Source organism: Telopea speciosissima, chromosome 7 (assembly GCF_018873765.1).
Source record: "Telopea speciosissima isolate NSW1024214 ecotype Mountain lineage chromosome 7, Tspe_v1, whole genome shotgun sequence".
In the NCBI taxonomy this organism is placed as follows: Eukaryota; Viridiplantae; Streptophyta; class Magnoliopsida; order Proteales; family Proteaceae; genus Telopea; species Telopea speciosissima.
The window spans coordinates 46,429,623-46,501,711 of NC_057922.1; the positions used below are offsets into that span (position 1 = coordinate 46,429,623).

The 72,089-nt window shown below is 42.4% G+C and overlaps 2 protein-coding genes across 2 annotated transcripts; both read right to left on the bottom strand.

The window, feature by feature from the left end:
* Positions 1-20,155: 20,155 nt before the first annotated feature.
* Positions 20,156-21,416, bottom strand: LOC122668629 (probable methyltransferase At1g29790). Its single transcript, XM_043865167.1, has one exon. It carries the CDS (start codon positions 21,414-21,416, stop codon positions 20,199-20,201), a length of 1,218 nt encoding a protein of 405 aa, XP_043721102.1. The 3' UTR covers positions 20,156-20,198.
* A 1,979-nt stretch (positions 21,417-23,395) lies between these two features.
* Positions 23,396-46,986, bottom strand: LOC122669550 (protein POLLEN DEFECTIVE IN GUIDANCE 1-like). Its single transcript, XM_043866334.1, has 11 exons — positions 46,265-46,986; positions 45,197-45,348; positions 44,721-44,824; positions 30,215-30,303; positions 29,971-30,044; positions 29,731-29,881; positions 29,067-29,234; positions 25,899-25,996; positions 25,648-25,770; positions 23,937-24,005; positions 23,396-23,845 (listed from the first exon to the last, which is right to left on the bottom strand). The coding sequence occupies exons 1-11, from the start codon at positions 46,914-46,916 to the stop codon at positions 23,645-23,647; spliced, it is 1,881 nt and encodes a 626-aa protein (XP_043722269.1). The 5' UTR covers positions 46,917-46,986; the 3' UTR covers positions 23,396-23,644.
* Positions 46,987-72,089: the final 25,103 nt, after the last annotated feature.

Sequence of the window (72,089 nt, forward strand, 5' to 3'; positions counted from 1 at the left end):
ATCCCATCACGCCACGTCAGGCTAGATTAGTGCGCTGATTTAGGGCCGTTAGGGCCATTCTGTGCTATTTTTGGGGCATGATTCCATCGCCTTATCCCGATTTGGCGTCAGGGCAAGGTCGACCCCTCTCAGGATCGGATCGCTATCTACTCCAGGTTGATTCTTTCTCGCCTCGTCCTCAGTGGTCGGCCCCCTCTTAGGATCGGGTCGATATCTACTCCAGGTCTGTTCTACCTTGCCTCATCCTCGGTGGGATGACCTAGTCATGGGTATGCACCGTCCTCGCCCACATGGGGTTACACGTGTCCAAACCCTATTGGGTGCCGATTTTATGATGTATCACGAGCCCTCGAGCGTTTGAAGGAAGTTGAATCACCCCCGTATGGGCTACCCCTCTGTTAGTTCCCTTGCTTTGAGGCTGTCATTAAAACGTGACGGTTAAGGGTTACATGATGGTTCATATCTCAAGCGACGCGTGGCTTTGAGTCATCATGACACCTCGGGCAGGGCTATCGATGCTCGCCCACCGTCGTTGATGCCTTTCGTGCTTGACTGTTGGATCCTGACGATCCTCCTTCTCCTAGCTCCTATAAATTTGCAATCTCTTCTTCCCATTTCTTCTCCTATTTCTCCAATTTTCCTACTGCTTCCTGCTTCTTTGCCTTCTCATTCTCGGCTCGTTCCTTCACTCATTCTGCTCATTCTCTGCGCGCCTGGTTATTTTCTTTTTACAAGTCTCCAGTCTCCCTCTTGAGCCAGTAAGTTTTTTTTCTTACCCTCTCTGATGTCTTCTAGTTCTTCTTCCCAGAAGCCCATCCCCTACTCTCCTGATGTTGCTGGGATGCGTGGGGACTCTGACCCTGAAGTGATTTTCGAGAGGACTCACGATGACCAGCCTGTGTTGTTAGGTCTAAGAAGTTTTCGGCCGGTACAGCCATCTAGCCAGTTCCTCTTGCAATCTGCTAAGGAGAAGTGACCGTAGACCTACCCAGGCCCTTGAAGAGCGGACTGCTGAGGGCGACCTTGCTCATGATGAGGAGGAGGGTGAGGCCCAAAGGATAGATGAGGCTGGCGTTTGGGAGGATGACGCCGATGAGTCTGATTCTGACGTCGGTGATGATGGTGGGCCTGTCAAGGGGGTGAACTTTTACAAGAGCGTCCTAAATGATAAGGCTTTGACAACCCTGCGGAGTTGGTATCACATCCCCAAGGATATCTGGATGAGCGCCCTGACCTCGGATGAAAAGGCATGCTACTTCCGTGAGGGAGAAGTGTGCCTATATACGGTCGCATTCACTAGTGGCCTTCACCTCCAGGCTCAGAACTTCATGGTAGACCTCCTCAACCATTTCACGCTCTCTCCGGGATAGTTGGTCACGAACTCATGAAGGTAGATCTTCGGGTTCTTCCTGTATTTTGCCCAGCTCGACCGAGAGGCGACTACTGCACTCTTCGCTCACTTTTTCATGCTGAAGACGACGGCTGAGGGGGCTGGTACTATCTTTCTCTTCTCCCCCTGAAGGGATCGCGAAGTCGGTCCAGCTGATCAGACACATACCGTAGTCGGCCAAAAAGTAGAAGGATCACTTTCTTTTCGCTAGGATCCCCGGGGATCCCTTACAGATGGAGTAGAGGGTGATTCACCTTAGGGCCGTTAATCACTTGCCCGAGCTTAGCCCTTATGACCAGGCGTCCCTCAGCATGTGCCTGGGTGATGAACCTTTTAACGTTCGTCAGTTGAAAAGGGAAGACTGCTGGCCCGATATGGTTTGATTTTGGCTGAGGGTGAGTGTTCTCGGCCTGGGTAGACGCCCCTTTCTTGTTACGTTTTGTTTAGTTTCTGACCTGTGTTTATTTGATTTTCAGTGGACGTTCAGCTAGACTGGAAGGCGTTCAGATCTAATGCTGCCGCTTGGAAGAAGAAGCTAGCAGAGGAACAGGCCAACTGCGAAAGGGAGGCCGCGAGCTTGAGCATCCGAGATGGGCCTTCGAAGGCCTCATCCAAAGGCATGGAGCGTGTCGATCCACGTGCTCTTCCTCAGGTGTCTCCGGTGGAGGACAATTGTAAGAGGAAAGGGAGGGAAAAGCCCCATGAGAAGGCCGACCCCATGAAGGGCGTTCTTGCCGCGAGCACAAGTGCGGGGGTGATCCCCCTGGGCGATGAGGCCGGGGAGCAAAGAAAGGGTCCCCCTAGAAGAGGCTTCACCTAGTTCCCCAGTGGGAGATCTTTGAGGATGACAACACCTTTGAAGCTCCGGCCATTGCGTGGGAATGGCTCGAGCAAGGTTGCCTTCCTGAAGACCGGGCTGCCATGTAGACCCTGACTGATGAGGAGCTCGTCACTTCTCTATGCTCGGACATGACCTTGGTAGGTTTCTCAAACCTGCCCTCCTTCTTCATCCTTTTCTTTTTCTTACCTCTTGTGCTTGGCTACTCAGGCTGTTTCTAAGGTTGTCGAGACCGTCCATTGGCTGGAGAAGTATTTCAAGCTTCACTCCGATGAGAAGAAGGTTCGTAAGGAGGCTGAGGCTCAGCTGCTGGATCAGTCCAAGGACTATTCAGCGCTGGAGATCAAGGTCTAGGACTATGAGGGGACGCTTGTCGTTCTGACCGAGAGGAAGGATACGTTGGAGTAGGAGGTTGTTACTACGGCCAGAAAAATCCAAGCTATGGAGAAGGAGTTGGAGGAGCTTCACGCGAGTCATGGCGCGATCCAGGCCTAGGATGTGAAGGAATTCAAAAAATCTGCCAAGCTCATGGAGTACGTCAAGGGAAAGTCACAAGAGGCATACGACTATGGCGTTAGCAACACCATTGAGTTCGTCCTTGGTGAGGACCCTAAGTTTAAGTTCGACAAATTTGACGTGTACGTCCCTCTTCTGGTAAAGTCTCCTGGCGAGGCTCTGACTAGCGTGGTCATGCCTCGTCCACCCTAGTCTCCTCCCCTGACTCTTCCAAGCGAGGGTGTCCCCACCGCCAAAGACGCCCCAACCCGTGATCCTTTTGTTCCTTTTTTTGGTAATGACGAATCGGCCTTCGGGCCATGTAAAATTTTTTCTTTTTAGCTAATAAAATCTTTTATTTGCCTCGTTCTTGCGTATCACATTGTGTAGAAATTTTTATGCCGACCTGTGGGTCTATTTTTAGTGCCTTGTATGGACTTCAGTGCTAACTTTTGAGGCCAGACTTTCGTGTCCCTTAGGGACTTTTACGTCGACTAACAAGGTCGGTCTTTCATGCCTCTTGGGGACTTTTGTGCCAACTTACGAGGTCGGTCTTTGGTGCCCCTTAGGGACTTTCGTGCCAACTCATGAGGTCAGTCTTTTAAACAGTAGGGAGATTTGAGAAATGGGATTTTTCAGAGCATTCCAAACAATTGCACATTGGTTTAAAATAACAAATGCGAACTTCCTTAGTAAAGTTTCTCTATAAGCACAATCTTGACTAAAAGGAATGATTTGGCGAAAAGGGGCGAACACGAACTAAAATTTCTTTATGAGCACGAACTGGGCGAAAAGGGGCGAACATGAACTTTTATTGGTAAAATATCTTCAAATTTTCCGAGTTCCATGGTCGGCATTTTCATGCCCCTGGGGTCTTGAAGTGGTACATGCCCGATCGTATTTGCTTGGAGACCATATACGGACCTTCCCAGTTGGCTAATAGCTTACCTTCTTTTTGTGGCTACGAAGCTCGTGCTTTTCTTAGAACCAAGTCTCCAGCTCTGGACACTCGTTCCTTCACCTTTGAGTTGAAGTAGCAAGCCATTCTCTATTGATAGGCAACATTCCTCATAAGGGCGCTCTCCCTGACTTCGTCCAGAAATCCAGGTTCGCAAGTAGCCCATCTTGGTACGTTCTCTCATTGAAGTTTAGTACTCTGTGTGACCCAGCCAATACTTCTACTGGTGCCAAGGCTTTTGTTCCGTACATCAATCGAAACGGGCTCTCCCCCGTTGGTGTATGAACTGTGGTTCGGTACGACGATAGCACACTGAGTAACTTGTCCACCCACTTTCCTTTGGCCTCGATCAGTCTCCGCTTTATTCCTGCCAGAAGTGTGTGGTTTTTGACTTTGACTTGTCCATTTGACTGTGGGTAGACTACTGCAACAAGTATGAAATCTATATGATAGTGTGCGCAAAATTGCCTAAACTCAGGGTTATTGAATTGCGTCCCATTGTCAGTGATGAGCACCTGTGGTAACCCGAAACTATAGATAATTTTGTCCCTGAAAAACTTCTCCATCTACCTTTCTGTGATTTTTGCCACGGACTCAACTTCTACCCACTATGTGAAGTAATCTATCGTGACTACTGGGTATTTCTGCCCCCGGTGGCAGGGGTGAAGTCACCAAGTATGTCCATTCCCCACATAGCGAATGGTATGGGGCTGAGGACAGAGGTTAATTGTGTCGCGGGTTGGCGAGGGATGGGCGCAAACTTCTGACACTGCTCGCAGTTCTTAATGTATTGGATCGCGTCCTATTACATCTTTTGTCAATAGAAGCCTACCTGGAGTATCTTATATGCTAGGGCATGTCCTCCCATAGGACTTCCACATATTCCTTCGTGCACCTCAGCCAGCGTGTATTGTGCTCAACTCGGTGCTAGGCATTTTAGTAAGGGCCCAGTAACCGACATTTTGTATGGCTGTCCCTTAACCATCGTGTACCTAACTGCTCTCCCCATGATTTTTTGAGCTTCATCGCGATCATCAGGAAGTACATCGTCTCGGAGGTAGCTCACTATTGGGTCCATCCAACTCGGCTCAGCATCTTAGGCGACCTCATTCTCTTTCTCTTCGTACGTTGGCCTGTTCAAGCTTTCCATGTAGACTGCTCCGCTCATCTGGGACAAGTCGTCATTAGACAATCTTGATAACGCGTCGGCTGCTGCATTTTCTAGCCGGGGTACTCTCTGTATGGTAAATGTTCCAAATGTCACGATCAGCTCTCGGGCTTTTCCTAAGTAGGAGGTCATCCGTTGGTCCTTGGCCTCATATTCCCCGGTCACCTGGTTGACTACCAATTGGGAGTCGCTATTCACGTTCAGCCATTCGATCTGGATGGCTCAGGCTACCTTTAAATCGCTAACAGGGCCTCATACTCGGCCTCGCTATTTGATGCTGGGAAGTTGAAGCGTAGCGTGTACTTTATTTTGAAACCTTTTGGGCTGGTTAGTATGAAACCAACTCCACTCCACCTAGAATTACTTGAGCCATCCACGAACATCATCCAAGGCACCTTCGGTTTGTTTTTTTCTTCAACTTCTTCTTCTTGCTCACGCTCGTCCTCTGCTAGCATGCATTTGACCACAAAATCTGCGAGGGCCTGACCCTTTATAGCCGTCCTAGGTCTGAACTCGATCTGATACTCGCTCAGCTCTACAGCCCATGCGATCAGGCGGCCTGACACATCTAGCTTGTGAATTACCTTCTTCAAGGCCTGATTAGTCATCACAATTATGGGGTAGGCCTAGAAGTAGGGTCTGAGCTTTCTTGCCGTCATTTCCAACGTGAACGCGAGCTTCTCGATCTTAGGGTACCCGCTCTCTGCATCTAGGAGGACATAGCTCACGTAATAGACTAGCTTTTATTGCCCAGTCTCTTCCTTTATGAGTACAACGCTTACTGCCACAGGTGAAGTTTCCAGATAGACTAATAGCTCCCCTTTTAGCTCGGGTCTCGCCAGTACGGGTGGTCTCATCAGATACTCCTTTAGGTCTTCGAATGCTTTCTGGTAGGTAACGATCTAGGTGAAATCCTTTGCTTCTCTAAGGTTTTTTAGAGTCTTGAAGAATGGTAAGCATTTGTCTCTAGATCGGGACATGAATTTGGCCAGGGATGCCACCCTTCCATTCAATCTTTGAACTTCTCGGCCATCCTTGGCGGAGTCATTTCTTGTATTTCTTTTATTTTGCTCGGATTGGCCTCGATGCCTTTCTAGGATACCATGTACCCAACGAATTTTCCTGAGCTGACCCCAAAGGTGCATTTTACCTGGTTCAACTTCATTTGATTTTCTCTAAGTAGTTGGAACACTTCTCTCAGGTCGGCTATATGGTCTTGGGCTCGAACATTCTTCACGAGCATATCATCCACTTATACTTCCATGTTACGCCCGATCTATTTTTTGAACATCGTGTTCACCATCCTTTAGTATGTGGCCCCTGCATTCTTCAGGCCTAATGGCATGACATGGTAGCAGAAGTTCTCTCGATCTGTTCTGAATGTTGTATATTTCTCATCCTCTTCTTTCATCAGAATTTGGTTGTAACCCGAGTATGCATCCATGAAGCTCAACCTCTCGTATTCGGCAGTATCGTCAATTAGTAGATCTATCCAGGAGAGCGGGTACTCGTCCTTTGGACATGCCTTATTCAGGTTGGTGTAGTCCACACACATTCTCCACTTCCCATTGGCCTTTGGCACCATGACTACGTTAGCTAGCCAAGTTGGGAATTGTTCTTCTCGGATAAAGCCTGATGCTTTCAACTTCTCTACCTCCTCCTTCATTGCTATTTACTTGTCTGAGGTGAAGCTTCTCCTCTTCTACTGGATCGGCTTTCTTGTGGGGTCCAAGTGCAGGGCGTGCTCGATGATATGCCGCGGGATGCCTTACATATCAGCGGTCGACTAAGCAAACACGTTGGCGTGACCTTTAAGGAAGACCCCTAGTTCCTTCGCCTCCTCTTCTTTTAGCAACGCCCCGATCTTAACTTTCCCTGGTTGGGTCATTATCATTGATTGAGACCTCTATCAGCTCTTCCACTAGTTCTCTCCATGGGTGCTTTTGTTCATCCTGGTCGTTGCTGACTTCAACTGCATAGGCCATCCCTCTACAATTGCCTTTGGTCTGCTTTAGGAATGTGGCATGGCATTCTCTGCTTTTCTTTGCTCGGTCTGACATTCTCCCACACCATTCTCTATGATGAACTTCATCTTGAGGTATTTAGTGGAGACTATTGCCCCTATCTCATTCAGACTGGGCCTCCCCAAGATGACGTTGTAAGCCATCGCGACCCAGACCACAATAAAATTGACTTTCACGGTTTTTTGGTATGGTGTCATGCCTACTGTCATCAACAATTCTACTGGCCCCTCAATTGGGACAGGGGATACAGAGAAGCCATCCAATGGCGAGCTTTCTGGTTTTAGGGTTCTCAGTTCAAACCCAAACTACAAGTACGTGTCGTAGGATAGTAGGTCTACTGAGGCCCCGATATCTATGAGGATACGGTGCACGGGCCTGTTTACTATAACTGTCTGAACCATGACTGCATCATCGTGTAGCCAGCTTAGCCCTTCTAGATAGTCGTCCAAAAAAGAGATGGTTGAAGTAATTTTTTCTTTTTTCTCTATTTTCTCTGTCAGTCCTACAAACCATGCCTTGGCCTTCCTGGCGGATTCTTGCCCAGGCCCCCCGATGATTGTGAGAATGGCCGGTGCCATTGACGTGTTGGCTTCGGCCCTTGGCCTGCGATCATCTGGTCGTTCTCCTCACCGATATCACGTCGATCTCATTCATTTCTTTCCCTAGCTCGATCATCTCTCCTTGCCTCCGTGTTCGTGCCTCTTCGACCACACTAGTCGTCCCTTCGCTCTTCTTCCTTTACGTAACGTCAGAGTGGCCTCTCTGGATTACATCTTCTATCTCTTTTTTCAATTGTCTACAATCCTCAGTATCGTGCCCAACATCTTTGTGGAACTTGCAGTACTTTTATTGGTTCCGGTCCTCTGGCTTCAAGAACATTGGCCTCGGCCATTGCAAGAGACCCCAGTCATGGACTTCCATAAGTATGTTCGTCCTAGAGGTACTCAGCGGGGTGTAATCTGGCTTCGGTCTTGGTCCTGGTACCAAACCGACCACTGCCTCTTATCATCCTTTTCTCTTCTTTCTCGTTCGTCTTTCTCTTCTCTGGCCCCTTAGTGTCAGCCGTCTTTCGGGCCTTCATGATGTCAAACATATTGGCGTACTGATAGTACCGGTCGAGTAGCTCAGTCATGTTTGAGTTAAAATAAAATCGCAAGCGTACTGGTCAATCGTAGCTACGGGTTGAACACGAGGAGATATACGCCACTCTATTTAACTAACTTAAAAGTAATGCAAAGTGAACCAAATTAAAGTGTTAAATTAAACTAATTAAACTAACGAAAATCAATGCATCCTAACTCATAAGCATCTAACAAAATTAAGGGATTAAATTGGCGTCCTAACACATGAGCATCTAACCTATCAAACTAAATCGAATTGAAAGAAATAAAAATGCAGCCACACATACTAACCACATAAAAAGAAATAAGGGAATAAAAATGCATCCACAAACCACAACCATATAAAATTAAAATAAAAGAAATAGAGGGAGAAGAAGAAGAAGATAGAGAGAGATAGAGGAGATGGAGAATGAGATTGAGAGTTTAGATAGTAAAAACTTGCATGAATGTAATTGAAAAGCTTGAATACTTGCATAAACTTACCATGGCCTCCTCTTCTAAATCTTCAAGTCTTGTCATCAACTTAAGAACTTAGACTAGAAGGCTTAAAACCTAAACTAGAATTAAAAAATTACAACCCAATTGAAGACTTAAATTGAAATTAAAGCATAAACTAAACCTATTATAACCATTAAATGAAAATCAAAAAAGCAAACTATAACTTAGAAAAGCCAAAAATCACAAATTAGAAGGAGAAGAAGAGAAGAAATTTCACTAAGTGAATGAGCAAACTTTACAAGAGAGGTAGGGGGTATTTATAGGGGAAAGGGGAGAAGACAGAAGAGGGAAGTGTAGGAGAAATATTCCTTAAGAAAAGAGATTATTCTCTTCTCCTTCCTCCTTTACATTGCCTTGGCTCCTAAGAAAAAGAAAAAAAATAGAAAAAAGAAAAGAAGAGAATATTGTTTACATAAACCTTCTATTTCTAGAAAAGTAAATTTCTAATTCTAACTTGTGCTTCCTTTTCTTTGCAGATATCTTCTCCAAGCAATAAAATCAAAGCATCTTTGATTTTTCAACCTTCCATAGATGAGAAAATCTCTTTCAAAATAAATCTATCCCAAGTGAAATTCCAGGAATGCCCTTGAAAATTTGGAGGAAAGAGAGAGAGCGATGACTAGGATAGTGATGACTAGGATTCCACTCAACCAAATAACAAAATCCCCAATGTGTCCTCTAAAAATCGTGGGGCATTAAATGCAGCCCATAAAAATTGTGGACACCTTGTGGGCCTTCAAAATTAATGGAATCTAATGGCAATGTGGGTCCCTCCATGTGGGTAGCAGTCCTTCTCTCTCTTCAAGAATGCAAAATTATCAAAATGACCCTGTACTTGCAGTAGATCTCCACCATTGCTTAGAAATGTCTTCTATAATGTCAAAAATGTCCTTGGGTAGTGGTAAACTGACTATGGGCTTGCACTACAGCTCCTTTCTGACTCATTCTCCTTTCTTGGGTTGAAAAGAATAATCAACTGTACGGTGGGCTAGACGAATGCGTACTTGCATTCCGTCACGTCCAACTTGCTCCAAATTTAGTCCTCTTTACAGCCATGGAAGGAAAAATGGCAACTTTACGTGCAACTTGGGACATGCAGCTCCTGATAGTTCAAAATAGCCCAAAACCTAAAAAATGTACACAAGAAAGCACCAAAGTAACTCTGTCCAATGTGGTAAAATGTATGCTTTATGCCCTAAGATTTCACACATAAATGTGCTCATCAAGTCATATTGCAGACCGGCTCTAGGGCTAGGGATCAAACCAGGTCGTGGTTTGTGACCCTATTGTGCAGGGCGTTGAAAGCCATGCCATCATCTAGATCTTTTATCTCCAGGGACTCTCCATTGAAGCGAGTGATGTAATCCCGTATGGATTCATCGAGTCGCTGTTTCACTACTAACAGATTCGCCGCCATCTTTTTTTACTTCACACTACTTTGAAAATGGCTCACCAACGCCTGGGCTAGCTTTGTGAAGTTTTTTTATAGAGTTCGGCTTCAACTTGGAGAACCACAAGGCTGCTGGTCCCTTGAGGGATGTCGGGAATGGCTGGCACGACACGACGTCGGTCCCCCCATAGACTGTCATCATCGCATTGAAGTAGCTTATGTGGTCATTGGGGTCAGTCTTCCCATCGTAGGCCTTGAAGCTGGGCGGCTTGAACCCCCGAGGGAGTTTTGCCTTCATTATTTTGGCTGAGAACGGGTGTTGGCCCGGCCTAAAGTACTCCTCAGGGTCGGTCCCTTTCTCCAAGGCCTTCAATTTATAATTGATTTCTTTGAGCTTACAGTCAAGCTCGTCCCCTATGAGCTGATTTGCGCCTGTACCTACATTTTGGCCATTTTGTTTGGCACAGACATCTTCCCTATGCCCATTTATTTGGTCCACCAGTTTGGAGTTTCCTTCCCGTGGTGTACGTTAGTGGGATTGCCGGGTATGGCTCTGTTCAATTGGGCTATGCACTCGTTGGCGCATCGCGACTGACAGCTCTATGGTGCGCACCAGGTTCTCGCGGGTCCTGGTCAGCAGGTCTCTAGTCTGAACTAATCCCAGAGGAGGTACGCTCCTTTGAGTGGGCTGAGATGACCCGGCCCAGCTCCGACTTCTCTGGTTACCTTCGTCCCTGGGGGTTCTTGTTGTCTCCCGGACTTGAGCCAGCAGACCCGGAGGAGGTGGTGGAAGGGTAGGAGCAAGCACAACGGTCGACGCGAGGTTGAGTGCTCTTCCCGCCTGTACTTCTCTAAGCATGTCCCTAGAAACGACATTCTGCTAGAGCACCTGCGGTTGTAGGTCGTTGATTTGACCAATGGTTGCAGGCACATTTGGAACCAAAACCACTGAGATCCCCTCTAGTAGAGGCGGCGGCAGGGGAAGGAATCCCTCATTGACTTGTGCCTCCCCTAGGTTGCGCCGGGTCCTACCATGGCTGGTTGCGCTCCTACTACGGTGGTTGTTGCCTGCCGCATTGTCAATCATACTCCATGTTCCGCTGCGAGCATTCCTCACCGCTCACCGGGTTGCTTGGTTCCCCTCCTACTGGGGTACATCAGGATTGGTGGGAATGACTTCTCAATTTTCATCCATGAGAGCTTTCTTAGGTTTGCAAGTGTCGTTCCCACAGACGGCGCCAATCTGTTGCATCAAGAACTGGGGGAGGAGCGTGCCATTCCTGCAAAGAAAAAGACAACAATAGAGGACCGGGCTGAGCCGGGTTGGTCGCTCCAATGCCTAAGTCAAAACTCTCTAGCAACAGATGATAGTAATTGAAATTAGATGATCATAGAAGGAGGTTACCAAGTTATTTATAGGTGGTTGAGAGGGTCTTTCATGCGGTGACATAACTTAATAAGAAAGGGAATCCTCTTGGCGTGAGTTTAGGCGATTAGGAGCCTTTTCATGGCTAGGGATAAGCTTTCCAGCCCATCACGCCACATCAGGCTAGATTAGTGCACTGATTTAGTGTCGTTAGGGCCATTCTGCGCTATTTTCGGGGCTTGATTTCACCGCCTTATCTAAATTTGGCGTTAGGGCGAAGTCGGCCCCTCTCAGGATCAGGTCGCTATCTACTCCAGGTTGATTCTTCCTCACCTCATCCCCAGTGGTCGGCCCCCTCTCAGGATCGGGTCGCTATCTACTCCAGGTCGGTTCTACCTCGCCTCATCCTTGGTGGGACAACCTGGTCACTGGCATGCACCATCCTCGCCCACATGGGATTACACGTGTCAAAACCCTATTGGGTGCTGGTTTTATGACATATCAATCGTGTTCTCAAGAGATTTAATATGTCCACTTATTTGGTTGGAGATGTATCTATTAAGCAAAGGAGATAAATTGAATAAACAACAGTGTCCCAAGAATGATGTTGAAAGTTATATGGTAGATAAACCCTAGGCTTCTGCAGTAGGGAGTTGGATGTAGGTGCAAGTTTGCACATGCTTGATATAGCTTTTGCAGTGAGTGTTCTAGGGCAATTTCAGTCTAGTGCAAGCTTGACTCACTGGATAGCAGCTAAGAAGGTCATGCGGTATTTGCAAAGGATTAAAGATTATATGCTTGTTTATAGTAGGATTGATGTACTTGAGTTAGTTGGGTACTTTGATTCTGACTTTAGTAGTTGCACTGATGATTGAAAATCTACTTCAGAGTATATCTTCATGATAGCAGATGGTGCAATTTCATGGAAAAGTTCCAAGTAGACTATTTTGGCACCATCATCTACTATGCAGACAAAATATGCATCTCTTTATGAAGCTACTAAACAAGATGTTTGGTTGAAGAGTCTTAGTTATGAGTTCAGAGTTATAATAATCAATTTTATAAAAAAAATTCTATATATAAATATACTTAATTATAATAAAAACCCAAAATAAAGGACTATAACTATTATAACTATTATGACTATATAATATAGTAGAATCACTTGGGCAGAGCCAAAAATGGATTTTCCCCAAAGTCTATTGATGAACTAATCCAATAAATCCACTCATACGACAATTTCAATTCCATTTTCAGTCTTTGTCAATTGAAATTGATATTGTATATGACGGTTGAAGCACACGTTGGAGCATTCGAACAAAGCAATAGAGGTTGCTGTGGAAGAGACAACAACAAAAGCACTAGTCTTCGTTGATCACCTACTAGCAGGGGAAGCTGCATAGGTGGCAGGAACTAACTAGGGTTAGGTACCAATTCGAAGAGCATTTGTTTACCGGGGTCGAGAGCATCCAGCCCTAGAGGTACCACACTAACAATGACATCCCGACTTGATATGGATCCCTATGCAGTAGACCCATCAATGGACTTTATCTCGAGGCCTATGATGTTGTACTGTGATAACAGTACAACTATCAAGTTTTCGAAGAACAATAAGAAATCCAACGGTTCCAAACACATTGAGGGTCAAGTATCTCCTAGTAAGAGAAAAGGTTAATGAGTAGCATATCATTGTTGAGTACATTGTGACTAACATTCTCAAGGCTTTGCCAATAGGAGTGTTCAAAGGCCATATTTCTAACATGGGTGTAATTAAGTCTTTTGATATGTTTGGTTAGTGGAGCCTTATATCCTATTGATTATTTTATTTATATTTGGAACTCTAGCCTAAATGTTTGGATACAGTTTTAATGAACATTGGTTATGTTTCTTAATTTGATATTTGCCTTAAGTTTATGGAGGATTATTCCATTGGTCATTTATTTGGTAATTCTTTTATGGTTTTATTTAACCAATAATATTATGGCGGTAATAGCCAAAGTTTAAAGGCAGTTTGCCAAGGTTAGGTATTAACCTAAGTTCATGGTGGTTTGCCTAAATTAAGGTTAATATCAAAGTTAATAGTTTGGTGGGAGACTACTTACATGAATCGATTGGTCTGTTACACATAGAGATAGGCCAATGTGGAAGTGATATTAGGGTTGGAGAAATATTATAAATACTTTGGTCTTGGGTCCCTACAGCCTATGCTAAGTATTCCTCTCTTCCTCCCACAAAGAAGAGTAACCAAGATAGGCAGAAGGCTATGGAAGACTGATCAAAGTTGTGATCATTAGATATATGGAGAGAGTTCTTCAATAATCACTGTCAACACATGCATGGTGTAAGGTACACCCAAATCTATTATCTATGTATTGTTATGTCATGTTCTAGGTTTACTGTATGGCTTTCCCTTAGGAGTTTCAATCTCAATCCAAAGATTAATATCTAACCAGAGATACATCCTTGATCGCAGGCCCTCGATCTAGCTTCCTTGCTAGTTTCCACTTCACCTTCTTGAACCCAATAGTCTCTATCTATTGAGTAATATTGAGATCTTTCTCATTTTGGGATACCCACCGTGGTGTGCATCACATGCGATCTCAAGCTTGTGTCTCCTATAGTAACTCTATATTCTATGGGTCACATGTGATATGGAGTTTCACACTTATAGAAACTCTTGCTCTCCATGTCTATCTTATATGTAAACCCTATTGTGTATATCTTCTTTCCTGGTTAAGTCCAAGTAGGACTCTTCTCTCATGTAATCGTATTTATACTCTTCATTGGTGATTCATAAATTAAGGAATGAATTTACCATAAAATACTCCAACGAGTTCTCCCCACCATTCCTGGTTTTTTTTTTTTTTCAATGGCTGACGAAACAACATCCTCTACGCTTGGTCTTGTTCAAGCTCCATTGTCTCCTTCTCCCTTCTCCTTGCCTAATGCTCATCATTATATCTCTATCAAACTCTCCCCCCATAATTTTTTGTTTTGGTGTACTCAAATTGAGCCTTTTCTTGATGGCCAAAGCCTCTTTGGACATCTCGATGGCACGACCCCATGCCCTGATGATCCCACAGTCGGAGCAACCTGGCATTACCAGAATTCTCTTATTCGAAGTCTCCTCATCGCTTCTTTGACAAAGGAGGTCTTCCCTTTAATAATTGGTAAGATGACAAGCCGCGAGATCTGGACAACTCTTTCCACTGGTTTTTCTTCTCTTTCTAAGAGCTAGATCATGTCTCTTAATATGGCTTTGCAAGATCTTACTCAAAAAATCGGATGAAACAGTTTCTCAATTTCTTCCACGCGCGAAATCTATCGTGGCCGAACTTCATGCCGTTGGTTAGGACTTGCGCCCTAGTACATTTAACATGCATATTTATTGTGGTTTGAAAATGGATTTTCATGACATGGTTTCGTTTCATTTGACGCGCACTGATCCTATTTCTTATGATGATCTTCATGCCATGTTATTGAGTCATGAATTTCTGCATGGTACTTCCATGGCCAAGCTCACTGTTGCGAATGCTCCTCCTACCATCGAAACTCCCTCTGCTAACACCGTTCAACTTACTACTTCCCATCCTGACTCTGGCTCCCCCTCTTCCAATTGTGGTGGCCATGGTGGTAATGGGGGGCGTGGCCGTGGTGGCTGGGGCCGTGGGTACTTTGGTGGACCCTCTGCTGGTCGTTTTTGGTGTGCTATTTGCCGGCGTACTAATCATTCCACAGATAGATGCTTTTATCGCCAGTAAGAAGGACCCTTCTCATATCCCTTTTCTTCCCAACAACCTGCTGCCCATTACACCTACCTATCTTACCCCATGCCTATCCCTTCTTATGGCCAACAACAACCCCCTCTTCTACCAACCTCCCACCCCTCTACTGCCCTTCCTTGGTATCCAGATACCTGCGCATCTCACCACGTCACCCCAGATCTGAATTCCCTTTCTCAGTATGATGAATACACAGGTACAGATTAGCTTCATGTGGGCAACGGTAAGGGCTTACCTATTTCACATATTGGTTTGGTCTCTCTCCCTTCTTCTTCTTCTCGTTCTTTTCATTTAAATAATGTGTTACATGTTCCTTCAATTTCTAAACGTCTTCTCTGTTCAACAATTTTCTCGTGTTAACAATGCTTACTTTGAGTTTCATCCCTCTCATTTTCTTATGAAGGACCAGGTCACCAAGTGCACTCTGTTATCTGGTCCGAGTAAGGGTAGTCTCTATGAACTCTTGCAACCGTCTTCTCCCTCCATGCATTCTGCCATTCACTCTTCTCTTGATGTTTGGCATAGCCGCCTTGGTCATCCTCATGAGCGCTTACTACGTTATATGCTGAATATTGGTCGCCTACCTTATCATTCTTCTAGTCTTAGTAAATTATGTACTGCCTGTCAATTGGGCAAAGCTAGCCGTCTTTGTTTACCAGTTACTTCTATTCGAAGCTTGTTTCCTTTAGATCTTATTTACACTGATGTGTGGGGGCCTTCCCCTACTCCGTCTATTTTGGGTTATCGATATTATGTAATTTTTGTGGACGATAATACTAAGTTTATTTGGTTTTACCCTCTTGTGCGTAAATCTGAGTTTTTCTCTGTATTTCTTAATTTTCAAGTGCTTGTTGAGCGTCTCTTTAGTCGCAAAATCAAAGCCATCCAAACTAATTGGGGTGGTGAATTCCACACCCTCCCTAATTATTTTATTAAAATTGACATTTCCCACAGGGTTTCGGCTCCCCATACTCATGAGCAACAAGGGGCAGTTGAGCATCGTCATCGTCATATTGTCGACATTGGCCTTCCCTTCTTGTTCATACCTCTGTTCCCCCGCCATTATTGGCACTTTGCTTTTGAGACTGCCTGTTTTCTTATTAATTGGATGCCCACTTCTAGCGTTTCTCCTTTCCAACTTGTTTATCATAAACAACTTGATTACAATTTTCTTAAAGTTTTTGGGTGTTTATGTTTTCCTTATACGCAACCATATAATTAGCATAAAATGGATTATTGCTCTCTTCCTTGTGTATTTTTGGGCTACAACCCTTCCCACACGGGTTATCGTTGTTTTCACATTGCTACTAATCATTTTATCATAGCTTGTCACGTCTGTTTTGATGAGTCCTATTTCCCTTTTTCTCAATCCCTTTCTATTTTACCTTCTGGATCATCCCCTTCCCCGTCCATTCCATAGGCGGATGCCCCACTACGGGTTTTCCCTATGCAACCCCCTCCCCCCACATATTGGTACACCCTTACCGCAGTCCCCAACATAGCTATTCTCCCCTAGGTCACATGACCCGTCTCCCATGGCTTCACCGCCAACCCCACAACCATCCAATGATTACCCTACTTCCCCAACCCAATGTACTCGCCCTCTGCAAGATTTTTACTTGACCTCCCACCGGCCTGACTCCAACACTCTATGCAGTTGTGCCCTGATCCTCGTGCTTTGGCTGTTACTAACACCTCTACTGAACCCACTTGTTTTTCACAGGCATCTAAGGTTCTGGAATGGCATACTGCCATGGCCGAAGAGTTCAATGCTCTAGTACAAAATGGCACTTGGTCTTTGGTTCCACGATCTCCTACCACGAATTTAATTGGATGCAAATGGGTTTATCGCATCAAAAGAAAGGCCGATGGATCTCTTGAGCGCTACAAGGCACAGTTAGTAGCTAAGGGATTTCACCAATAGCACGGTCTAGATTGTGGTGAGACCTTCAGTTTTGTGGTGAAGCCTATAGCAATTCGTTGTGTTCTGTCCATTGCCATCTCACAAGGGTGGTCTATTCGACATTTAGATGTTAAAAATGCCTTCCTCCATGGGCATCTATAAGAGGAAGTCTACATGTCCCAACCTCCTGGATTTATTGATGCTGCTCATCCTCATCATGTATGTCACCTTCATCGCTCTCTTTATGGTCTCAAGTAGGCGCCTAGGGCCTGGTTTCATCGGCTCTCTGACTTTCTTCTCCAACTTGGTTTTATGGCCTCAAAAATTGACACCTCTCTTTCCATTCGGAGACAAGGTACTCATGTGTGTTAAATTTTGATATATGTTGATGATATCTTAGTTACCAGCAATGATTCAAATTTGGTAACCTCTCCCCTTGTACGACTGTCTTCTGATCTCTATTAAAGACCTTGGGGACTTGAATTTCTTTTTGGGCATTGAGGCCACCAAACACTCCAAGGGTCTCCTCCTCTCACAATCGCGGTATATTTCTAATCTCCTACACCGTTTTGTCATGGATGATTGTAAACCGGTTCACACACCAATGGCCACCTCCAAGGTAGAATCGAATCAAGGGGTGTTTTCCTCTCTGAACCAACTGAGTACCGATCCATTGTGGGAGCACTTCAGTACGTCACCCTCAGTCGCCTGGATGTTTCGTTTACAGTTAATCGTGCATGTCAATTTATGCACGCTCCAACTGTGGAGCATTGGCAACTTGTCAAGCGCATTCTCCATTATTTGAATAGCACTCGAACCCATGGTTTGCTCATTGGGAGATCCTCTTCACATTCTCTTCAGGCCTTCTCAGACGCTGATTGGGCAGGTGACAATGTTGATCACAAGTTTGCTGGAGGTTTTGCTATTTTCCTTGGTCTAAATCTAATCTCTTGGACTTCTCGTATACAAAAGACAATTGCTCGTTCCTCCACTAAAGCCGAATACAAGGCTCTAGTAGATGCATCGACAAAATTGATTTGGCTTGAATCTCTATTTGGTGAGCTTGGTTTTCCTCTTCATGGTTCTCCTATATTATAGTGTGACAATATTGGTGCGACGTATGTTTCTGCCAACCCTATTTTTCATGCATGCACTAAACATGTGGAAATCGATTTTCATTTTGTCCGTGATTGCGTCGCAAAGAAGCAATTGCAGTTCTAGTTTATCTCTACCAAAGACCAACTTACTGATACATTCACTAAGGCCTTGGGTACAACCCGGTTTCAATTTCTCAGGGACAAGCTGAAGATTCGGTTGCCTGATTCTCTATCTTGCGGGGGTGTTATTGAGTAATATTGAGATCTTTCTCGTTTTGGAATATCCACCGTGGTGTGTATCACATGCGATATCAAGCTTGCGTCTCCTATAGTTTTTTTTTTTTTTTTTTTGATACATTGCATCTCCTATAGTAACTCTATATTCCACGGGTCACATGTGATATGGAATTTCACACGTATAGAGACTCTTGCTCTCTAAGTCTATCTTATATGTAAACTCTATAGCGTATATCTTCTTTCCTTGTTAAGTCCAAGTAGGACTCTTCTCTCATGTAATTGTATATATACTCTCCATTGGTGATTCATAAATTAAGGAATGAATTTACCTCACAATAATACGATCGTAGGCACATAAGCTTCTTCCAACTGCTCCATCAAACAGAAGAAATGATTCAACCAAAACAACCCTCCAGGCCTAAGCACTCTATAGATATCAAACAACAAGAAGTGCATAAGCTTCACTGGAATCCAATTATTCAACACATGCAATATCCAGCTCTAGCGTATTATCAAAGAAGGGTAACCTCTGTGACACACTTTGGTACAAAAGAATAACACCTCTATATGCTATGAAACTGTTAAATGGATCGGACCATTCTAGTTCATGGAAGTTGTCACAAACTCACAATCGTTAAATTTCTCTTTCTCTCTCTCTCTCTCTCTCTCTCATCCCCCCCCCCCCCCCTTTGTTTTTTTGATTGTAGGGACAAAGCTTTACAAGTTGGTCGAAAGTTCAACCTTGGCATCGTGGGGGCAACTTTGGTTCTATGATTTAAAATACAAAGTCAAAAGCCCTCATTGTTTAGTCTAACACTGGGAATGAGACTGAAATAGTGGAAACTGCAACTCCAATGTGACTCATTAAATAAATATTTTCCTATAATAAATAATATATATGATACAGAAAGAAGTATCTTCACATGATATGGTATATGGTCCCATGTATGATAGATCTCATATTTGCAATAAGAAAAAAAAGAAATAAGAATACTGTCTAGTCGCATGGCTCTATTGCCAGCCGCCAGGCACAAGAGCGTGTGGAATTGTCACCCCATCTTTTGTTAAATAAAAAATTCTATCTATGTTGATGCCCTTAAGTGTATTTTCATTGGCCCCCGTGCTAGTGCAGAGGCTATACAACGAGGCAGCGATCTCATGCTTAAAAAAAAGATATCATGGGCTTAAAATGAAACAGAGGAAATAAAATAGAAGATAAAGAGCGGACTTCTTGGCCTAGTAGGGAAGGGGGTATATATATATATGGCAGGTTTTATATATATTAAGGAGGGAAGGGGGTACATAGAGGGGCCTTACACTTACAAAACTATGAGGAAGAATACGAGTTATCTTCAAATGTAATTTGAGCAAACCAATGAACTCAATGGGGTAAATTTTGCATTCGTTAGGACCACACGTACTTAGTGTAAGAAAGGGTCAAACGAGTTGATCGTTTTTTTATTTGTTTTTTGTCTCTCCCCAACCACCCCCACCCCCCCGGTTGGAAAACCCGATGTCTTGGCCTATTAGGAAGTTAGTCGACCTCTTCTCAAGATAATATCAAGAGAGAATATTTAAGATTTTTCAGTCTTCCCTCTCTCATTCAATCGTAGCTATTAAATATGATTGCATAGCAAACCTTACAACTCATAGTTAAGATAACTCCTATCCATGTATAACAACTAAACACAGATACCATAACTCTTACCCGCGTATAACAAATCACATAACGACACCTCATACATTCAAGCCAACACAATGACATGATTGATAACTTACAATACCCATTAACCATTTCATGTATGGTGTGCAAATAACAGAGAGATTCATCCAAATGTGAAAAATAAAAATAAAAAATAAAATAAAAAAAAATAAAAAAAAGAAAAAAAGAAAAAGGAAAAGAAAAGTATGAAAGAGGGGAAAGCAAAAATTCACCAAGATTTCTTCAATGGTTTCTCCAACAGGGCAGAGAGATACATCTCCTTGATTGCAGGCCCTCGATCGAACTTCCTCCCAGTTTCCCACTTCACCTTCTTGAACCCAATGGTCTCAATCATAGGCACATAAGCTTCTTCCAATTGCTGCTCCAAACAAAAGAAATGATCCAACCAAAAAAACCCTCCAGGCCTAAGCACTCTATAGATATCAAACAACAAGAAATGCAGAAGCTTTGCTGGAATCCAATTATTCAATACATGCATCGAATGCACAATATCCAGAGTATTATCAAAAAAGGGCAACCTCTGTGATATACTCAGGTACAGAGGAATAACACCTCTAGCTGCTATGAAACTATTAAATGGACCATTCAAGTTCATAGAAGTTGTCACAATTGTTATATTTCTCTCTCTCATCCTCACTGCAAATGTGGCTGTGCCACCACCGATGTCAAGTCCAATTCTCACTGTACCAGGCTTCTTCTTTGCAAGAACTTCATCAATGTTGAAATTTAATCCATGGCCTGGTTTAATCCATCGAGCCTTCTCACGACCGCCGAGCTCGAAACAGTCTTTGCAATCGGAAAAGCCCTTTTGTTGATGACTCCTGTTGAGAAGACAAGAGTAGTTTTTGCAATGATAATGTGTCCATACCACAGAGTTATCTGAGGGAATGGACCATAGGCTTTTAGGGAGTGGAAAAGGTTCGACGTAATTGAGAGGAGCGGCGGGTCGGCATCGCCGGCGAGGGAGAGGTTCACAACCCTTGAGGAGAAGTTTTTGAGCTAAGAGTTCATCATCAGGGCAAGGGCCATTCATATCATAGGACATGTATTGTTTGATCAAGTCAGGGAATTGTGTGCATGGGTGACCAACTGGAGAATAAATGATATCAGAATCAAAATTAGGATTGTATCCAAGAGGGAGCTCTTGTGGATCTGTGGAGGCATGGAATTCAGATGGAAGCAGGTCATTGTTATTGGTTGAAGAGGACTCGTCGGTTTCGGAATCCATTGATTCGACATCATTGTTGTTAGTGACGGTGGTGGTGGTGGGCGCCGCAGTGGTGATGGTGGTGGTGGCTGTGGTGAAAGAGCAATTAGAGGTGGAAGAGGAAGACAAGAAGAAGGTGAGAAGATTGGAACCAACAAGAAGGAAAAGGAAGAAGGCACTGTTGGAGGGAGAGAGAGGCCTAGTTGGAGAGTGATCCATTGATTGTTCTCTCTGTTTAGGATCTATGAGAAGTGGTGATGCCTCTTTCTTTGTGTTTATGAAGGTGGGAACTGAACTAATTTAGTTGACTATGGACTACGAATGGTGTATTTAAAAAATGGTTACAGCCTTGGAGACCTAATAAAGCCTATATTGTGTGTCTTATTACCATACAATCAATTTCCCTAGTAAACCGTTGACTAAACTCTTGCGCCCCTAACCTAAATACGAGTTAACCTGGCCAAAGGGTCTATGACTCACTCTATTATAACAAGAGTGAATCCATGTCTACACGTTTATAAAATTTTTTTAAAAAAAACCATGTCCAGGTAAGGTGTCAATCGGTCCGGTTATAGTTATTTGGCTCGGTTCTAATGCGGTTCTGATTATTCTGTTTGGTTCCGATGCGGTTTACATTTTGATAAATCGAATGGAATAGTAATCAAACAAAATCATAATCGTTTTTACATTCGGTTCGATCTAATCGGTTTTTTAGTTCCTATTCAGTTTAGGACTTACAGTGCAGATCAAAACCAAACTGAAAAAGAAACCTGTGAAATTAAAATCGAATCATTTTTCCATAATATGATTCGATTTGATCATTAACGGTCCATTCCAGTTCTAATATTCGGTTTCGATTCCGTTTGAGCACCCTTAGCCTACAGATACATGGATTAAGGCTACAACATGTTTACACGTTTACCATAAACGTATAAAATTCATGTCCGCACGTAATTAAGGCTACACCAATGGGGCAAAGTCTAAAATATGCGCAGATTACGAGGTGAATTGCTGGTCAATGTACTAACTTTTCAAGAAATTTTTTGATTAATAAGTGCTTGGCAGCATCAGCAGGGGCGATTTGGAAGAGGGACACAAGAACAATCTCACATGGCTTTGTAAAATAAATATAAGGCAAATAAATGACTTTGTGAAAAGGAACATGTGAGGTGGTCTCTTACCTTTCCCCTTCTTGTTAATCTCCAGAGTCTACAGAATCCCAGCGTTTCTTTTTAGAGAATAGAGATGCTGAAGAGAGTCAAAGGAGTTAAATATTTGAGCTGTATGAGATACTTTATAGGAAAAGAGCACACTTATATGATTTTTTTGCGTGTTTGATCCAATCAAGGAATTGGAGATTCTACTTAGTAATATGGCAGAATTCCACTGGACCCGCCTTCCCTGAGATAGGATCTCACTTCCATTGTCTGGATTTAGGGACTTATTCAGATCCAAGGTAGTAGGCTTTCTGCCCCCCTTAAAGTTTCATTTCTTTATAAACAACTTCTCATAGCCCAAGATTCCTTTTAACTTTTTTTTTTTTTTTTTTTGAGGGGAGGTGGGGGTGGGGGAAAAAGAGAGTGGGGAGGGTGTGGTGGGGTTTGTTAAAAAATATGCTTCAACTTCAATAATAACTACAAATCTTGAGTATTCGTGCCAATTCATGCCCACATGTTTATTGCATTCAAAGACCCACACAATCCAGGGCATTGGCATAGACACCAGAGAAATTGAAAAATTAAATATAAACTAACTTTGATTTTTATTAAATTGTTATGGAAGGGTAATTTGATAAAATTTAATAATCTAAAAGAACCAGATAGACCTTAAATTACTGTAGCAAAAGTGAAGAAAGACGTCCATAACCTAAGACTAGTGACATATATTGCTGTGAATAGAGCTGAGTACAGAAAAAGAATCCATGTAAGCCCCATTTAGTTGGGATAAGACTGAGTTGAGTTACATGTTACCATCCCCCACCCCTCCTGTCAGAAACGGAAAAACCTGAAGGTAGTTACACTAAATAACCAGGGGAAGAAACAAATCCAGTTCCATAATTACATTTTTTTTTTTCATAAGACAGGGAAAGGATGGGAGTTGAAATGTAGATGAATGTATGACCTCACTATGTACATTATCGCGCATTAGGAAATATAAGTGCTCTTCGGAGAGGGAAGGGGGGTGTAGTGGAGGATTGCGAGAGAACAAAAGATACGAGTATACATTCTGGCATATGCTTCCATAGCATGAACACGCTGCAGCAGCAGCAGCTCCTACCCATGAATTCGTTTCCACTTCACCAATCCAGTGATGGTTTATAGTACGAGCAACAAAGATGATCCAGATCCGTGTGCCTTAATGGCACTGAAAGGTCCTGTCATGTTCTTATGGTGTATGGTCATGAAGTAATCTGTGTATGGTTAGCCATATTTATCATCCTCTTTAAATCAATCAAGATGATGTTTTCTTTTCTCGCACCTCTTGACATACCAAATTGCATGCTTTCTTAGGCCCATGCCAATCATCACCTTAAGGCTTGCCAACATTACGTAGGTAATGGCTGACAAGATGAAGATCCAAAGCATCTTCCATGGAAGGGGACCATAGGGAAGGTGAGCTGCATATACTGGAGTAAGAACCCGGATAACCTGGACCCACAAAGAACATTCTTTATGAAGATATTGAACCTAACCCATAAATTAAATTGTGCAAAAAGAATAGTAATAAACAAGTGCTTACCACACATGCTGGTGCCAAGGGGACAAAACTAAGATTTTTCTTCCCATCCTCGGATCCAATATTTAATGTCTGGAGTAAAAGCAGGAAAAATAAATCATCACTGACATGGAACAACAATTATAGATGGAAACACTATATCTACGTATGACTAATTACCGAAAGCTTTTCATACTCCCATGTTTCCATTCTCAAATACAGGAACTTGGAGCACCAATTATCTTGTCAGAATGGCCATTGAGAACATAAGGGATTGATCTAAAAACTGATGGTCATTACCAGCAATCTAGAACATCCAATCGCAGCAGTCAAGCTAAAACTATCTCCCCAAAATTTCAGCCCAACCAGATGATCTAACCATTGCGTAAGTGCACAATTTTCTGAACCATCACTTCCATTCCTCTTTAGTCTTAACAATGTGGTTGAAGGAATGTCATCAATGTTTAGACTCATTTAATAGGACTCATATCACCAGTGGTCTGACAGATCAACCAATATATTCCTACAATCTGAATACAATTCATTGGTTTCTCAAAATCAATAAAACCACCCATCAGTTGCATTATAGATGGCACAGCCAAAAATATTAAGATGGCAATAGAGTGAGTTGATTAAATCAGATTCTGGTTGGAGTTGGGTGGTTTCTCTGTTGTTTTCAGTCTCTCACAGGATTCCAATACTCAACCTATATCTCTACTCCTTTTATAACTTAATCTCATTTATGCCTGGTTTTCTGTTCCAACAGTCGGGGCAAGTCCAGATTGGTGTTACTATGGCAGGTTGGCTTCAGGTTTTCATTTTTAAAAGTTCCAATTTATAGGATGCAAAGTCAACTCATCAGAAAAGCCAAAAGTTTCAGATAACACCCTACATGATAACGCTTCTGTTTCTCTATTTCTCTGTATTTTGTTCCTAAGAACAAAAAACAGAATAGAAATATGTTCGCTACCGCCAGTTCATTTTTTTGTTCCTGGAACGAACCAGTTACAAAAAAAAGTGACTGAGAAATAGAGAAACAGAAGCTTTAATTTGGACCTTCTCTGTTCCAGAAACAAAAGGGAGAAATAAGAAGAGGAGGGGGGGGGGGTTTCTATTTAATGAACACATGGTTAATTTGATAGGCAAAGCAGTAATTTCATGTTCAAAATAAAACACCACCTCCAATGCAAATTTAACCACCACCTCCAACAAATTTTGGGTATTCAATGGCATTTTTGAAGATTTATAGAAGTTCCAGACACATAAATTACTGTGCATAACAAACGCGCTTCTGTTTCTTTTCTGGTCCAGAAATAGAAATTACTATGCGTTACCAAATGCATTTTTTTGTCCTAAATTTTATCCCAGTATCAAAAATACAAAAACTTATTTCTGGAATAGAAATATTGGCCGAGAAACAGAAGTGTTATCATGCAGGGCCTAGTATCACACACAACAAAGGTTGAGGATATTATGTGCAGTCTTTAATTCATTTATCCAACAAACTTCTGTATCTAGTGTTCACAAAAAGATTTTATCTTGCATGTTGCATAAGCTAAAATCCTGCTAAATGCGGGAGCCTTGTGCATTGGGTACGGCCTGTTTTTTTTTTTGGCATAAGCTAATAGCGATAGAAACAAAATTATTACTAAAGAACACAAAGACGATGCAATCACCATAGTTCTTAAATAAAAAAATACATAAAAGAGGATGATAGTCAAAGTGAGAAAATAACCTGCTTGCAAAGCTGTTCCAGAAACTCGGAGAATGCAATGGGCTTTATCTCATTGAACTTTGCAACAAATGAATGCTTAATGATATCTATTATCACTTCACATATGTAAACAAGGAGAGCATTCTGCAGTGTCACAAGCATAACATGTAAGCAAGGGAGTAAGTTTAAAAGATTGGTTAGTTTAAAACTTTCTTAACTTTCTTTTCCACATGTAGCACATATGGTTCCCAGGTATTATATGATATACTTACATAAATAAAAGTTCCAAACCAAGGACCTTCAGCCTCCAGAATATTCTGAGCAAGCACAAATAAAAGAAACGCTGAAATGTGGAACCTCTCCACTGAATCTGTTAATAAACAATGGAATAACTGGATATGATGTGACAAGGAGAGAACAAATAATGCATGAACCACAACAAGAAAGGTAACAAATTAAATTTTAATGCTGAGAATCATCAAACCATCAACCATTTCCACATAAAATATATAAGAACTCCATTTTTTTTCACCGAATATCTGCTGCTGAGCTTAAAGAATTTTTATTTTAAATTTTTATGTAAGGTAAAAGGAATTAAACACAATCTCACATTTGAAACATAAATCAGGCTGAACTGAACCAAAAGTTCAGATCATGGATCCCAAAATCGGGAGCCAGAACATCAGTGAAGGATTCTAGTGTAAATTAACAAGATTTTAATTGTCAGAAATCAGAACATTCATCCAAAGCCTCCAGTTATGCTTACTCTAGATTAATTTAATCACTAATGTAACCAATCTGATTTTTAAAGCATGTATGGAAGGAAATTATACACTTCACAAGAGAGAGGGGAACTGTTTGATGACACCTTAACTCTTTTCTGGAGTTGGCTGAACAAGAGTTTGCCGGGTAAAGCAATGAGACTGAATGCTTATTCCTGAATCAGTTACCTGGAGTCTGAGCGCCAGAAATAATAGGGCTCTCAACAATCATGCTGTACTGTTGGGCCTCTCAATCTTCAGATTTTAAGGCAGCTAATTTTTACGATATCAGATAACAACATGGGACCTTTTTTTTTTTTTTTTTTTGGGGGGGGGGGGGAGATATAGGGTGAGGTATTTAAGGGACTATTTTCATATAGGGTGTATACTTGTGCTGTTGTGCACACTGTCCTTTTTCTAGGATGGGTGGCCATTGCATATACCCATGCTCAATACCTTTCTTCGCTCCAGCAATCAATAAATTCTTTATGGACACGAATAAAGTTTTCTGATTTTTAAGTTGCTGATCCTCAAGACTTCAAGGGCCAAACACAAATAGATTGGGAAGGTCAAGGTACTGTGTCTCAGGATATATGCTTGGCCTGAACTGCCCAATTATTAATCAAGAGCAGGTAAAGCTTGCCCAAACCTAGACACTTATAATTGATAGGTTCAGGTGGCCTGCTTAAATAAAATAAAATAATATATAATAAAAGTTAGGTTAGACAAAAAATTGGGAAGTCTGTTCAGGTCCAGTCTGGAACTGGAGGACTTACACAAGCCCTCAGGTCTGAGGCCCATGCCTAAGTCTAGACACTTAATTAATTGGGCTAACAGGCCAATGCTTTGTTCTATGGTTCTGATGGAAGGCCAAAAAAATACACCTGGAGATTGGACAAATAAGATTCTGGAAAAGCAAAAGGACATGATTTAAGATATTATATATATGAATTAAACATGACATGGCAAACAGTACTCGCAAACCCACTCAGTGAAAGCAATTAGATTTCTGAGAGGACCAGAAGCAGCTGGATCCTTCAATCTATGATTAATTTCAGCAAATATTTTTTCATTCAACCATTATCTTTCTAGTCAAGGAGAACTGACATTGGAGCATCAGTAAAAAGGAATGGAGCACAATAATGTGAGACAAAGCATAGAATCAAGGAAACTCTCTGTACAGCTTTTGGGCCTTCCTAGAGCAGGTAGTCAGCAGCGTAGGAAAATTGTTTTACTATAGTCTTATGTGCTTTGTGCCCATTAATTGTTTAGAAATGCTTCTTTCAGTTCAGCGGTATTGATGTAGAAAAGTCCATAAGAACCATATTTGTTTGGGAGGATGAATAGAGGGGTGCAGCTGGAAAGAAAAGGTTTTCCACATAGGTTTTAGTGGTTTAGTGGGCTGGAATTCTCCCATTTGCAGCTAAGGGCACAAGGCCCTTGAACTGCCAACACGTACGGGCTTGGAAGTGGAGGCTTGAGATAGTTCTAGAGCAGGGAAATCCAGTAGAGAATTAAGGGAAACACACAAGAAATTGTAAGTCACATACATATACTGCCCTTTTTATAAACCATACTCATTAACTGTGAAACTGTCTTAGGTATACCATCCTACCTACTTAACATATATTCAACAACTGAATTACCTTAGACACAACTAAATAACTTGCTTGAGCTGTTTTTCTAAATGACCCATGCAGATAGATTCTCTCCATGGGCCGTGGTTTTTCTGCCATATGTCAGCTCAGCTGATATCAGAGCTTAGCGGACAGTATATCCCTGTCAGCTCTCCTCATGAGGCAACTTTCAGCTAGACACATATTTGCCACATGGAAAAATAAAGCTTTGAAAAAGGAGTTGTTGGAAAAGGCAAAATTTTGAAAACAGATGAACATTTAAAATAAAATGGAAAAAGTTCAATACAGAGTGGGTAATATAGTTCATATGGACTAAATATTGACATATGGCCCTTGCAAAGAAACCTATCTTTCCAATTTTAGAATGGCCAAATCCATCTATGCGGAAGAAAATAAGTCTCTTCCAATTACGTAAATCAAATGAAAGCTAATGACTGAGGTCAATAGCTAGACCAGGCTCACACAAAGTGAAACAATTGAAATTACATAATGCCCATTCTCTAACTAAAAGATAAATATAAAAACAAGGACCGAGTTTTCCATCAGCCACAGTGACAGGAACCCATTCACCGTGGCGGCTTCAGATGCACACGGGGGGGCGGGGGGTATCGGGAGGATATTTTGGGACCATACTAAAACCCTATTGGGGTTTTGTGAACCCTAGGATGGTGGCTGAACCTTCACCGCGTGGTGAAGGAAAACATTATCCTAAAAACAATGAAATTACACAATGCCATTCTAACTAAAGATAAAAATTACAGAGAAGAATTGAAACAAAACTCGATGATTCAACCTAAAATGCTGGCCTACATAATTGAACATGCCTATGAACATGGACAATGAGTTCATCCTGCAGATGGTCCCAAGTGGGCCTCCACAAGACATTCAATTCTTGCTGGTCATTTCTTGATTAGCATGCTAGCTAGAGCAGGATCCACATCAATTCAGGCATTTTGTTACTGTAGTCAGCATTGAATATGGACATTATGTAAGAGAATTAATACAAAGCGTCAATGAGAAGAGGAAGGCAGAAAAAGCTTACCATGGCATGCCAGACTGTGAATGTTGTCCTTGCTAAAACGTTTGAATACATTGCTTTTGATCTCCGCAAAATTATTTGATATCAGCAAAGCCAGTATGGCATTATTGTGAGCAACAATACATGTGGATAAAGTGATAGACTGAGCTAATAAGATGAATGAGTGGGCAAGTATGACTAGTTAAGGAAAAGAACAGAAAGATATATGAGTCCCGAGCAAGGTTTAAAGTATCGCGTATCGTATTGGAAGGGTGATTTTATGAGACATATCGTATCGTATTGGAGAGATGCAAGATACGCTCGATACACATGGAAATGGTAAAGAAATATATGGACAGGCTTAGGATATATGCAAAATATAGTTTTGAAGCATAAAACACTATAAGTAATATGTATTATGCAAAACATATAATGTATAAAAACGAGAACAAAGTACGACAAGACAAATGCATTCAATTGATTATATATAAAGGATACGGTTTTTCTTACATTTACTAATACCAATTTTTTTTGGTATCATATCGGTACCTTAAAAATAAGATACGTATCGGCGGATACAAAAGGATACTTTAAACCTTGGTCACGAGACAATTGTGAATAAGTCATATGATAGGAGGATATTAGACACAACAATAAAAAAATATATCATACTCTAGAAGAAGGATATTAGATGCAACAACAGCCAATGTTTGGTCCCAGATGAATCTCCAGAGCCAAAATCTCATATTTTCTGGCGAACAATTTGCAAGCCCCTCTGCTGAACTGAATAGTGTTTGGAGCATGTCCGTACCAAAATTTTGACACAGTTTGTCAAATATCTATAAAAAAAATTGCCTTGATCAATTAAAAAAATCTCCAATCAACAATAAGTTTATACAAAGATTGACAGTCTTGAGATTTTTCACACTTCTAACACATTATAAACCACATAGAGTTTGACAGCTCCTTGACCACGGATCATGTGATATATTAGGCTGATATCTGAAGCAATAGACAACAATTGTAAAGTATCAGTTATCGTAAGTCAAATTAATCAAAGCATCTCATTTTCATGCCTCCAAAATATCTAGGTGAATGCTGAACCAAAACACTACTAAAATGGATATGGAGAAATAGCAGTAATGTGATCCATAAAAATTCAATTTACCCACCTGTCCGCTGTAAAAGGGTGACTCCAAAGGCCATCACAATCAAACAGCTAAAATCAGACAGCTCTGCTGCACATGGTCTCCGGAACTGCCTGCCACAACCATTGTCAGGTACTCTGTAAATATTACAAGCCATCATAATAATGCTAAAGACAGGAAACATTAGTGAAAAAATTTAAACACAGAAAAGCATGAAGTTCTGGGAAAATTACATACAATCAGTTGGGATATAAGTTTAGCTCTCTTTTCAACCTAATTTTCTCCTTTACCCTTCTATTACACCCATCTAAACGAGATTTAGCCATTTAGATATTTCTTTCTCATGTCTCATATTGTGTCCTCTTTGATCCACTAGTCTTTTTCTTCTAAACTTTTTCCAATCTATTTCTCCCCCCCCCCCCCCCCCCTTTTTATTATTGGTTTTGATGTATGAAGTGCTGGGAAAAATTACATACAATCAGTTGGGACTTGGGATAGAAGTTTAGCTCTCTTTTCAACCTAATTTTCTCCTTTACCCTTCTATTACACCCAACTAGAGGAGATTTAGCCATTTAGATATTTCTTTCTTATGTCTCATATTGTGTTCTCTTTGATCCACTTGTCTTTTTCTTTGACATTTTTTCCAATCTATTTCTTTTTTCTCCCTTATTGTTACTGATTTTGATGTAAGATTAAGAGAGGTTCCAGGCTTCCAGCACAAGTATTCATGCTGGAACAAGCCCAAGTCCAAGTCTAATGGGTTAAATAAGTAGCCTAATATGTTATATGGGTTATGGGCTGGGAATTTTTATATTTTTCTATTGAAATGGGCCTATTTTGACAGCCCATTTATGAGGGATAAGTGGCCATACAAATTTAACTAGTTATTTGTATCTAGTCCTTTAATTTTGTGAAGTCTAGGGGATGTCAATAGGTTAGTTTCATTGTTAGCGGTGAAAGACCTTGAAAATGAAAAGTTCATTAAATATCTTGAAAGAATCCCAACGTAAGTTCTTGGAACTGTACAGGGCATTAAGTCTAGGAGAATGTTCCAATAAGGATCTAGAACTCTCCAACCTCTCTATAAAAAGCATAGTTGTCAAAGCATCGCCTAGGCGCTGCTTAGGCATCCAGGTGAAAATTTTGGGCCAAGCCAAGCTATCGCCTTACTATCTCAGCCCATCATCCTCATCCACGGTATCTCGCCGTTGCCGCATCTCACAGCTTCATCAATAGCTCTTTTTCTTCAATCTTTGTCTCTTTTCTTTTCAGCCACATACATGTATTTATAATGAAACAACCCAATCCTAATCTAAGTAAGAAACTAATTAATAAAACCTATAAAATAGAAACTAGACTCTAACTAGGATTCCCAATTAGGATTACAACTCAAACAGGAAACTAAATAAGTGTCTAATATAAAAATAACACCAAAAATCAACTCCTCTAAGCCAGCAGTCCATATCAGCCCCAAAATTACTGCTCACGTGAACAGTGTTGTGTGAACAGTGCTGCAAGGTACTGTTCATGCGAACAGTAACTTTTCTTTCTTTCTTTGGTACTATCCCCATCTTGGAAAAAAACTAGTCCTCGAGTTTTGATCATTCTTAGACAAAGCTTCTTGTTGTGCACGTCCATCTTCATGGCTGACAATAGTATACTCTAATACCAAATAATGCAAACTCGAGCTCAAACTAGGGAAAGCAGCGGGAGCTCAATTGCAGAAGGATCAAAACAATAAAAGGAAAAAAATTAAATGACGGAATCTTTTTTTTTTATTGCTATTTTATGTTTACATGTGAAGGAGAGCATAAAGGATATGGAAAGAAGAAGAAAGGGACATAGAAGGGGGGATAGGATCAGCTATCTCAGCCCATCATCCTCTAACCCAGGGCTTCGTACCCACAGTATCTCACCGTTGCCGCATCTTACAACTTCATCAATAGCTCTTTTTCTTCAATCTCTGTCTCTTTTCTGTTCAGCCACATACATGTATTTATAATAAAACAACCCAATCCTAATCTAAGTAAGAAACTAATTAATAAAACCTATAAAATAGAAACTAGACTCTAACTAGGATTCCTAACAGAACTATGATTCCCAATTAAGATTACAACTCAAATAGGAAACTAAATAAGTGTCAAATAATAAAAATAACACCAAATATCAATTCCTATAAGCCAGCAGTCCATATCAGCCACAAAATTACTATTCGTGTGGACAGTGTCGCGTGAACAGTGCTGCGAGGTACTGTTCACGTGCACAGTAACTTTTTTTTTTTTTTTCTTTGGACTTCTTCATGCTTCGATCTACATCAGGCCGTTATCACTCTTTCCTTGTCAAGTAGAAAGGTCGACCAAGGAATGATTGTACACGGACATGAAGATGATTTCAAGCACATCAACCCGAACCTTTATGAGCATTATATGTCCTTTCAACATTCGTCGGAGTAGAATGCTTACAACCGAGAAGAGATGATGGAGATCAAGAAAGGTTCCAACACAAGTATTTATGTCAGAATAAGCCCAAATCCAAGTTTAATGGGTTAAAGTAGCCTAATAGGTTATATGGATAAAGGGCTATGACTTTTATGTTTTCTATTGAAATGGGCCTATTTTGACAGCTCCATATGAGGGATAAGTGGTCATACAAATTTAACTAGTTAGTTGTATCTAGTCCTAGGTAGGAGTAATCCCACTAGGAACCAGGGTAATAGGATCTCTTAACAAGGCTGGCAGATTGGGACAGCTTAGGCTAATTAGGGCAGAATTAGGGTTATGGTTAGGGTTTCGACTTAGGGTTTTATTTGGTAATGATGTGCAGAATTTTATGAGTCTAATGGTATAAGTTGGATCAAATTTGGTTGAGGTTGGAATTCTAGGGTTTTGGGTAGGATGCCTTATGAAAATGGACTGTTTGTAAGATCTAGGGTTTAGGGGCAGATTTTAGGAAAGAGGTTTATAGGGTATTAATGGGCAGGTCTAGGGGGTTATTTTGGTATAAAGAAGTTGGGGTTTGGATGAGTTACAAAATTCTGCAATTTAGGGCAGAATTGGATTTAGGGTTTTAGGGTTCTAATGGATCTATGGATTAATGGAAGGGATGATAATAGGAGTAGATGGAGCTTAGGTTAGAGGATCAGAAGAAGAAGGTTAAATGCTGAATTAATAAACTACTTACTTGAAAGATTAAATCTTCAATGGTAGCAGCTTTGAAGAACTAGAAGAAGGACCTCCTGATCTACAAGATGCAAGGAGTCGATCGGAGTCCACCAATCCCTTCACCTTGATATTACCCACAAGGTAGCCTTGATATTACTCACAAGGTTCACTCAACAGAGCAGAGCAGCAGCTATGGCAGCAAACAAAAGCTTTTCATTAATCAAATCCGTTTTCAATGCTGGCCTCCCTTACAAACTTATATAGAAGACTCAAAAATAGACTTAGACACTAAAAAGGAATGGCCTAACCTTATCCCTAACCTATTAGGCAACTTAAACTGACTAGGAAACCCAAATAGACTCAAAATAGAGTCCTAATGACTTAAAACAACTTAAACTACTTAAAATAAAGAAGATTCCCTAGTAGCCAATAGGATATAAGAACCTCTTAGCCAATAGGATCACTTCACTTAAATTAGACCAATTGAACCAATTGGATGCAACCAATTTAAACCGGTTCAATTAAAAACACAAAATAAAAACTAAGTATTGGGCTGATCCCGTATGCAACCTATATACCCCTATTTCAGGCCCACTAAAGTGGCCTAATACATAGAAAACCCTTAGGAACAAAGGCCCAACATATATATATCCCAACCCTACACTTATTCCCAATGAAACAAGCCCTATTTGATGATGAATCTGCATCAGGTGGACCTTGGTGCAACAGTAAAGGTTGCTCCATTGTGACCAAGAGGTCATGGGTTTGAGTCTTTGAAAACAGCCTCTCCACGAAGAGGGGGTAAAGCTGCGTAGATTATGACCCTCCCTAGACCCCGTAGTGACGGGAGCCTCGTGCACAGGGTACACCCTTTCCTGGGGATGTCAACAGGTTACTTTCATTGTTAGTGGTGAAAGACCTTGAAAATGAAAAGTTCATTAAATATCTTGAAAAGAGTCCCAATGTAAGTGCTTGGAAATGTACAGGCCATTAACCATTAAGTCTAGAAGGAACTTCCAATGAGGGTCTACAACCCTCCCCTATGAAAAGAGGTGCCCATAAGTATTTGAAATCATAATTTAAATGAAATTTAGTTTATACAATTCTTGTGTGAAAAACAGAGCTGCAGTGAGATTTTGTTCCTGGTGAGAGACGGCTGGTTGGTGAGATACTAGCCTAGGCTTAGGGTGAGAATCTTCAAGTCATATCCTTCTTTAATCTTATTTCCTCTTTTTTGTCCGTGTGACATCAAGTTAGTTTTGAATTTGTTCAATTGTTCAACCATTTATTTAAAGGTTAGTCGACGATATTCCCTGCTGTGCATCATCTCTTATTCAAATCTGAAGTTTCTCTTAAAAATCTGATCACTTTTGGGTGCAATCCTATTATCTTGAACTGGTTCTGAAACTTTATATAAGACTAGACCAGTCTCCATTATGTTTGATCTTCATCTTCTCTTTCTCTAATCTGTTATGGTCTCTCAAGTCCATTCTATTTCCCTTCAAAGAATCCACTTTTTGATTTCTTACATGTCATACATGAATATCAAGTAGAGAAAATACATTAAAAAAAAAATAATTTTGAAATAATTAAAATATTACCTAGAAGTACCCTTATTATAGGTTTTCTTAATTTTATTTGGCCCTTTTAATTATTTTTTTTAGGTCCCTTCTGTGTGGATAGTGAATCAAAGCATGGTGACAGGTCTATTATTTGAAATACTTGTTTCTTTCCCCAGGTAGGCTGGGTTGTAAATCAGGGCAAAGAGAGCCCCAACTCCAACTCTAAACCAAATATGGGCTAACACACACTCCCCTATGAGTAAGTAATAGTAAGGCCTTTTCTTTGTGATTGTAGACCACCTTTCATTTGCAGTTTGTGGGCTTTCGAACTATTCTATTTACTTAAGAATAGTACGGGTGCACCATTAGCTGGCTTCAAAGAGCTAGTTGTAGCATGCTAGCCTTTTTCCGCAGGCTGCTAGTTTAGTTGTAGTGTGCGCTTCACTAGAGATTTCAATTTTTTCTAGAATAATGAAGATTTTATAAAGATAATAGCCACTAAAAACTTGACCTCCTTCATGAGAAATAGATAAGGAGAAAGATCCCTCCATCTTACAATACCCCTCCCCCATATTAATCTTTCACTGCACAGTTGGAGAAGGCCCTAGAATATATAACTTCTCTCTGAACCTAAAGCATCCGCTAAGTAGTTTGCATCTCTGGATCCCCAAGAGAATGATATGTTCCTTGGGTCACTCAGTGACTTGGCTCTCTGAACCGGTGTTAACTTCCAAGGAATGTTAATATTAGGAAGCTCGGCAATTGGTTGTGGTCTTTGCTGGAAAATTAATCTGGCTCCATAAAAATATGTATATCTTGTACTTTTTGAATGATCTTATTTTGTACATGCTGTTCATGACTGTATTCTACCAATGAAATATTTTATTTGAAGGCAACACAAATACAACAACAACAAAAAACAAAGTCTTATCCCAACTTAATGGGGTCGGCTACATGGATCCAAACAAAACAAAGTAAGGAAAACTAAACAAAAAAAAGGGAAAGAGAAGAGAAATGAAAGATGCAATATGAAAGATGAAAGAAAATAGGAAGAAAAAGGCACAACCCAGCATGTCAAGAGAAACTCAGCTAAATGGGGTCTGCTACATGGATCCTTGCCCTCAAATAGGCTCTATCTGAGGTCATACTTGGTACAAGACCTAGACTATGCATGTCCTTCCTCCCCACTTCTCTTATGGTCATTTTAGGCCTGCCCCTAGCTCCTTAAGCTCCTTCGATCGGAATCATATCACTCATCGTTACTGGGGTGTCTCTAGGCCTCCGTTGAATATGACCATACCACCTTAAACGATTCTCTTGGAGCTTGTCCATGATCGGGGCGAATCCCAAGCCCGCTTTAATACGTTCATTCTGTACTTTATCCTTCCTTGTTTTTCCACACATCCATCGTAACATCCTCATCTCTACTACACATAGGCTTATAAATATGACACTTCTTAACTGTCCAGCATTCTGCCACATACATCATAGCCGGTCGTACAATAGTCCTATAGAACTTTCCTTTAAGCTTTAAAGGAATACATTGATCACACAGCACTCCGGACGCACCTCTCCATTTCATCCATCCACTTAATTCTCTGTGAAACATCATCCTCTATGACACCTTCGTTACTTATGATTGACCCTAGCGATCTAACATAATCACTTTGCGGTATCTCTCTTTCCTCAATTCGCACCATATCAGTATCCATCATAGAGTGACTAAAATTACGCATCATATACTCCGTCGTTGGTCTACTAATTTTAAAGCCTCTTGTTTTCAAGGTTAACCTCCAAAGCTCTAACTTGGTGTTAATCCCTTCTTTTGTTTCATTCACTAAAACGATATCAACGTCATGCATAGAAAACTCGGTCGAAACCTATCGAAACAACCGAGATATCTCGGTTTCGCAAGTTTCCGAGACGAGATGGAGGCGTATTTTAAAAACTACATGGTTTTGACTCGGTATCAACAGTTTCGACCATGTTTCGACCGAAACATGGTTGAACCACCTTGAACTAGGCCTATATAATACCTCATCTAGACCAAGAAAGGCATATCTCGACTTGGTTTCAACAGAAACCCCTCCAACTCGGTAGTTTCGACAAAAACCCCTCCAACCAAGGTTTGCCCTTGAATGCGAAAAAGTACCAGGTTTCGGTTGGTTTCAACCAAATCTCAGTTTCAGCCAAATCGAAACCTGAGTTCTTGATCCTTGATCATCTGCAAAGAGCATAGACCACAGGACCTCGTCTTGATTGTTCTTGGTTAGATCGTCCATGATAAGCGCAAATAGGTAAGGGCTTAGGTCTGATCCTTGGAGTAACCCAATCATAATTGAGAATTCCTTTCCCTAACCTCCCACAGATCTCACACTAGTCACCACGGTATCTTTAATTACATCCACATATTTACTCGAAACTCCTCTCCTCACTAGAACATGCCGGATTAAATCTCAAGGAACTTGGTCATAAGGTTTTTCCAAGTCAATAAAGAGCATATGAAGATCCTTCTTACTATCTCTATATCTTTCCATGAGCCCCCTCAATAAGTAGATAGCTTTTGTCTTGGATCTACCTACCATAAAGCCAAATTGGTTCACCGAGATATGAGTCTCTCTTCTTAAATGGGCTTCAATAACCTTCTCCCAAAGTTTCATAGTGTGACTCATAAGCCATATACTTTTATAATTTGCAACTTTGGATATCACCTTTATTTTTGTAGATCGGGAATACAATACTTCTACTCCACTCATCTGGCATCTTCCTAGCATTCATAATCATGTTGAATAGATTGGTTAACCAACAAACCCCACAACCTCCAAGGGTTTTCCACACTTCTATTGGAACCTCATCTGAACCCGGAGTCTTATCTGTTTTCATCTTTTTTAAGGCTTCTTTAACTTCTGCCACACTAATCTTTCTTAGATATCTATGACGTATGGTATCTTGCTAAAGAATGTAATCGTCCGGGTCATTTCTACTCGAACTATCTCTATTTAGTAGGTCACAAATATACTCATCCCATCTCTTCACAATGTCCTCATCCCTCACCAACACTCTTCTATCAGCAGTTTTGATGCACCTCACCTGATCGAAATCTCTACTCTTCCTTTCTCTCGTCTTAGGTATCATATAAATAGTTTTTTACCCTTCTTTAGTGTTTAGGTTGGTATACAAATCCTCATATTTCTTCGCCCTAGCCAACCCCACAATCATTCTAGCTTTTTTTGACATCATTATATCCCTTTTTATCCTCTGTTCCTTTAGTCCTTTGCCATATCTTAAAACAATCTTTCTTGGTCCTAATGGCTGCTTGGACTTCATCGTTCCACCACTAAATCTCCTTAGGGGCCCAACTACTACCTTTCGCCATGGACCGAGAACTCACGAGATCTCGCCGAGATTCTCGGTTTTTGGAAATAGCGAGTCGAGATGCCCATCAAGTGATTAAATTACATTTTCTCGCCGAGATCTCTGTTCAATATCGTTTCGGGTGAGATAGGAGATAAATGAAAAAAAAATTCAAAATCTCGCCGAGATCTCGGGTCATGGGGCATGGTTTCGGGTCTCGGGCCATGTTTTTTATCCATTTAACTTATTAAAAGAAGCCATCTTGACAGAACTCGCTAATCTCGGCAAGTTCTGTCAAGAGGCCTCTTTAGCTCTCTCTTCTTACTTCTTCTCACTTCTTCTCTCAAATCCTCTCTTCTACTCTTCATTTTTTCCATGGATTGAAAGCTTTGGAAGGTGATTTTGCTGCCAAACTGAAGATTGAAGCTCACTTTTGCACGAATGATCAAGTTTTTGAAGGATTTTTGAAAGGTAACCCATTTTCCCTAAATCTATTTTTTTCAAAAAAAATTGATGAAACCTTGGTAAATTCATGTGATTTTGAGTTATGTTACACAACTTTGGCCAATCTATCACTTGATGGAGTCTGAATTTTTTTTTGGTTATTAAATTTTTTATTATAATTTCTAGAAAAAAAAATGAATTTTTTCAAAAAAGAAATTGAAAAAAATAGGATAAATACTTATTGTTTGGATGTGATTTTCATATATGTTAGACAAGTTTGCATGCTCTACAGCCTCATGGAGTCATTTTTTTTTCACCCATTAAAAAAAATAATTTTTTTTTTCAGTTTTAATAATAATATTATTAAAATATATAAAATTAAGGAAAAATACCTGTTTTTGTTGGAAAATGATGTACAACATATGTACATAGTGTCCAACTTCAAATGGTGTCAAATACATCATTATGTTATAATATTTTATACTTTAAGGTATAATTATTTTTAATAAAAATTATAAATACTATTTTTAATTAATAAATAAATACTAGAGTCGGGGAATAAATAAGAAATAGGTATTTGATTGTTCTAGTAGCTTCATATTATGTTTAATAGTTATGAATACAATACTTTAAGTGTTTAATACTTTACTTTAAGTCTGTAATAGTTACTAATACATGTTTTTTTTTGTAACAGTGTAAAAAATAAGATATTTCTTACACAATGGGGGATATAACATGGCTACATGGAGTCCCGATGTCTGAGGATAAAAAGAAGTCAAAGTGTAACTACTGTGGAAAGATTCTAAATTCTGGAAGAGCAACTAGGTTAAAGCAACATTTGTCTAGTACAAGCAAGGATGTTGCCTCATGCCGAAATGTTCTGAGCCAAGTGAAACTGGCAATGGCACAAAACTTGAGAGGAGTACGAACAAAGAAAGCTGAGAGGGAAAGACAACAAATAGCTTTTGATGAGACAGTTCTAGAGAGGCCTGGTGTAGAGATCCGTGGAGGAGTAGGAGATGATACTGAATATAGGCTACACCTGGTGAGTTCGAATCAGAGGCTGAATAGAGGATTTACCAGCAAACTTTGGCAGAGAGTAGACAAAGTTTTCATTTTGAGAATATAAGAGCATATGAGCAAGCAAGAGGAGCTGGTGGATCTGGCTCAGCTGCACCAGTGTAAGAAAATGAGAGGAGGAGAAGCACTGACACAAGAGATATCCCACGGCCCCAAGCCCGACCACGAGCACGTTCCTCAGATCCCATTTTTTAGCAGGATCCATCTACCTTTAGGTAACAAGATGCCTACCAGCCAACCATCCCGCAAGTGTTTGGTGGTAAACAAGAGGAAGCACGGAAAGCCTTCAGTAAGTTCATGCTATACAATGGCATTCTAGCTAATGAAGCACAAGGACCATATTATAATGCATTCTTTGATGCTGCAGGGAGGGTTGGCCCAGGATGGAAGGGGCCTACACCATATGAGTTATATAATATATATTTGCCTCAAGAGGTAGAGGAGTTGAAAGAGTACATAGAGGGTCTGAAGCCAAGGTGGGACACATATGGGATTACTCTTATGGCTGATGGTTGGACTGGACCTACTAGACAATCCATTATAAATTTCATGGTGAGTTGTAATGGGAAGACTGTATTCTTGAAGTCTGTTAATGCATCAAAGCATGTAAAGGATGCATCATACTTGTATAAGCTACTGAAGCAAGTGGTGGAGGAAGATATAGGAGCAAAGAACGTTAACCAAATTGTGACGAATAACGGTTCTAATTTTAAGAAGGCTGGAGAGAAATTGATGAACATGAAGAGTAAGAGGATCCGCCTATTTTGGACTCCATGTGTAGCCCATTCTATTGATTTAATGTTGAAGGGCATGGGGAAAAAAGCTTTGGTGGCTGGTGTGGTCAATAGGGCGAGGGAAGTGACCAACTTTGTATATAACCATGGTTATGCTTTAGCCATGATGAGGGAAAAATGCAAAGGGGATTTAGTGAGGTTTGGTGTCACTCGATTTGCCACCAATTACATTGCATTGAAGAGCTTTCGGACGAAGGTGATAGGTCTGAGGTCAATGATTGCAAGTGAACAATGGTTTGGTTGGCAAGGTTCTAGGACAGAGGAAGGGAAGGCAGCACAACAGACCATTGCAAGTGATCAATTCTGGAAGGACTTGTATAAAGTTGTTGCCATATTAGAGCCAGTGGTGGCAGTACTAAGGATGGTTGACACGGAGAAGAAGCCTACCTTGCCCCACATATATGGTGCCCTGGAGAAGATGAAGGAAATGGTCCGAGCTGCAATACCCCGAAGTGTTCGGTCATACATTAATATCATTGATGAGCGGTGGGAGAATCACTTGAATCATCCATTGTATAAAGCTGGTGAGTTCAACACTTCAACATACTTCAAACTTTATATGAGTTTTTACATTTACATATTCAAAACTCAAAAGTATTAAGGCACTAACAACTTATATTTGTGGTTTCCCCTTTATTAGCATACTATTTGAATCCAAAGTAGCAGTACTCGCATAATCTTGGGCTAGACACAAATTTGTTGGTAGCAGTTCAAACTGTTATTGAGAAGTTGGAACCCAATGCCATGACAAGTTGACTGCAATGATGAGGTGAGAGTATGGGACTTTGGTACTTTGGTAGTAAGTAAAGGAATGTAATTACTAAATAGCAAATACTAATGTCTCTAACAATGTTTGAAATTTAAAATGAAAATAGATCAAATTCTTCAAAAGGCCTCAGCAAGTTTTAGTCGAAAAACTGCAGTGGAGGGAAGACAAAAGTCAGACCCCAGTAGGTGGCAATGTGGCATGACATTACATTTATGACTTATAATTTTATCCCTTTAGAATGCACATATTCTTAATATTCTATGTTTATAATGCAGCTGACTGGTGGGTGCTTTATGGTACAAGTTCACCCAACCTGAGGAAGGTAGCAGTCAAAGTGCTCTCACAAACTTGTTCATCCTCTGGGTGCGAGCGCAACTAGAGTACATTCGCATTGATACACTCAAAGAGGCGGAACAGATTGGGTAGTCAACGACTGAAGCAGCTGGTGTATGTGCATTATAATATGAGACTAAGGATGAGGCACACACGTGAAGAATTTGAGACCACTGAAAAAGATCCCATCGAACTATCCAACATATTCCAGGAGGACTCTGATGATGATGAGGATCCCCTATTCCAGTGGGTGAGGGATCGTGGTACACCAGAGATGGATGAGCCCGGAGGTAGGCCCGACTCCACCATTGCGTCCGTAACCGGTACAGATATTCACGACTATATGTCGCAAGAGGGGTGTGCACATTCAGAGTCACCGAGACCTTTTGAGGCTACAACAGGAACTACTCCTGATGATGATGATGATGGTGATGGTGATAGTGATGACCTTGCTGCTGCTGCTGGTGGTGGTGGTGGTGGTGGTAGTGGTGGTGGCATACAAAGTGGTGGTTATTATGATGATCGTCATGAGGGGATGCGCGAGCAATACCAGCATGAAGTGGGAACGCAGGAGGACCCTTTGCGTTTCACACGTGAGTCTTAGTTTACACATGCTACACAAGATCAAAACCATGGTGGCCACAGAAAAACGTACAAGAGGACGGGTCGCAAACACAACCAACCTCAGCATGATGACACGAGTATGAACACCATGCTAACAAGTTTTGGAAACATGAGTATGGATACTGGTAGTGAGCATCTATCGTGGCATTCATCTCAACCTCATCATCACTATGATTATGGCCAGGAGAGCACCGGTTCTAAATATAGTGCCTATGGTTAGTTTGGCCAGTCAACACATGAGTATGACTATCAAAGCAGTGGGTCTGGCATTGGGTCCACATTCCCAGTCCCATACATTCCTCAATATGACAGTAGCAGAAGCAGTAGATCTCACACTTCATGGCAACCATCTCACGCCACTGTGCAACAGCTATACCCTAGGATAGGGGCCTTGTTATATGTGGATGACAACTCTTATATGAATGCTATGGAGAACTATATGCAACAGTGGAGCAACAATATGTCATGGGAAGACTATGTGGGACAAGTGGGGAATGAATATATGATTCAATCTCATTTTATGTGATGATAGTTGTAACTTGTAACATTGTTAAACTTAAGCAATTTGATGTATCACTTATTCACTTTAACATTTGTAATGCTTACTAAGTTGTTTTACTATTAATTGAATGTTTTGCTAGCTTTCTATTACTAAATTATGTCATTAATGTATATAGTATGGTATTTTAGTACGTCATCGCCTACCAACTTAGGGTCCGATGTAAAAGTCCTATTTGGACTTTGTTTTTGCAAAATCTGATAATGTCATTGTGTTTAAATGGCCTAAAATAGGCTGTATACCAACTTTCAGACCCAAAAGAGGTCTACAACCCACCGAGATGGGCTTCCGAGTCGGAAAAAAAAAATTACACAAACTCGCCAAGATCTCGGCTCGACTCGGTTTTGGGCTGGGCCGAGATGGCTCCGAGACCCGAGTTTTCGAACCTTGCCTTTCGCTTCCCTTAGCACATCCTTGACAGCTCTCTTAACATAGGTCATCATCTCGTTCCACATCGCTGTGTCTTCCTCAAAGTTCCATGTTATTTGTCTGACCATAATACCAATAAATGTCCTTAGAGCCTCTCCTTTTAATCTCCACCACCTTATCTTAGGGTACATAGGTTCCCTCTTCCTATGCTTCTGTGCACTTAGGTACATATCTAAGACCATCAGTCTATGTTGGGTGATTAAGCTCTCCCCAAGGGATAACCTTGCAGTCCTTACACACCATTCCGTCTGCCCTTCTTGTAAGGAAAAAGCCTATCAACCTAAGAGTAATCCCTAAAAGCCTTCACTTGCATCCTAAGTAATGATTAAAAGTAATATTGATTTCAGGTACTCAGACTCCTACTCGCATGGTACTACTTTATGAGAATCAAATTGAAAAACTCGCTATTCTTAGCTCCTAGAAATCATCTAACATTGAAGTGTAGAAAATAAGGATAAATGTAGCAATAACAGCTTCTTGGAGAACTCATGTGAGCACGAAGTTGACAACTTCTTGATCTACCCTTGATGATGAAGAGATAAAATCCAAGAATCTCGATCTACCCTTAACGCTGAACATATAAGTCCAAGAAAGAACCTATCACTCTTTTTCTAGATACAGGTGCTTCATCGACTGGCTCAATTTCCATTGCATGATTCCATAGCACAAGAAACGTCCTCGGATATTGTATTTCAGCACCTAATCGCAAAGAGAAACTCCCATTTAATGATCTGATTGAGGATTGCAAGGTTTGAGTAAACCTTCAAGACATGACTACGGTATAGAGGCTGGCCGGAGAGAGAGAGAATGAACATGAAGACAATGAGGTCAGGGCCATATGCCCCAGCATGCGCTAGCGTGACGGAGCTCGTAGATCAGCTTTAGTCCACGGGTGCTTGCGGGATTCGTACACTAGCTGATTGTAGACCACATTGCACATTTTCTTGTCAGCATAAATGCCTGGTCTGCTGGTCATGTTTTTTGCAGCATACATTTTCTTTAAATGATTAACAGTTCATTTATTGATGGAGAAAATAATGATAAATATGGTATACCCTAAAGAACTAAAATATCAGACATTCACCACATTAAAAATTGGAAGCAATATGTGAGATGAGATGTACAAAGCATGTTAGAATATCAAGTTTGATGCAAAAAAAATTGGCCCATTCATTTGATGAGGAGGCCCTTTTTAAATATGTCCACTTATATGCCCTTTACATGTTGCAAAGTCACATTGCAACTCATACAAGTAGACATCAGGAAGACCAAATACACCCACTTAAGAAACATTTCGAGCAATTGACAGCTAGATAAACTAGACACCTTTTTTTTTTTTTATGATACTTGGATACCTAGAAAAACTTGACACATTTACTTTCATTACAGCAGCTAACTTCTACTAAAAGTAGACATCTCACCTAGTATTGAGAAATCTCCAGAATGTCGTCACAACCCTTGCTGGCATTATAGTTAGCAATGAAAGAAATGAGTCGAAACAGACAAGGAACCCAACATTAATAAGCTGCAACAAAGTGGTTAATATCTGAGAACTCCATCATATCAAAATGGAATGATATCAGGACTAGGGGGAAAAAGATAGAAAGAAAAGAACCGTCATGACAACTCAACCAAAATATGGTATCAATGTAGGCCCTATACAGAAGATATACTGCCTTTTGAGTAGATCGCATGGGGTAACCCTATCCTCAATGTAAGAGCATTTTTAGGCCTTATTAACTAAAATAATAAGGTATAAGTCCCTACCCAAACACAAAGAAACTGAACCATCTTTGTTTCAGCAGTGTCAAGGCAGCTTATGAGCCATGATGAACACGGGCACTTTTCAACACTCACTGGCCATCTATAAAGATTACAAAGAATGAGCAGGGATTACCAGTTCACATCTCCATGGCAAGTGGAAGATAGTATCGTAGACTCTCTCCCGTTCTTTCTCGTTTCCTATAACTGTTGTGTTCCTTAGAGAATTTCCACTATTCATTACTTCCAAGAAATATTTCACAGGTGACTTTTCCACACAAGAAAGATCTGGCAGCAATCACATAAACATAACTTGTATAATCAGGGCTCAGGAAAACCCAGAAAAAAAAAATTAGAGCTTAATGACATAGTAACCAACACCAACTCCTATGAAACATGTAAATGTCACAAATTTGTTAATCATCCATGTTTCCTTTTGTGATCAGCCGACCACATTTAGTTGGGATGAGGCTGAGTAGTTGTTTGTTTCCTTTTGTGATCAATGCAATTGCAGTAGTACACAATGTCACTGAATAATAGCTTGATGAAAAAAGCATGGTTAAGATTACTAATGGCCAACACAAACTGCACCGAAGATTTGTTTCTGAAAGTAAAATGTAGATGTCTTCTGTAACCGCACATTGAGAGAAGGCCCATCACACGCATGCCACATCCTGAAGAAGTATTTTGTACATGTATACTGAAAGAAATACTCTGGCTAACTTAAGGTACAGAATTTAGTGCAAAACTACAAATTACCGTGTTTAGACAATGAAGAACAAAAAATCAATCCAAAAAAAAAAAAAAAAAAAAAAGACCACCATCTGAGCTTAGCCAGGAAAGTAACATGCTAGTTAGACTAGACTCTCAGTAGAGTCACAATGCTGTCCCCTGGTATTACAGCCATTGTGAAGTTAATAGGTCGTGGACCAGTAACCGAAACCTAATATCTCCACTCGATAATTGCAAAATTAAATGGCAATGAACAGGTAAATGAAGTTCGTTATGTCCATTGCTTCATTGACTTGACTGTTAGTGCAATGTTTCGCAATTTTATTTCAATTCTTAAAAGGATTCCAGGAGATTTTGAAAACCACATTATGTAGGAAAACATGGTCAAACTATGAATATGCTATATGATATATGGAATGTAAATATATAAGGAAAAAAAGAAAAATCAAGGACTTGGCTGGGTTAAACTCACTTTTCGGATCTTCTGACATGAATTGCTTCCAGTCCAGCGATTGCGCGGTTTCTAATTTGGGGATTACACTTCCATTATTCTTTTGAGCTGACGAATTCGTTCCTGCACTGCTCTCCTCCTTCACAGGCTCGTCGCTCTGCAATACCGGCTTATCACACCCACCACCCCCTTTCACGGTCACGTTCCTCTGTCTCAATTCCACAAACGGATTCCGGTCTCCATGAAAGCCCTGAAAATCAGGCTCTGAAACCTGATGCACAGTTCGAACAGTCGCAACGTTGTCTTCCGTGACTGTCACCTCCTCACAGATAACAGTTTGGATCAGGCAACTCTGGAATTCCGATACCAATTCATTCGTACAAGAACCATTATCATAGTAAAACGGTTCCTGATTATCAAACACCGAATCAACAGCCTTATCGGTGATCGGGTCCTCCTCTATGGAAGACGAAATCTTCTTCTTCTTTTTCCAGCCCTTGTTCTTCCGCTTCCGACGATTCGGCTTATCTCCGGGAGAGAGAAGATCTCCATCTGTGCCATTTTGACCAAGTGGATCTGAATTCGATCTGTACAATGGAATTTCTTCGTCAGCAAAACCATCGTCGCTGAGAATATCGAAAGAGAGCTTTCTCCCGCCATATCTCAATCCCATTGGATCGATCTCGAGAGAGAGCACTCAGTAAGAATAAGTGAATGAATGAATCTGGAGAATCAAATAAAATGAAGAAAAGGACAAAGAAACCCTATGAATTCAATTTCAATTCATGGGTTTTATCGATCTATACAGTGGCGAGTGAGAGAGAGAGAGAGAGAGAGAGAGAGAGAGAGATATTAACCAAGACACGCAAGAGCTTCCGCTTACGCTTACGCGGCTTACGGCTTACCACCAAAAGTTAAAACTCAACCGCCACTTTCTCTCGAAGAGTCCGAAGGATAAAAAAGGAATTTGGGGCCCACATTACGTCATTACCGGACCCCACAACTGTTTTACGTAGTAAACGACGACTGAATTAGGGAATTAATTAGTATGCGTATGCTTATTACAGGCCAATGTGTCAATTTCAAGTTTCAACTCGAAATCGAACCGATAAATTAATTATTATTTTGTTCCTTTCTGATTTTTTGAATCAAGCCAATTGTTTTTTATATATATAAATATCTAGAATCAATTGAAATCGGTAAACCTATTTTTTTAATAAGATAAATTGTTAAATTGAATAGATAATTTCTTATATCTATTAAATTAAAACAATAATTATATGGGGAAATTTCTTAGATTCACGAGATAAAAAAAATAATTACAAGATAAGTATATTTAAAATTTGTTTTACATCCACAAATACAAATTTTGAAAAGATTTATTTAATCCCCAAATTAGTTAGTTTTCGTCCCGCCCAACAAGAAAATAGAACTAAATTTCTTAAAATACCCTTTAACACACTTCTTTTCATAATTTAAGCCTAAAGATAAGCAGCAACAACAATTAATACTAGATAACTACAATAGATTTTTATTGAAATCACTCTAGAAAATCCCTTAAAATATAAACTCTAACATAAAGGTTGCAATGTTCATGCGTCACTTTCAAAGTTAGAAACAGTGTTGTTTGTCTATAAAATCATTAATCATAGAAGAAAATATTAATTTTCTTATAATCTTCTCACATTTTAATTCAAGTTTTTTTGGTTATACATTTTTATTCAAGTTAAAACAATGATTATAGACAAGTTTTAATCCATTATGAATGATGATCGGGGCTGCTGTGGACTTTCTGTTTCAGGTGTCATTGATCTTAGAATAGCTACTTGTTGGGATCCCGACGAGGTGGGAAAGAAGAGGAGGGAATCCAATCCAACGAATAGGGAAAGAAGAAGGAACCAAGAGGGAATTGTGCAAGTGAGATGCATTTATCGGTTAAGTTAATAATCCTTATCTTTAGGCTTATATTATGGGGAAAAAAAGGATATCAAAGGGTATTTTAGGAAGTTTGATTCTATGTTCTTGTTGGGCGGGATGAAAACTAACTAATTTGGGGATAAGGTAAATCTTTTCAAAATTTATATTTGTGGATGTAAAACAAATTTTAAATATACTTATCTTTTAATTATTATTTTTATCTCGTAGATCTAAGAAATTTCCCCAATAATTATAAAACATGCAGATTTATATGGAAAGTAGCTGTAAAACAAAGTCAACCACGTAATTTATTTTCTTATCTAGTAGATGTAGGCAATTTTTCTTAAATCTAAATGGGAAAAGACTTGACACACCTCTAGTAGACAAGAAGCTAACGTGGACTGTATTTATCTCTCTAGTCCCTTTTGAAATGACTCTCATACCCCTCTTGTATGATGCCCAATTCCACGCCCCACCGCTAGCTTACTGCACACAGGCGATGTGCCTATCCCTCTACCAAACTAAGGCTAGATTTGATATGATTTCTATTTCAATTTCAGATTGATTCATGAAATGGGTTAATCTGTTTCTAACCAAGGTTACAAACACCCTTTGTAACCTCCTTTTTACGCCCTTGGCCACATCATTTACACCCTTTGTAAATGAGGTCATTTTCATACTTTCAGTATCCCACATCATTTCCTCTTTTCCTTTCCGTCTCCCCTTCACTCTCCGGCTCTAGTTCTCAACTTGACAAACCTTCCGCTTACCCATCCGCTAGTTACCCATTGCCACTGCCCTTTGCTACTTACCCATTGCCCTTACCCTTTGCTATTTACCCTTCTTCCCTGCCCACAAGAAGTTCCGGTAGTCCTTGAGAAAGCTCTAAGAAATTATAATTTCTCTCTACCTTCTGCTCAAATGCAACAAAGGAGTCTTGTCAGCCACTTATTGTTGGCATTTAGAAACTCGTTTACATAACAAAGCTGGAATCAACATAAATTTTCAAACCAAAAAGGTATAACCTTCCAAAGCAAGAAAGAAATAGGATACCAATGTTTGGACCATTTGTTGGTGGACATGTGTCCATCAAAGTGAGACCTGCCATGTTGACTAGGAATAGATATGAGAATTTAAATTTTGAATTTGAATTCTCACATCCCTTATCATGGGATTTGATCCAAACCACTTCTAAGTGATTAGAATTAACCTAGTCATAATATGAAAAGGATAGGGTTGGAGCAGTTTTGGAAACTGTCACCTCCCTCCCTTATTATTAGGATAACTTCTCGTGGAGGTTTTTCATCAATAACACTCTTGTGAGATGATGTGTGTGAAAAAAAATTCTCCTCTCCTCTCTCTCTCTCTCTCGTGAAAATACACTTCATCTTTTCCAATTCCTCTCCAAATTTTGTCTTCGCTGAAATGGACGAAGAATTAGTTTACTATTGTGGAAGGTGAATTTTTCGCTTGAAGGGCCAAGTCCATGTGGAGGCTTCATGACAGCGAAGTTATAGGTAATCTCCATCTCACTTCATTAATGGATGATAATGAATGGTCTTCCCACTGGTAGGACGATCAAGCCTCGGTTCTGTCATTAGTATCAGAGCATCCCTACTAGCTACCAGTAGGGAGACCTTCATTTTATTTTAATGGTCTCATGTATTTGATCCACATGATTTATTTTTTTTAAATTGTGATTAATACATTGTACGGTTCATGAGGTTAAGGTTTCCTTCATTGAAAATTTCGCATTCTTGAAATAGTTCATTGTTTATCGAAACAGTTTGAACAATATTTTCAAATGTTTTTTTTCATTCTACGTACAACATTTAATCTAAGTTTAAAAAAAACTTAAGCAAAGTTGCAGGTAGGCTAGCGGGCCCACCCGTAGCACATGGTTCTTCAAGCACCCAAGAATCATGTACCCATGCGAACCAGGTGGCCCTCACGGCCATGGTGCACTGCCAACCCAAGTGCTTTTCACACCAGAGCAAAAAGTTGCCTCACACACTAGGTACTCTTGCAGCCTTGCACACAGAACCTACCTTCAAGTCCAGTAAACCCAATCAGCCCTTGTGGCTGCTCTCTTCTTTGATCTTCGCAGCCCCTCTCAGCCATGCAATCCAAGCAGTTTTTCGACTCCAACTAACTCCGCTACTCAATTAGTTGTTATGTGGCCTCCTGGCCATGACCCGCTCATGCCCGCAACCCAGGTGCCTCACACACCACCACATGCAACAAGCCTTCACAGCCATGCACAGTGATGTAGGTGAAAACTGAAGAAGTGATGTAAGCCATTGGATGCGTCAATCTGCACAAAAGAAAGAGGACACAAGAGGTGAACTCGAGTGGGCTTCGGTGTAATTCTCTTATGCCTAAATTAGTTTCCAGGGCAACCAGTCAAGAAGGAGAGACATGTTCGAGAAGAAATGTAGAACTAAATCAAGGTTCTTCGACTGTAGTCGAGTTACATCAAGAATTAGTTCTAAAATAGAAGATTAAGTTCAATCTATCTAGCCCATACATTTACCTAACCTTTATAGGCGATCCAATGGATATGTTGTGATTTGATATGATGGAACTTTGAGTCCCGGTGTGACCCCAAATTGGTCGACGTACGTATGCATGCCTTAATTAAATGCGAAGTGTCTTGTTAGAAGATAATCATCCCTTTCAGCGGATGTTAGACTTCCTTAAGCATGCTGTCAATAAATGCTACCGAATTGCAATATGACTTGATACATTGAGACAGGTTGTAACGGAGATGTGGACGACGGAGGTTCGTTCCCGTTCCCCAATGTCGAATGAATGATGTCTGTGCTATCCTGATGTCTATGTTAGATATAGGCTTTATATCCTAATGAATAGTAGGCTATTCACTCTTAGTTCCAAAGACTTCCATGAATTAACATCGAACCTTGCTCCTTATGATCGACTCCAAGGCTCACCATATGCCATCCATCCGTGGAACGAACTTTTACTGACACAGCATTTTCTCCCTCGCTCGTTTGAGGTTGATAAGGCTTGGGGGAGCGAATAATCGTTTTTTACTTAAGTCCTAACGTCACAGGGTCATGAATAAAGAATGGCTCTCTTGGATGATAAGAAATGTAGTCTGGCCAAAATTGATCAAGGGGGAGAGGTGATATGAAAAGCCTCATACCTTTTCAAAAGTACTCAATGATAGCCTTATATCCCAAGGTCATAACGCATATCCTCGAGGCATCGCTTTATGCTGTCCAAGATTATGTTTGGCTCTTCTACTATTTATTTTCCTCGTTCAAGCGAAAGGTTTCCTTCTTGCAAAAGCTAATTTCCATAATCAGACACCTTTTAGATTACCACTGTTCCTTCTATTCTTGAGAAGAGTGAGACTCTCTCGGATCGTCGCTTCAGTTAATTGGCCTGTTTTATCTGAATCGATTAACAAATCTTTTAAATAGACTAAATCTTGTACCCTTTAGTTTTTTTTTTCTTCACTTATAAAGACTTTCGTTCTTTCTATTGGTTGATAACTTACTGTTTTAACCTCTACCATTCTAACATCTTCAGACCCCTTCTCCTTCTTACTCACATAATCAGTAAGTCTCTTGTCTTTTACTTTCTGATTACCATGACTCATTGTTATGCTTCTGGTCCTGCAAGGTAAATGGAGAGGGTCTAGCCGTCACCAACACAAAATGTAAATCAGGCAGTTAACATCATGACCCCTGAGGAATTAGGACATCTTCGGGTGGAATTTTAGATTCAAGCAAACATAGAGACTAAGATACCCCAAGAACATTAAAGGGCATGTTCCTGCCTGTGAAGACAAATGACATGGCAGGGAATTAACATGTGTCCTCCACCTCATCCCTCTTTAGGGGAGAAGAAGAGAGGTGAGCTGAATGTTAGGAGTCACCACCTAGAGGAGGGTCTAGGACCTATTATGTAAATGTTAAGACTCTCATGTAACACCCTTTTGGGGAGTGATCAACCAGTTAGATCGACCAGTCAGAGCTCCATGAACTGTGTTTTGGTTCAGGTTCTGACTAACCTAAACATATGATCAATTCCATTCCATAGAGATTGTAGAGGATGAGTCCACCTATCTTTTGAACCTAGAGGCATCAAGTTTCACCAGGTGAAACGGAAGATAAGATTGAATCTCCAATCGAAACCCTAAAAGTTAGGGTTTGGGCAGTTTTACCCAAACAACTTGGGATTCGATTTGTAATAGGTTTGGAAGTGTGCAAGAGGGTGCAGTACCCTTACACAAACACACTCCAGCTGGCCTCAATGCTCAGCACTGGGTTTCAACTGAAACCCAGTCAAAAATCCTAAACCCTAGGTTTGTAGAACCTTAGAAATAGAGAGAAGGAGATGGGAATCGATGTTCCTGCTTTGGATTCAAGGATGGACAGCAAGTTTGCACCTTCAAGCTCTAGTGCTTGTCCTTTTTCTTCTTAATCTTCTTCTTCTTCTCCTTCTCTTTCCTTTCTTTCTCTCCTGTTCTGGATTTGTGTGGTGATGTTTATGAGCTTAGAAGCTCATTCGCTTATATAGGCAAGGAACACTGAGTCATGTTTCCCTGTGCACCTAAACCCAGTCAAACCCATTAATTTTCCAATTGGACTGCATGGGCCCACCACCTTGACTCCACACTGGGTGTGTAGTAGTATAAGGGTAGCACAACATAATGGAGTACATGAAGGGACGCTTGACCCAAAGCACCGGGTCCCATAGACAGCCATGGTTCAAGAACTCGTCTCGAGTATAGGTTTTGACCTGGCCAAAAAGCTAGTTGGGTCGAGATCTCGACGAGTTGGGGTATTTTTTTAACTCGATGGCTGGTTTCAGTGGGTTTTAGACCTAGTTTGGTCATGAAAGTTGGTATATAGCCTATTTTGGGTCATTTAAACACAATGACACTATCAGATTTTGAAAAATCGAAGTCCAAATAGGAGTTTCACTTAGTGGGAAACCAGGATAGACATTTCCTTATGCCATAAACCAAGACAAACACTTATTTATGCCTAATATCATCATTTACTTAAGATATTATTCATAAAGAAGAATATATCCCCTATTTGAATCCAGTAAGAATAGTTAAAAAATAAAATTCTAAAGGATTAATTTCACGGACACCCCCTTTAAGTATCCAATATATCACGAACATGCCAAACATTTGCAAAATATCACAGACTACCCTTACTTTATGTTTTTATTTCAACCTAGTCCACCCTGTTAGGTCAGTGCAGTTAAGTTGCTATTAGTTCTTTTATAATGATGAAATTACCCTTACCATAGGGTAAAACGTAAATTATAAACCATTCTTTTCATCATCTTCAATTTGTTGGGTCTAAGGTAGAAGAAGCAAGAACTAGGAAATTTCAAGATGAACCAGAAAAAAAAAAAAAAAAGAAAAAAAAAAGAAAAAAAAAAAGAGATACTGTATTTGAGGTTTGAACGAGTAAAGTAAAATCTATTTTCTACCTGGAGATCGTCATCTATATCTTATTGTTTTGCACATAAAACAAAATTCTAGATCTGGGCTTGATGGCCTGCGGCCAAGAAGTTGCAGATCCTCTAGCTATGCAAATCCTTCTCCATGTCTGCCTAGCCGGCTTGATCTTTCCCAAATCTGGGCAGAAGTCTGCTTTATCTTAAAAAAAAAATTAGTTTTCAATATGGGTGAAATCATAATGTTGCGTCAAGAAATCGTCGAGCGGTCTTGCGAGTGCCGTCACCTGCAAAAGGACCAAGGGGTCACCAGAGAGAACCGGTGTGGTTCCGGCCTAGGGCTCTCCGATGCCAAAGTGAGATCTCCTGAGCAAACAGATGAATAGAGATTATTCAAGATGGGTTGAGGGTGTGAGATACCTCCTTTTTTATAGCGGTGCATGGCGGAGTGGAGAGTCCCTAGTTGATGTGGAGTCTTCTTCGTAGATGGAAGAGTGAACCACGAAGTGGATAGAGTCCCTGAGTAGCAGGGCTCCTCCCTAGTTAGTTGTCTTCCCGTGAGACTTAGTGTCCCAGTATGGTTGTCCTTCTTGACGGATGGATCCTTCTACGTGGTAGATAGGGTCCCTGGTGCTTGAGTCCATCTAGGTTACGCAAGTGGTAGGTGAGGGCCCGGAGCTTTCGTGGTGGTGTGTATCTTGTTGGCAACATGGTGGTCATGTAGTCCAGCTTGTACTTGTACCCTGTCGAGGTCCCACCTCTTCAGAGGATAAGGCCTGAGGGGGAAGGATGTACAAGTCCACATTGGCCCAAGGGGGATGACGCCCAAGTGTGGGTGACCCCCCAGTGGATCTCATGCTGTCGATGTCCGAGTGATCTCTCGTTGTTCCAAGACACATGGTATCTTCTGATAGGTTGGGATGATTGTGGTTCATCATTTGCCACCCACTCTCTTAGAACAATGTGCTCAAGAGAGTCCTCCATATACTTGTAAATTATCCAAGGGGTTGGTAGCAAATAATTTCTCTCAGGGGGTAGGTCTACGAATTGGGGGGTGAGGGAGAGGTTGTGGGTTCAAACCTCTCCTCTCACATCTTTTTACCTTTTCTTTTTATTTTTATTTTTTATAGAGATACACATTCTCCTTTTCCCCATTCACTTTCCATTTCCACTCATTTCATTTTCTCCTCTTGTCTTCTTCCTTTCACTTTTTTGTCTTTTGGCTCTTCTCTCCACCTTGTTTTTTGTCCCTCTCTTGGTGTGCCCCCCCAAGTGTTTGTCACATGTCCTCCTTTGCCCATTAGCCTTGGGACTTGGTGTCTTGTGGCTTGCCTTTGTGGTTTGCCTTGAGCTTGCCTTTGTGGTGCCATATGGCTTGCTTGTTTGTCGCTGTCCGGCATCCATCGCGCGCCCATCGTGCCTGTTATGCCCCATCGCGCCCATGAACCTGTCACGGCTGTCGTGCCCTATCCGTCACGCCCGTCGCGTCCGCGATCCATCACTCTTCATCGCACCCAATCCGTCACTCCCGTCGCTCCCGTGATCCATCACGCTCGTGATCTGTCACCCTCATTGCGCCCATTCTGTCACGTCCGTCGTGGCCTTGTGAGTCACGCCTGTCATGCCCCTTGTGCGTCATGCCCATCGCCCGCTCCATCACGTCCATCACACCCCTTGTGTGTCACGCTCGTCGCGCCCTATCGTGCTCGCTGGTGCGTCGTTGTGCTCGCCTTATCATGGTCACGGTCCAGGCCAAGGTCACGGTCACGCCCGCCTGCCGTCATCGCGCCCGCCTTGTCACGGTCACGGTCTCTTGGTCGTTTTTCTCTCCTTTTTTTTTTTTTTTTTTTTTTTTTTTTTTTTTTGAGGTTTCTTTCCCTGATCAATTCACATGTTGGTGGTTATAGGTTGACATCCCTCTTCGAGCATTGGAGATTTCTTGCTCCGAGTAAGTAGCTTGATCCCTCCTTCTTCATCCACGTCCTGTCCTGATGACTCTGATTCAGCCACGACCCTACTTAAGTCTCCTGGGGGGTCTTTGTCTGGGTCGTCCTCCCCTGTGGGTACTACCTTGCCACTGCCCTCTCCCCCTACCAGTGATGGGGAGGAGGAGGTTCCTAGAGGCTCTGCCTCTGGTGTCAGTAGGGGTCGCAGGGTTCCCCGTGCTTCATTTGGGGACCCTCACAGTATGTTGGCCCAGACTGCTAGTGTCTTGACCACCTCGGACCTAGCTTCCATCCATCACGAGTTCCATATCTCTCCCGAGATCGTTCTTCATGTCCCCGATCCTGACGACTGTGCCTACTTCCATAGAGCGGACGAGGTTTGCCTTTACCGTGTTTTCTTCACCTACGGTCTTCGTCTTCCCGTCTCCCTCTTTGTGGAGTTGGTCTTAGAGCACTGGTGCCTTAACCCTGGGCAGGTGGCGCCCAACTCATGGTGGATTATTTTAGGAGTGCATGTGTTTTTTGCTCGGGCAGGGCATGCCGCCACTGTTCCCCTTTTTTCGTACTTCTATAAGCTGAGGAGGGGAGATGGCGGGTGTTACCACTTCACTCGTCGTGTTCCTAAGGGGGCTCTTGCTACATTTGATCCTGTTGTGGGAATTACTGACTCGGTGAAGTGCTGGAGGGATCGCTTCTTTTTTGTTACGGTCCCTCGATGTGCGTTGCGGTTTGCCTGGGAGGCCGTTGATATCAAGGAGGTGAACCGCCCTCTCGCGCTGAGTGACTCTGAGCTCGACACCCTCTGACAGTGCCAGGGACATGATCCGTTCGACATCCATCAGTTAGATTCCAAGGCCTTCTTGTGCCTCTGGAAGTTGAGTCATGGTAAGATTTTTTCTTTTTTGCTTGCATCCTTTATCTTCTAATTTGTCAACGGTTTGACTTGTCTTATGGTCTTGGTTTGATGTTGTTACGTAGTGAGTATACGGCCGGACCTTAACGTTTATCGGTCCCGCATGCGAAGGAAGGGATCTTTGATCGTTCCTCCTTAGAGTGGTTCTGGTTCTGGAGCTGCTGGTATCGACGTTCCCACGGTCCCTGCTCCTTCTTCTCTGGCGGTCGCTGGGACCAAGCGGAGGGGTGGTCTGAACTCTTCCAGTGTGATGAGGTCCGGCGTACATGTTATTTTTCCATGCTCTTCTTCTTCCGTCGTTGTTGCTTCGGGACCTCCTGCTCCGCTTCCCACTGTTGCTCCCCCAGGGCCTTCTACTCTATCCCCCTTTAAGGGGAAGGGGGTGAGTTCTTCTTCGATCGGCACGGCTGTCGATCCGCCTGTCGCTTAGTCACTGGTGCTTTCCTTGGACCTTGAGGAGGGTGCGATACTATCTGGGTAGGGCGTGCCCCGGGTGTGGTTGGATAAGGGGAGGCTCCCTGGTGTAAGTTTAGCCCTACAGGGGCTTAGTGACGCGTGTCTGGCATAGACCCTCTATCATGACATGGCCTCTGTGAGTTATTCTTCTCATTCTCTTTATGTCATTGCCTCTCTTGTACTTAGGGTGTTTACTATCTGCTATATTGGTAATAGGTCCAGCACCGTGTTACTGAGGCGGTGCTTCGATTGGAGGGTCATGCCTTCCGTGAGATCCAGATAAAGCGTGCACTGTGGAACATGGAGAGGGAGCTTCAGGGGCATACGACTGCCTGTGAGAGGGCTGAGGCATGCGAGTGGAGTGTGTCGGAGGAGCTCGAGGTGGCGTCTGGGAAGCTCATGGTGGTGTCCGAGGAGCTCCGAGTGGCAGCTGCTACGGCGGCCGAGAGTTCGACTAGAGTCCGCGCCCTGAAGGAGGAGGCTCGTGCGTTGAGGGAGAGTCATGAGGTTGAGCTGTTAGTGGTTGGGGAGCGAGCTGTGGCTGAGTTTCGGGGTTCTTGGGCGATGATAGACTTGTTCCATAAGAGTACCCAGGACGTATATGAGGGGGTGTCCGTGATTTGGCAACTCGTGTTTTGAAGGAGACCCCTCGCTACGATTTCTCAAGATTCTCTGAGTTTATCTCGGTGTTGTCTGCAATGACTCACGCTCCCACTAGGGATGATGCTGTTGTGCCTGGAGCGAGTGCAGTCTTGCCTGAGGAGACCGTGGCCTTGCTTGAGGAGAGCGTGGCCATGCCTGGGGAGAGTATGGCTCATCTTCCTGAGGACGACATAATGTCCCCCACAGGGTCCGACGTGACTCCTCCCATCGACGCCCCATGATTTTATATGTATTTGTGAACAGTGAACCTTTGAGATTTTGAACTTGGCTGTACTTGTGATTCCTGTCGCTTATAGTAGATTTGTTTTCCTTCTACTTGCCTTCTTGCTACGTAGGACCTTGATGGTCTTCGGTCCCTGGCAGTCGAGGGATGCAAGTGGCCTCCTGTCGTACTAGTTGTTGGACCTTGGTGGTCGTTAGGCCTGGGTGGCCTTATGTCATGGTGGCCTACGGGCCTTGGTGGTTAGCGGTCCTCGGTGGCGTTATGCCTTGGTGGTCATCGGACCCTGGTGGCATTACGCCTTGGTGGTCAGCGAACCTTGGTGGCCTACGGGCCTTAGTGGCATTATGCCTTGGTGGTCAGCGGACCTTGGTGGCATTACGCCTTGGTGGCCTACGAGCCTTGGTGGCATTACGCCTTGGTGGTCAGCAGACCTCAGTAGCATTACGCCTTGGTGGTCAACGGACCTCGGTGGCATTAAGCCTTGGTGGTCAGCGGACCTTGGTGGCATTATGCCTTAGTGGTCAATGGACCTTGGTGGTCAACGGACCTTGGTGGCATTATGCCTTGGTGGCCTACGGGCCTTAGTGGCATTACGCCTTGGTGGTCAGTGGACCTCGGTGGCATTACGCCTTGGTGGTCAGCGGACCTTAGTGGCATTAAGCCTTGGTGGTCAGCGGACCTCGGTGGCATTACGCCTTGGTGGTCAGTGGACCTTGGTGGCATTACGCCTTGGTGGTCAGCGGACCTTGGTGGCATTACGCCTTGGTGGCCTACGGACCTTAGTGGCATTACGCCTTGGTGGTTAGCGGACCTTGGTGGCCTTACGCCTTGGTAGCCAACGGACCTCAGTGGCATTACGCCTTGGTGGTCAGCGGACCTTGGTGGCATTACGCCTTGATGGTCTACGGGCCTTAGCGATCATCGGACCTGGGTGGTCTTGTGCCTCGGTGGTCATCGGACCTTGATGGTAGTCGGCCAACAAGTAGGAGTAGACAAGTGTATCCCAATTTCCCAATATAAATTTCAAATAAAATTTTTAAATAACTCTTAAAAATCCAAATCTACTGTGTATCATGGTTGACTGCCGACTCTGCTACTGCTACTTGGCTGACTGGTGACTCTGCTACTCCTACTGCTGCTAGTATTTCTCTTACTGGTAGTACTTCTTCAGGTGTTCTGAGTTCCAAGTGCGCTCTACCTTCTTGCCCCCCTGAGTCTTCAAGCGGTAGGTCCCTGGACGTATCTGCTTGGAGACTATGTATGGTCCTTTCCAGTTGGCTGATAGCTTTCCTTCTTTCCTTGGCTGGGAAGCACTGGCCCTTCTCAGGACCAGGTCTCCCTGGTGGAACAACCTCTCTCTTACCCTGGTGTTGTAGTATTTGGCGGTTCATTGCTGGTAGGCTACATTCCTTAGGAGTGCTTTCTCTCGGACTTCATCGATGAAGTCTAGGTTCGACCGTATTCCATCAACGTAGGTGCGCTCGTTGAAGTGTACTGGGATGAACAACTGACACTGCTCACACTTCCTGACATACTGTATGGCCTCCTCTTGCATTCGTGGCCAATAGAGTCCCTGGCGGAGGACCTTATAGGCTAGGGCTTGTCCTCCCATATGGCTGCCGCATATCCCCTCGTGGACTTCTGCCAGGGCGTACTCGGCTCCCTTGGGTCCCAGGCACCAGAGTAGTGGTGCTGTGACGCCCCGCTTGTATAGCACCCCATCCAGGATGGTGTACTTTGTAGCTCTCATCCTTATTTTCCTTACCTCGATCTTGTCTTCTGGTAAGACATCGTTCTGCAAGTAGTTGAGTATAGGGTCCATCCAGCTGGGCCCTTCTTCGATGGCATTGACCTGCTTCTCTTAGTACGTTGGTTCATATAGTACTTCAATGTACACCGCCCCTGCCAGGTTTCGGAATTCATCATTGGCTAGCCTGGATAGAGCATCAGCAGCGGTGTTCTTGATCCTGGGAACACGAACCATCTCGAACTTTATGAACCCCTCAATCAATGACCGGGCATGTGCTAGGTATGCCACCATTTGCTCGTCCTTTGCCTCATATTCTTCATTCACTTGGTTCACTACGAGCTGGGAGTCCCTTCGGATGGATAGGTGTGTTACTTGGATGGCCTTGGCCACCCGGAGCCTAGCTAGTAGTGATTCGTACTCTGCTTCATTGTTGGATGCCGAGAAGGTGAATCGAGGTGCATACTGGATCCGGAATCCCTCGAGGCTGGTGAGTATGAGGCCTGCCCCACTTCCTGTTGCATTACTCGAACCATCCATGAACATCGTCCATAATCCGTGGTCCTGTTCCTCTGGTTCCTCTTCCTCTGGTTCAATCTTAGATAGGGTACACTCGGCGACGAAGTCCGCCAGAGCTTAACCTTTGATGGATGTCCGGGGTTGGAACCTGATGTCGTGTTCACTCAGCTCTACCGCCCAGGCCACCAGTCTCCCAGAGACGTCTGGCTTATGTAGCACCTTCTTCAGAGGTAAGTCGGTGAGGACCCTGACGGTATGGGCTTGGAAGTATGGTCGTAGCTTTCTGGTTGCTACCACTAGTGCGTAGGCTACCTTCTCGATCCTAGTGTACCTGGTCTCTATGTCAATTAGAACATGGCTGACATAGTAGATAGGTCTTTGGACTTGGCCTTCCTCTTTCAGGAGTACTGCGCTTACTGCGACCGGGGTGGCGACTAGGTAGACCTGTAGGTCGTCGTTGGGTTCTGGTTGCCCTAGCAATGGCGGGCTCTTTAGGTACTCCTTTAGTTGTTCGAATGCCTTCTGGCACTCCTCTGTCCAAGTGAAGTCCTTTGGACTTCTGAGGTTCTTTAATGTCTCGAAGAACGGCATGCACTTGTCGCCTGACCATGAAACGAACCTTGAAAGGGATGCGACCCTTCTATTTAATCTCTGCACCTCTCTGGACTGTCCGAGGGGGTGCCATCTCCTGGATGGCCTTGATCTTGGATGGGTTGGCTTCTATTCCTCGTACTGAGACCATGAACCTCAGGAATTTTCCTGACGTTACCCTGAAGGCGCACTTTGCGGGGTTCAGCTTCATCTGGTTCCTTCTCAGTACTGTGAAGGCTTCCTCTAGGTCGGTGAGGTACTGGTGGGATTGGACGCTTTTCATGCGCATGTCGTCCACGTACACCTCCATGTTGTGCCCAATTTGTTCCTTGAACATCTTGTTGACCATCCTCTAGTAAGTGGCCCCTTCATTCTTTAGCCCGAACGACATGACACGGTAGCAATAGTTCTCCTGGTCCATCCGAAATGCCGTGTAGGGCTCACCATCATCATGCATAAGGATCTGGTTGTACCCTGAGTAGGCGTCCATGAAGCTCAACATCTCATGGCCGGCGGTAGCATCGATTAGCAAGTCGATCCTGGGCAGGGGGTACTCATCCTTCGAGCATGCTTTGTTCAGGTCGGCGTAGTCGACGCACATCCTCCACTTTCCATTAGGCTTAGGTACCATAACCACGTTTGCGAGCCAGGTGGGGAACTTCGCTTTCAGGATGAACCCCGATTGGCTTAGTTTCTCTACCTCTTCTTTGATGGTTGCCTGTCGGTCGAGGGCGAAGTTACACCTCTTCTGCTGGACGGGCTTCCTGGTCGGATCGATGTGCAACTGATGCTCCGCTATGGAGCGTGGTATACCTGGCATGTCAGAGGTCGACCATGCGAAGACATCCATGTTGGCTTGGAGGAGGTGCCCAAGGTCGTTCTTCTGCTCGTCGCTCAATAGTGAACCTATCTGCACAACCTTGGAGGGGTCGTCCTTGTTGAGTGGCCATAGGATGAGGTCCTCCACCGGTCTACCTCTCCTCTCTGTCAGTTCATCTCTCTGGTCGCTGACCAGGTTCTCTAGGCAAAGTGCCATTCCTCGGGTGTTGCCATTATTCTTCTTTATAAAGGTCACATAGCACTCCCTTGCTTTCTTCTGATCTCCTCGGACCTCACCTACCCCATTATCGGTGGGGAACTTCATCTTCAGGTGGAGTGGTGATACGACTCCTCTGAGGGCTATCAGGGATGGTCACCCTAGGAGGCCATTGAATGACACCACGGACTTGACAACTATGAAGTTCACCATGATCGTCACTTGCTGAGGGTGTACTCTGAAGGTGACTGGTAACTCTATGGTGCCTCTGATGGAGGTAGTCGCGCCCGAGAATCCATGGAGGTAGGTAGGTTCCGACTTGAGCTGATCATCCCCGAACCTAAACTGTCGGTAGGCGTCCAAGGAGAACACGTCTATAGATGCCCCTGTGTCTATCAGTACCTTGTGTATAGGTCAGTTGGCTACCTCCACCTATACCACCAGGGCATCCTCATGTGGGAAGCTTAGTCCTTCCAGGTCTTCATCCGAGAAGGAGATCACCGTCTCGGTCTTGGCTATCTTGCTTGGCTTCTCTGTAACTCCCACAAACCGGGCATGGGCTTTGGCCTTCCTGATGGACTCCTACCCCGGCCCTCCTAGTATGGTGAGAATGGGGGCTCCCTTGGTGCCACTAGGCTCTGCTGCATCTCTCCGCTCTTCTGGGCGGTCTCGATCTATTCTCCTTTCTTCTCTTCTGGGTCCTTCTCTGTCTTGGTCACGGCCCCTATCACCCTGACCCGAACGGCCACCACGTCTTCCTCTAATGTACTTATTCAAACTCCCTACTTTCACAAGGCCTTCTATCTCCCTCTTGAGTTGGTAGCAGTCCTCTGTATCATGCCCATTCTCCTTGTGAAAGAGACAGTACTTGTTAGGGTTACGCTTCTCTGGTCCGACTAACATGGGTCATGGCCAACGGAGTAGGTCATGATCTTGGATCTACATGAGTATCTGGGACCTGGTGGTGTTCAGTGGTGTGAACTCAGGGCTGCTTGCTCTTTCACTCTTCTCTGGTCGACTTTTCGTCCGCTTAGATGGGAGGTCATCCTTCTCTTGGCGTCGCTCGGTCCTGGACCTCTTACTTTCTTTACGATCATCTGGTGCTGATCTCTTGTTGTCTTACGGCTTGACCTCCATCACCTTCTTCTTGGCCTACAGCACCTCGGCCATGTTGGCAAATTCGTTACACCGCTCTAGGAGCTCCTTCATGATCCTGGTCTCATGACGTGCCAGGTCCTTGATCAGGTCCAAGTCCATGATGCCCCCTGCCAAGGCAACATGCTAGGTCTGGTCGTCCAAGTCTCGAACTTCCAAGGACTCTTTAGTGAACCTGCTGACATATTCCCTGAGAGATTCCCCAGGGTTCTGTACCACGTTTAGTAGATTGACGGTGGTCTTCTTTTGTTTGACGCTGCTCTGGAAGTGGGTGACGAATTGGTCACACAACTTCGCGAACGAACCTATGGACCTTGGTCGTAGCCTGGAGAACCATGAGGTAGTTGCACCCTTGAGGGATGCAAGGAATGCTTGATAGGAGATGACGTTCGATCCCCCGTATAGTGTCATCATCCCATTGAAGTAGTTGATATGGTCGTTAGGGTCGGTGGTACCACTGTAGAGCTCAAAGGTAGGCAACCTGAACCTAGAGGGGAGTGTGGCGGACATGATCTCCGTGGAGAATGGATGCTGACCTGGTATGGAATGTGTCTTGCCCTTGGTCTGCTTCTTCAACCCTTCCAGCTTCTCGTCCAAGTCACACAATCTTCGATCTAGCTCCTCATCTCGTGTCTGTCCTTCATGCTTGGCAGGACATTCACTATGACCTCGTTCCCGTCCTCTCCTTAAAGTTCCCTCCCACCTTAAGTGCTAGTGGGATGGTGATTGGTCCCGCCATGACGGACCCTGGCGCGAAGGTGAGGGGCTCTTCTCCCTGTAGGTCCAGCTACGTGGTGGTATGGGACTTCCTCCCAGTCGACCTTCGAGCACGGACCTCCGGATGGATCTCTCCGGGCTTGGCACCCTTGTCCGGGATGTTGGTGTCCTCCCACGCTCTGACCTTACTGGGAGGTCTGCCGTTCTTCTGGGATGTTGGGATGGATCCCCCTACTGGTGTACAAGACTTACTTGTCTTGCAACTCTCCCCAATCTGTCACCCCTGGGAGAAGACCTCCTAGGGTTTGATTCTTGTCGTGGTACAGGCTCTGCTCTTAGTGATGACGATGTTCTGCGATGATGGGACATCACCCGCTGCCTCAGGTAGTCTCGAAAGAGTCACTGTTCATTAAGGATCTATCTCTGCAGGTCATTAATCTGACCCATGGTGGCTGGTGCATTGGGGTCAGGTACCACCTCTACCACTATGTCATTTGCATCATCGTTGTTGGGCTCGTCGATCATAACTTGGTCATCATGTGAGATCTCTTCCTCCAGGGGGACATGGTCTTGGTCATTGGCTCTACGCCGAGAGCACTCTGAAGGGGGTGATCCGTTCCTTGCTACGTGGTTAGTGGAGGCAGTGGTCTTCCTTCGTGGCGGCATTTTATAAGTATGGAAGCGAGCTAGTAGGTATGATGGCTAGCGTCGGTTCCCACAGACGGCGCCAATCTGTTGCATCAAGAAATTGTGGAGCGGTCCTGCGAGTGTCGTCACCTGCAAAAGGACCAAGGGGTCACCAGAGAGAACCGGTGTGGTTCCGGCCTAGGGCTCTCCGATGCCAAAGTGAGATCTCCTGAGAAAATAGATGAATAGAGATTATTCAAGATGGGTTGAGGGTGTGAGATACCTCCTCTTTTATAGCGATGCATGGCGGAGTGGAGAGTCCCTAGTTGATGTGGAGTCTTCTTCATAGATGGAAGAGTGAACCACTGAGTGGATAGAGTCCCTGAGTGGCAGGGCTCCTCCCTAGTTGGTTGTCTTCCCATGAGACTTAGTGTCCCAGTAGGGTTGTCCTTCTTGATGGATAGATCCTTCTACGTGGTAGATAGGGTCCCTGGTGCTTGAGTCCATCTAGGTTATGCAAGTGGTAGGTGAGGGCCCGGAGCCTTCGTGGTGGTGTGTATCTTGTTGGCGACGTGGTGGTCATGTAGTCCAACTCGTACTTGCACCCTGTCGAGGTCCCAACTCTTCAGTGGATAAGGCCTGAGAGGGAAGGATGTACAAGTCAACATTGACCCAAGGGGGATGACACCAAGTGTGGGTGATGCCCTAGTGGGTGGTGCCCAAGTGTGGGTGACCCCCCAGTGGATCTCATGCTTTCGGTGTTCGGGTGATCTCCCGCTGTTCCAGGACACATGGTATCTTCTGATAGGTTGGGATGATTTGTGGTTCATCACATAACATTGCAACAACTTCACAGTTTTGAGCGTGGTGAAATTTTTCCCAAATCTGGGTGGAAGTCTTCTTTTATCTTAAAAAAAAAATTAGTTTTCAAAAGGCTTGATCTTTCCCACTAGTCTCTAATCACTAATGGCTTTATTATAAATTGATGCAGAGAGGTTTGGAGTTTGATCAAATTACTGAAGTTATTCACTCCCAATCATAAGCAAATTATTTCATATTCAGGACTGTGCATCACCATGCAATCAGCCTAGATCCAGGCATCCAGCCCTCTAAATATTACGCTAACCTCTGTTGCAGCAATGATATATCTGTAGGAACTAGGAACTCTTGCCGCATGGCTGGCCTCGAGAGCCCTTGCCGCCTATGGCTATTTGGCCGTTTGGTCGGCGGCTGTTTTTTTCTCTTACCCCTCGCATACCCTGTACCAACAGCCCAACCCATGGTAGCGGCAGTTAAACCCATTGCAACCCGCAGCCGAGAGGGCTGCTAGCCTGTGGTTGCTTGACAATCGGGCAAGGGCGATTCAGTTTTTTTGCTATTTGCGATCGGCAGTGACCTACAAAATCTGAAGTTGATATTTTAAGAATTAAAAAAAAAAAGAAGGAAAGTTGAAGAAGATGGGAGGATGGGATTCCATTCTTTATTTTATTTATTTAAATAACTACTTGGGAGTTAAAATGGACATTTCAACTTTGGGTGCTAACTATGCTTAACTTCAGGGGGAAGGTTGATATTTTGACATAGTTTGGCATGTCCGTGATATTTTATATACTTACAGGGGGTGTCCATGAAATTTTCCCAATTCTAAAAGGAAAAAAACCCAACCATCAGTTCAAGAACAAAAATTGGATTTTCGATGGTAGGTGCATGTTTTAGTTTTCTAATACTGGGGTTTTTCTCAAATCTAAAAATTCCATAAATCTTAATGTGGTAAAACATTTCTAAAAACCAAAAGTACGGTAAGATATTTATTTATTTTGATGCCTAAAAAAATATTTTCATTAAAAGCAATTTTGACAGCATTCGCACATACCAAATTAAGTTTGACCGGTGCATAACTCCTTCAATATAAATTAGATTTAAGCAATCTTGGATTTGTTGGAAAGATTTGTTTTGAAAACCAAAAAGTATAATGATGTGTTGCTCTCGAGTGGGGTTTTGTTGCTTGCAAGGTTAGAAACTCTCATTAAACCTTGTCAGTAACTTGGTTGATTGTAGGCCTAGGTGGGGGCTTGGACTTGTTTGGGTCCTTGGCTCATGCCGCAAGCGGTGCCTCACATTGGCCGACTTTTGATGGGGCTTTGTCAAATCACACCATAAATGATGTCCCATAGTTTTCAAAACACCATGCATAACGATGTGTTGCTCTCTAGTGGGGTTTGTTGCTTGCAAGGTTAGAAACTCACATTAAACTCTACTGGTACCTTGGTTGATTGTCGGCCTAGGGTGAGGTAATCGCCTGGGTGAACCTGTTTGGGTCCTTGGCTCGTGCCGCAAGTGGTGCCTCACGTGGGACGACTTTTGATGAGGTTTTGTCAAATCGCACCACAAACGATTTCACATAGTTTTCAAAACACCATGCATACTATGTGTTCCACCCATCCCCATAGTTTTCAAAAACCAATGCAGACCAAGTTTGTTTCTTTATCCCCATTGCTAAAATCTGATTTATATTGAAGGAGTTATATACCGGTCAAACTTGATTTGGTGTGCGCGAATGCTGTCAAAATCGCTCTTAATGAAAATATTTTTTTTGGCACCAAAACAAATGAATATTTTACTGTACTTTTGGTTTTTAGCAATGTTTTACCACATTAAGATTTATGAAATTTTTAGATTTGAAAAACCCCAACATTAGAAAGTTAAAAATTGCACCCACCGCCAGAAATCCAATTTTTGTTCTTAAACTAGGGGTTGACTTTTTTTCCTTTTGGAATTTTATTTTTTAACTATTTTTATTGGATTCAAATAGGGGGTATTTGCTTATTTATGGATAATATCTTAAGTAAATGAAATACAATCATTTACTTAAATGATATCAGGCATAAATAAGTGTTTGTATAGAGTTGCTACCTGTATGGAATAATAACTCGCGAGATCTTGATGAGATCTCGCAAATATCTAGCTATTTCAAAGCTCGAGATGAGATGAAGGTCGAAATCCCATTTTACCCCAACTCAGTTGAAATATCGACCCGATGGAGATTTTGACCCAAACACCATTATATGAGTGTCAGATCTCGATGGTTTTGGTCATATCGATGGGAAGTCTTGGTATATAGACACCTATTTATGCAAACCTTGGTATACAGACACTTATTTATGCCAGAAACTAGGAGGGTGTTTTAGTAGGGATTTGTACACAATACAATGGTGATATTCTACCGTGCATTAGAAGGTTAAAACTACATGGTTAGGTTACCTATGACCACACATCCGAAAGTGGGTTCGGATAACTCCTTCTAATTTCTACACACCTAGAGCACAAGCATGGGGGATAGCCCACCACTCTACCACAATCCAAATATCTGCTTGGTCCTTTGACTGCTACGACTCACAATTCACTAGTGTACGAGTGTAACATTCCCCCCACCTTACAAGAAATTTCGTCCTCTTAATTCAACATCCCTAATAAGCCAAACAAATGAGGATACTTTGGCTACATCTCCTCTTATCATTCTTAAGATTCCTCTTGTGTCGAGTGATTTCTCCATCGCACCTTAATGAAAGAGAGTGCGGTCATGGAGAATATGGTTCTTATGGTCAAGGATTTCTTCAGGAACTTCCTCGTAAGTCAAGTCCAGTGCATGTTCGGGTGGCTCGAAAGTCAAAACATGTGTTGAGTCAGGAATTTACTTTCTCAACATAAACACGTGGAATATGTCATGAACACCTGCCAATGCTGGAGGTAGTGCTAGTCTATACGCCACAACTCCAATCCTAGCCAAGATCTCATATGGCCCAAAGAATCTAGGACCAAGCTTCCCCTTCCTATTGAACTGCATGACTCCCTTGGCTGGTGAAACCCGAAGTAATACCTTTTCTCCAACAATAAACTCCTGATCCTTTCATCTCACATCAGCATAGCTCTTTTGCCTAGACTCAGTTGTCTTGATCCCTTCTATATCACATCCACCTTCTCACATGTGGCATGTATCAATTTGGGACCCAAAATATGTCGTTACCCTACTTTGTCCCAATATAGTGGTGTCCGACATTTCCTACCATACTGTACCTCAAATGTTGCCATGTCGATGGTTGCTTGGTAGCTATTGTTATAAGCAAACTCGATGAGTGAAATGTGCTCATCCGATCTACCTTTCATCTCAATTACACAAGCCTTGAGCATGTCTTCCAGGGTCTAATTTGTCCTTTTCGGTTGCTCATCAATTTGAGGGTGGAACGTTGTACTAAAATTCAACTATGTACCCATGGCCTTCTATAACTCCCCCAAAATTTAGAAATAAATCTGGGATTTCTATCAGATATGATACTAACTGAGACACCATGGAGATGAATGATGTTGTCTATGTATAACCTTGCCAACCTATCCATGCAGAATGTTACCCGCATAGGAATAAAATGAGCTGCCTTTGTCAATTGGTCTATGATCACCCAAATGGCATCCATGCTCTTAACTGTGCGAGGTGACCCAGTGACAAAATCTATGGTGACATTCTCCCATTTCCATTTTGGAATTAGTAACAACCCATGTGGTCTCTGCCTTTCAACTTTGACTTGCTGACAAGTGAGGCATTTCGACACGTGAATGGCTACCTCAGCTTTCATTCCTTTCCACCAGTAGGACCTCTTCAAGTCCTTGTATCCTCTAGCAATGTAGGGCCATCCATATGCATACGCAGGGTCAATTGACGTAATTGCTAGTCCAACCCTTCTTTCTTTGGTTCCCGTATGATACCTATATTAAGCATCCTGTTAGAATTCTAGAAAACAATGAGTCCTTGGTCAATAGCCAACTCTTAATAATCCTAGACAAACTCTAGGTTAATGATAAAGAGCCAATTGGCAAAATTTACCATTTTTTTGTGAAGAAATGTTGGTTGGCAAAGTCATGAGATGAATTGACACAATGCCTCTTATTATTATTTCTTTCTTTCTTTCTTTCTTTTTTTGTTTTTTTTTGTTTTTTTTTTTTGAGACTGCACTTGGACATGCTAAGTTGCCTACGTATCCCTTTTGAAAGGAATCAGATTGAACATAGTTCAAGTTGATCACTAATTCAAACGAAGTACTTCTTTAATTGATCCATATTGACCAATCCCCAAAGGTCTTCTCCGTCTAAATCCACAAGGCGCACCATATTGCCTGGTAAGATTGTCTTCACCCTGTAAGGACCAGTCCAATTGGGTCAAAAGTTTCCTCTTGTGTCGTGTATCGGAGCTCTTTGTTCTCTCAATACCAGATCTCCAACGTTAATATCCCGAGGACGCACACCTTTGTTGAATGCCTTAGCCATTCTTTATTGATATCTCTTGAGATTATCCATGGCCTTCATTCTCTTTTCATCTAAGAGATTGAGTTCTTCATATCTGGCTCTCATCCATTCTCCTTCAGGGAGCTGACTGTCAAACAATATCCGACGAGAAGGCACTTGTATTTCTATGGGCAAAACAGCCTCTACTCCATATACTAAGGAATACGGGGTTGCCCCAGTTAAAGTTCGGATAGATGTTCAATAAGCCCACAAGGCCAAGGGGAGCTTATCGGCCCAATCCTTGTGTGTATCAACCATTTTTTGTAATACGACCTTTATATTCCTATTGGCTGCTTCCACTGCACCATTGGTCTGAGGTCTATATATTGTAGACCTATGCCTCTTTATACCCAACTTATTGTAGATTTCTTCTGCTTTCCCTTGAAAATGCTGCCTTGATCTGAGATTAATTCATAAGGCACACCATATTTGCAGACAATATTCTCCTTTATGAACTTTGTTACTTTGGCATTTGTTAAGACTGCAAAAGACTGAGCTTCCACCCATTTTGTGAAATAGTCTATAGCAACTAGAATGAATTCATGTCCATTGGAAGCCTTTGGAGTTATTTTCCCGATCACATCGAATCCCCAAGTTGAGAATGGCCAAGGAGCGTTTAACAAATGCAGCTTCGTAGGAGGAATGTGTATGACATTGGCAAATATTTGACATTTGTGGCATTTGTTGACAAAATTAATGCAATCTGCTTCCATGGTTGCCCAATAATATCCTATCCTGAGGATCTTTTTGGTGAGCACCCTAGCATTCATGTGTGGCCCACAGATTCCTTAATGGATTTCCTCCATGATAGTTTGGGTTTGCTCCTCATCTACGCATGGCAATTAGATGCCATCGTAAGACCTTTTGTACAATAGATTTCCTTGGAGAATGAATTGCATGGCATATTTCCACAATCTCTTTTTCTCACCTATCGTGAAGTACTCAGGATATCTTCTTTATTTGATATAGTTGATTATGGGTGCAAACCATGCTCTCCCATCTACCGTTAGTAGATTTATAGATTCTCCATATGCTAGACTAGTCCTTTCGACCAAAAAGGGTCAAATTTTGGCTTCTGAGTCGCATTCTACCATGGAGGCTAAAGTGGCCAGAGCATTCGCAAATCTATTATTGTCTCTTAGCAGGTATTCGAAAGAAATTTTTTTGAAGTGCTTGACCATCTGTTCAAGATGCTCCTGATAGGGCTTCAATTTGTCATCTCTTGTTTTCCATTTTTTTTAAGTTTGACAAATTACGACTAAAGAATCCCCATAAACTTTGATTCTTTTTACCCCCACAGATAGAGCCATTTCCAGATCAATGGCACAAGCTTCATATTCCGCATTGTTATTGGTGCAACTGAATTCCAGGCAGAATGACAGGGGCAAGTATAATCCATCAGGGGTTACGAGCAACACTCTTGCTTCGTACCCTTTTTGGTTTACAGCTCCATCAAAGTACAACTACCACCCCTCTTCTTGGTCTTCTTTGATAAAATACAAATCTTCATCAGGAAATGAATCTTTCACTGGTCGTAAATCTGATCCTACTATATGTGCAGCCAGGTGAATCTTCTTGCTTGCTCTTTTATGGATTTTTGATTGACATATGTTATGTCGAATTCTGATAACAATAATAACCATCTAGCCATCCTTCCAGTCAGAGCTGGCTTCTCAAATAGGTACTTGATTGGATCCATCCTTGAGATGAGCCGAACTGGATGGGAAACCATGTAATGCCTTATTATTTTAGTCACCCAGACCAAAGAGGTACAAGTCTTCTCCAATGGAGTGTAGCGAGTTTCATACTCCAACAATTTGTTGCTTAAGTAGTAGATCGCATGTTCCTCTCCATTTCTCTGATCAATTTGAGCCATCATTGATCCTATTGTCGTCTCTTCGATGAAGAGGTACAATAACAGGTGCTCGCCCAAGATTAGTGGAGTAAGTACGGGTGGATGAACCAGATACTCTTTTATTTTTATGAATGCATCTTGACATTTGCCATTCTATTCTTTTGGTTCCTTTTTTCTTAGAAGTTTGAAAATAGTTTCACACACCGCGGTTAGGCAAGCTATGAACCTGCTTATGTATTGAACACGACCAAGAATCCTCGAACTTCTTTCTCTGTCCTTGGCGCCGGAATTTCTGTGATGGCTTTTATCTTTTCGGGATCTACTTCTATCCCTCTTTCGTTGACGAGAAAACCCAAAAATTTGCCTACTGTTACACCAAATACACATTTTTATGGGTTCAACATTAATTTGTATTCTTTTATTTTTTCAAAGAACTTCCTTAGTGCTATAAAATGTCCTTGTCGATCAACTGATTTGACTATCATAACATCGACATACACTTTAGCTTCTTTATGTATCATGTCATGCAGTATAGCTGTAGCTGCTCTTTGATACATGGCTCTTGTATTCCTCAATAAAAAAGGCATCACCTTATAACAAAATGTTCCCCAAGATGTGGTGAATGCTGTCTTTTCCCGATCTTTGGGACACATGCTAATTTGATTATACCCTGAGAATCCATCTATGAATGACAATAAAGCA

Bases quoted from the DNA above. Each gene is read 5' to 3' on its own strand.
- LOC122669550 (XM_043866334.1), bottom strand. From the start codon at position 46,916: ATGGGATTGAGATATGGCGGGAGAAAGCTCTCTTTCGATATTCTCAGC. The intron at 30,304-44,720 runs GTGAGATGTCTA...TGGTTGTGGCAG, and splicing joins TGGAGATTTCTCAATACTAG to GCAGTTCCGGAGACCATGTG. The intron at 29,882-29,970 runs GTGTGAAAAATC...TTTTTTTTATAG, and splicing joins TGGTTTATAATGTGTTAGAA to ATATTTGACAAACTGTGTCA.
- LOC122668629 (XM_043865167.1), bottom strand. From the start codon at position 21,416: ATGGATCACTCTCCAACTAGGCCTCTCTCTCCCTCCAACAGTGCCTTC.